The sequence below is a fragment of the Panthera uncia genome, chromosome A2 (genome assembly GCF_023721935.1).
Source record: "Panthera uncia isolate 11264 chromosome A2, Puncia_PCG_1.0, whole genome shotgun sequence".
In the NCBI taxonomy this organism is placed as follows: Eukaryota; Metazoa; Chordata; class Mammalia; order Carnivora; family Felidae; genus Panthera; species Panthera uncia.
Genome location: NC_064816.1, coordinates 129,611,655 through 129,683,743, shown reverse-complemented (window position 1 = coordinate 129,683,743; position 72,089 = coordinate 129,611,655). Strand labels below are relative to the sequence as shown.

The 72,089-nt window shown below is 39.8% G+C and overlaps 1 protein-coding gene across 2 annotated transcripts; it reads right to left on the bottom strand.

The window, feature by feature from the left end:
* Positions 1-25,676: 25,676 nt before the first annotated feature.
* CAV1 (caveolin 1) lies at positions 25,677-60,462 on the bottom strand. 2 transcript variants are annotated; one of them, XM_049642980.1, is made up of 3 exons: positions 60,363-60,462; positions 58,772-58,936; positions 25,677-27,898 (listed from the first exon to the last, which is right to left on the bottom strand). In XM_049642980.1, the coding sequence occupies exons 1-3, from the start codon at positions 60,390-60,392 to the stop codon at positions 27,557-27,559; spliced, it is 537 nt and encodes a 178-aa protein (XP_049498937.1). In that variant the 5' UTR covers positions 60,393-60,462; the 3' UTR covers positions 25,677-27,556. The 2 variants fall into 2 exon arrangements, with proteins under 2 accessions (XP_049498937.1, XP_049498938.1); XM_049642981.1 differs by lacking the exon at positions 60,363-60,462 and adding an exon at positions 59,652-59,889.
* Between the last annotated feature and the right edge of the window lie 11,627 nt (positions 60,463-72,089).

Here is a 72,089-nt window from a genome sequence, read left to right as displayed (position 1 = left end):
TCTCTTATGATTTTCTTAATAACATTTTCTTTTCTCTAGCTTACTTTATTATTACAATATAGTGTATAATTCATATACAAACTAGGTGTGAATTGACTGTTTATGACGTTTCTGGTCAACAGTAAGCTATTGATAGTTAAGTTTGGGGGAATTAGAATTTATGTGTGGATTCTCAACTGTGCAGGGGGTGGGTGCCCCTAGCTGCCCGCATTATGCATGGGTCAACTGTGATTCCTGTTATTGGCATCATAGAAGGCACTTTAATTTAACCCCTATTGCCAGATAAACAACTCCTCCAACAATAACAACAACAACAGCACACACGCACACACACACACATACATTACACGTATGTATTCCCACCCTCATACACATGTACAGTCACACACAGACACACATATTTCTTTTCAGATTTATAGTGATTGGGAGCAATTTATTATAGTGTTGTTTAAAGAACCTCTCTAACAAGGTACATATGTGTGGGAAGTGTGGACTAAAATTAGTAGAAAAATGACATGTGACTTATATAAAGTTTGCTTGTAATATCTATGATGAAATTTGTCTTCTTTACATCTAAGCTTTCCCTGGCCCACATTTTTACCTTATAATAAGCTTACCATCCAAAAAATCTTTGCACTTTCCATATGTATGTCAAATATTTGAAACTAGTTACTTTGTATGTTTTAAAATGCAAAACCCGCGTATTTTTTTGGCCATCCAATCAAAGGATAGGATAGCACTTATCTGTCCAAAGTAACAGGTCAAAGCTCAGCGAAGTATATTTTTTACAGTATTATACAAAAATAATTAATTTTTTCAATAATGACTACAAGGCACTACAAAACTCTGAACTGCTTTCTGAAATGAAGATTGAAGTTTATGAAAAAGTCAGCATTGTGAAGGTGATCTAGTTCAGTTCCTTAAAAATTGGTCTCCGTCTTTAATTGTACACACACTTGCAACGTATATTTTCAGAATGTGTGATTAGACAGAATGTCCTATTCTGCAGTCATTTTAGAACAAGGGACTTTCCACATATCTATGTTTACTCTACCACATGAAGCATAATGAGTTATCTCTGCTCTGTGACCATATCAAGGAACCACAATTTGAAAATCATTTTATTAGCATGAATGCAGTGATTCTGTGTTCACCAGAGTGGCAAGCAAACATTACAATGTCAGTAGAAATGAAAACTCCTTAATAATGAGTATTTCCACACAGAATATTGCTGTGACTGCATATTATACTTATTTATTCCATGCAGCCATCCAGATACTTACTTTGATTATAAAAATTAACATTTGGGGGCGCCTGGGTGGCGCAGTCGGTTGGGCGTCCGACTTCAGCCAGGTCACGATCTCGCACTCCGTGAGTTCGAGCCCCGCGTCAGGCTCTGGGCTGATGGCTCAGAGCCTGGAGCCTGTTTCCGATTCTGTGTCTCCCTCTCTCTCTGCCCCTCCCCCGTTCATGCTCTGTCTCTCTCTGTCCCAAAAATAAATAAATGTTGAAAAAAAAAAAAAATTAAAAAAAAAAAAAATTAACATTTGTAAGGGCACCTGGGTGGCTCAGTCAGTTGAGCATCTCACTCTTGATTTGCTCTCAGGTCATGATTTCATGGTTTATGGGTTTGAGGCCCACGTCAGGCTTTGTGCTGATAACATAGAGCCTGCTTGGGATTCTCTGTCTCCCTCTCTCTCTCTGACCCTCCCCTGCTCATTCTCTCTCTCTCTCTCTCTCTCTCTCAAAATAAGTAATCTTAAAAAAAAATAACATTTGTAATTTACTTTTTCCCTACAGATCCTGCTTCAGTTATTAAATGCACATGGTTCTAGAGAAGCTCAGCTAATTTTATACCATGAATGTCCAGTAGATGGCAGTGTATGCACTAGGATTCACAAAACATCTTTTAAACTCTAACAGCCGCTTTTTTTTAAATCTGCCTTTTTGAAGCTGAAGTTTCATACATGAGGTTGCAAGTCAATTTCAAGCTATTCATTTTTTAGCTTTAAAGGACTATAAACAAGCATATATCTTTTTTTATTTCATTTTGTTTGAAAAAGATTTTGGCACAATAGAACAAAAGAAATTATTCATTTATTAATATCTGCAAACACTGGAATAATAAATTCAATAAACAAATTTTCTGTAAGTTTTCTTAATTTTTAAGAGGAGCAGACTGGGGGATATGATTCTTGGCCAAGATGCTGCCCTATAAATGTGAATGGCAACATATCAGATAATGCCTTATTCTTCTACAAAGTTTCCTCTACGGAAAAACACAACTTATGGTAATCATAGAAATTTTTACTAATGTTTAATATTGCAAAGTGACTGTTGTACAGGCTGCCAATCTGATTTTTCAAAGGGAAAATTTTGGGGGGATAAAAAAGAGAGAAAATGATAATGGAACATTTCTCCCTATGAGACAGAAGTTTCCAAGGAGACCTTTGCCCTGGTGGTTGTTCTTATCTACCTCAAAAGACTTGGGCAGGATAAAGAATTTATCCCAGTCCACTTGAGAGCAGAGGGGAAGAATCATTGTTTCTAGGAGTCAGTGCATTCAGAGCAGTCATTGTGAGTTTGTCAGAAATAAGCAAGTGTGAGGCTGCTGAAGGTGGGAGGTGGCTGCTGCTGGTGGTGGTGAGGCTGTCCGGGTCAGAGGATGGTCAAGGAGAGACCTTTTTTGGTCAGAGGATCAGGAAGGTACCAGGTGAGGACACTGACTATTTGAAGCCAAGGGACATGTGGCCTAACATAGAAGAGTGTGTAGTAAAAAATCAGTTAAGGCAAGAGAAGATGAATGAAGTGTAAAGTCTTTACATATGCCATTTGCTTGATTCTGAAGGCTCTTCTACTTTTTACCAGGCCATCATCTTCTCAGTCTTCATCTCTTAGCCTCAGGTAAATATTTCTTCAGTAATTAAATGGCTAGATGATCACACACAGAAAATAAATATTCTAGGCCTAAGAGTTTGAAAATACAAAAGATACAGACAACAGCCACGGTAGTGGTAACGGGGTGAGCTCTTCTGTGGGAAAGGTAGCAAGCTCTCACCACCCTGAGAAAAGCCACAAAATCTCTGTGCCCACTGTAAGGAGGTCAGGACGATAGCTTAAAAAGAAGTCAAGACAATTCCACTTCTGAATGTTTATCCAGTAGAGTTAAAAGCAGATTTTGAAGAGATATTTATACACTCATGTTCACAGCAGCATTATTCACAATAGCGAAAATGTAGAAGTAAGCCAAATGCCCATTGATGCGTAAATGGATAAACAACATGTGCTATATACAAACAATAGACTATTATTCAGCCTTGAAAAGGAAGGAAATTCTGACACATGCTGCAACATGGATGAACCTTGAGGACATTATATAAGTGAAATAAGCCAGTCACAAAAAGACACTGTATTATTCCACTTATACGAGATATCTAGAGTAATCAGACTCATAGAAGCAGAAAGTAGAATGGTGGTTGCCAGGGGTGAGGGAAGGGGAAAAGAGTAGTTATTATTTGGTGGGTATATAGAGTTTCAGGTTTTTTTTAATGTATATAATTTATTGTCAAATTGGCTTACATACAACACCCAGTGCTCATCCCAACAAGTGCCCTCCTCAATGCCTATCAGCCAGTTTCCTTCTCCCCCATACCCCTACCTACCCTTAATTTGTTCTCTGTATTTAAGAGTCTCTTGTGGTTTGCCTCCCTCCCTCTCTGTTTGTATCTATTTTTTCCCCTTCCCTTCCCCCCTGGTTTTCTGTTCAGTTTCTCAAGATCCACATGTGAGTGAAAACATATCTGTCCTTCTAGAGTTTAGTTTTACAAGATCAAAACGTTCTGGAGATTGGTTGCACAACAATGTGAATATACTTTACTTAGCTGTACACTTAGAACTGGTGAAGAAGGTAAATTTTATATGATGTGTATTTTACCAGAATTAAAAATATGTTAAAAAGAAAAAAAAAAAAAAGAAGAGATCAAGCCTAGATGGTTTAGGGTAGGGTGCTTCAGCCAGCATCTACGTTCTTTCTTTTCCTTGGGCATGAAATCTCCACGTGTAGTGCAACCTTGTTTAAGTCTTAGGAATTTAAGCACTTTTAGCTCAACACTCATGGTACTTATGAGGTCTAGTTGGGCCTTGGCCTCATAGTATTGTTGCCTTTGTGCATTCCAGTTTTGTGAATGGGGTCCTTGCATCCCTGTACTGGCCTGATGATGTCACTAGGACTGGAGTCCTGTCTTGCTTTCTTATATAGTTCCTTCTCTTCTCAAACTTCGTCCTTGTTAGGAGTAGAGCCTAACCTTGAGACTCTGACTTCCTACTAATTGGCTTCCTTCAAGATGACTCCTGTCTGCATTGATTTCCTGGGTGACCAACCTGTCCCAAATTGCCCAGGACAGTCCTGGTTTTAGCACTGAAATTCCTGATCCTGGAAAACTCCTCTGTCCTGAGCAAACTAGAACAGTTAGCTACTCTGCTTGTAACTGCCCTCTGTCAATGTATTCTTCAGTGTTGGACCTCCAATGCCTGTCCAATGGCCCTTGGTGTTGGTACAGGTGAGCCTGGCCTAGGTGCCAACTACATAGCCTGGGGTTAGAGCCATATCTAAAACTATAGATGATGAGGAAAAACTAAATATTTGGAAGGCATTAAAGTTCAAAACTGGGGAGCCAAGAAGAGGAAACTTGGTACTAAGAGCTAAGGTTTCAGAGCTGTGCTGAGATTTTGACATGAATCAGCCCATTTAATCCTTATAACCTTATAAATCAGACACTCTGATTATTACCATTTTACAGATGAGAAAACTGAGACTTAGAATGGGTAGTTGGTTTTCCTGGACTTTGAACTCAGGCCATCAGATTTTAAACCAGTTGCCAGGGAGCTTCAAAACAGATGGATACCTGGCTTTACACCATTAAATTCTCATTTAAATTGGTTTGGGGTGTGGTCTCCACACTGGGATTTTAATAAACTCCCCAGGTGGCTTTAATGTGTGCACCCAGGGTTTAGAACCACTGCTGTAAAGTCCAGTTTTCTAATAACTACTCAATTCTACCTTTCATGAAGGTGGTCTCAGAAGATGGGCAAAGCTGGGGAAGCTGAACTGAGAGCTAAGATGGAGCAATGAGAAAGTTTCTCAGGTGGTTGCCATGGACATAGCCACATGCTGTTGCTTTCTTCTGTTGGCTCCTGTTGGTAGGTGAACCAGACAGGCTTACACATGTGTGGTCAAGACAAGTGTCACTGGCCTGTTTATTGCCTCTTGACATCTTCCCCTGATGCCATGCCCTGCTTGTACTCGAGGCTGAGTGTGCCCAGCTCTGGACATGCCCTTCACAATTGGGCTGGATCAAAATGAGGCCCTAGTCTCTTCTAAAATTTCTGTCTTATAAAACTTATCCTTGACTTAAAAAAAAAAAAAAAAAAAGACTCCTCATTTCTCATCCAAGTCCATGCTTTCTGCCCTATGAAAAGAGATAGAACCAGGATGTAGAATTTGAGATTTAACTTGGGATGGTAAGACTTTATGATTTCCTTGGGACAAATGTATTAATTATACATGCCTAAATGAGTTATTTATAAGGCTGAATATGATTATCAAGGAGGTAATTCCTTTTGTTATTTTTCTAGAGAACCTCAACAGATACTATGAGAGCAGGAGTGTTCACACTTTGGGTGGACATCCATTAATATTGGTGCTTGGGCAAGAACCAGTGGAGTCTGCCAGGCCTCTAGTTCCACAAACACCACTTACACAGCTCTGGGTGTGAGCACCTCCTAGAAATCAAATTTTGTATGGTGATCCCTGAACACTGTTAGTCTATACTCCAAAAACCAGGTCTTATAAAAGCCCAACCTCAGATAAGTTGGCTAAGAGTTTGATTCCTGGTGGATGCAGGAGTTTTCAGAAACTTCATTCTCCTGTCAGGTTCAGACCTAAGAAAATATATACTCATTTTCAATTTTTGCATAACTTTCTGTTTCCTATAAAGTTGGAGTTTGAGTTGATAATCCTGTGGTGCTGATAGAAATATAGGGATAAATTCACCCTCTTTTGCTTGGTCTTCCTTGGCCAGAAGAGGGTTTTTGAAACAGCCTGCTGGAGTGGGGGTGGAGGCACATCTCTGGCCATAGAACAGAGTGAAGCCCTGGGCAGTGTTTGAGTGCCTGGCCTCATTAACAGTGTGTCTGACCACTAAGTCAGGGATCAGCAAACTATGGCCACAGGACAAATTCAGGCCGGCTCCTATTTTGGTCTAATGAAATAAAGTTTTATTGGAACACAGTCAAATTATGAAATGACAAAGTTGACTAGTTGTGACAAAGACCATATGTCCTGCAAAGCTAAAAAATATTTACTATCTGGTCCAGAAAAATTTTGCAGTAAGTTATTCACAGATTTAAAGGAGGATTGATTGAAAATATTCAGTTTGTCTCTAACCTCTTTTAGGGGTCAAGACCAAACCAAAACAGGCCACTACTTGGCCTAAATATGGTACTTCTGCATTTGGAGTCAGCCCTGCAATGCTGGTCTATAGTCAGTGCTAACAGTTTTTCGTTTTGCAAACACTCATTATAAAAAGAGGCTAGTGTTTTTCTGAACTCATTGGAAATTATAAACTAGTATTTGGTGCAATTTGGATTTGTGCTCTAACCAAAAAAAAAAAAAAAAACTTTTTGGAGTCTGCTTGAAAAGTTTTCCAGGACCATCATTTTTTATTCAGCCTACAAGAATGCTCAACTGTTTCCTTTATTATTATTATTTTTTGGAACTCTCTTGTCCCCTTGGGTCTTATTGTTCTCATATTTTTTTAAACTCATGAGTCAGAACGTTGCTACAATGAGAAAAACGTTTGGTCTCACAGGCCTTTGCTAGCGTGAGAGATGGCGATGAGGTGCAAAGATGTCACTGAACGAACTAAATATAGGCTCGGCAAGGCCCAGCCGTTTCTTTGTAGACGAGGCCTGCTACATGTCATGTGCCTCCTCCCCCTTTCTTTGCCCTCTGCCTTTTGCACTGCTCTGAGGAATCTTTCTCCTCGGGGTAGGGCTGATGAAGTGTTCCTAAATTCCCTGAGGATACACGAAACTTCTTTTGGAGTTACATGAACTCTTTCCTGGAGGGAGCAAGCTGGTCATGGTGACAGGCACAGGGTCGGGAGCCTCAAGATCCCCTGTTAGACATGTTTTCTTCTCAGTTCTTAAACTAATTTGCTATGCATTCCAGTGCTTAGCTAAGTGTGGTTTTCAATTTGCTTCTTTGTACAAATGAATTGGACAGTGTAGTTTACAGATTAAACAATGGGAATGTGCATTTTTAATGACTTGAAAATAGTAATGGAATAGAATCATTTGGGAGAGGGAGTGAACAGTACTATATTTAAACCAAAAAGGAATTATCCAGCTGACTTTAAACTTCCTTACTTGTCTGAGACTGGCTGACTTAAATTACATTGGTCTATGTCACAAGGTAGGATCCTGATTTCATGACTCTTCTCATGATTGATTCTCCACATTCCTAAGCACAGAACCTAAACCCCATTCTGCAGGAGGAGAGTTACCCCAGAAGAGGGAGAACGTGAATCCTCACTTTGCCTCTGACTCACTGAATGACCATGGAAAATTCTGATTACAAAATATGGAAAAGCAGTTTTTCCCTTGAGAAAACATCTCCTTGACCACCCATCCACACATATTGTATGTCTAACACTGCCTCTTTGGGAAGTAAAGAAAGCCAAGACCTCCACAACTGTGAGGGAAAGGGGCGCCAGCTACAGACAGCTGGGGTAACCAGCTTGGCTATGGGCCAAGCCTTTGACATAGGTGTCTTCATTGGTTTAATATGAGTGCAACTTCTGTAACAGATAAACCCTGAAATCTCAGTAGTTCAGTTTGTACTCATGTAAGAACCCATTAGTGCTGGAGAGTAAGGTGGGGTGGAAGATGGCATTTTCCTCTACATAGTCTTTGGAGGACCTAAGAGAAGAGATGTTCTGCCATTTCAACACATGTTTTTCATAGATGCCTTCGATCTAGACATCCAGCCAACAGATGGAGGGACATGTGGGAGGGTTTTATGGCTCAGGCAGAGCACATAATTTCTGCCCCAAATCCAGTGCCAGATCTGAGTCACATGGCCATTCAAGAAGGGCTGGGAAATGTAGTTTAGCTGTATGCCCAGAAAAAAAGGTAAAAACAAGTTTTGTGCATAATTAACCAGTCTCAGTCATAGTGGCCAAAGTCTGTTTCCCAACATGGCTGGTATTGATGCCAGGAACTGGGTGGGTTTGAAGTCAGATAATAAGTTGTACCTGCTTCTAAGAGAGCCTGTTTAGTTTGAAGAGGCCAGTGGCAGAGACATGGAGAATTGGGTTTAGTCCCCTTGAGGGGAGAAGAGAAGGCTTGGAAGAACCAAGCAGGGTTGCAGAGTAGAATATCACAGCCAAGTGATCTGGGCCAAAACAGGCTTCAGTCCTGGGAGAAGTCAGAATTATCTCCAGGAAATCCAAGATGGAAACTTAGAGATAATTCCTTGGTTAATACAACAAAGTAGGAGAAGTTATAGTCTGAGCTCTGGGTGGGTGTTCAGGGTCTGAGACAAATCTATTGGACACGATATGGAAAGTCAAATTCCAGATCATACCACCTGATTGAGAAGGGTCTCTAGAACGCTGCCAGATTCAGTGAAATGGAACCATGGAAGTGAGTAGGGTAAAGGTCTGATGTTTCTTCAGCTGGTTGTGGTTGAGAAATACAGTTACATAAACCCTTTCTCTTTTTCCTTGGATCTAGTAGATGTTTTGGTTGAGTCTTCAAGGTCTATTTCGCTACAGCTTTAAATTCATTTTGGTTATTTCGTTCATTTTCCTGGCCAGACAATGGCCAGGTTTCTTGGCAAGGCCAAGAACCCCCTTGTGAATCTGCAGTTGTAAAATTGATGAGAAAGTATGGAATTAATATCCTTCAGTAGTGCCCTCTGGACTCACTCATACCTATGAGTAATACCTTTCTCAGGTGGAGCATTTCCCAGCACAGGATATGGAGATGCCTGGGATCTGTCCATTTCAGCTCAATGAATCCAAGTGGCCATGGAATTTTAGCAAATCGCCCTCCCACTCATGGTGCTGGGGGCCCAGAGAGAACTTTTACAACTAGGGAACCAGGCCTAGGGTGAAAGTGAAAGGGAAGGGCTGAGTCTGAGGACTGCAGTTGCCTACTACAAACCCTTCCGGTGGCTGGGGACACTGAGGCCAGAAGAGTGGGCTACTTCAGAAACCATGCAGGGGGGGCGCCTGGGTAGCTCAGTCGGTTGAGCGTCCGACTTCAGCTCAGGTCACGATCTCACGGTCCATGAGTTCGAGCCCTGCGTCAGGCTCTGGGCTGACAGCTCAGAGCCTGGAGCCTGCTTCCGATTCTGTGTCTCCCTCTCTCTCTGCCCCTCCCCCATTCATGCTCTGTCTCTCTCTGTCTCAAAAATAAATAAACATTAAAAAAAATTTTTTTTAAAAAGAAACCATGCAGGGGTTCATGCCCAGAATTTCAGACTGCATTCTCATTTTTGGTGGGACAGATTTGCAGCAGGCAAAGTTGGAGTATGTGCCTAATGGTTCAGAGCCAGGGAAACTGGCATAAGTGGCTTAAAATCTTCTAAAATTAGGGCTTTCCTCTGCAGGCTTTGTTCTCATCACAAAAGTGGTAGAAATTTTAGGATTACCATAAAGATTTTACTTAGCCTTTATTTGCTACCAACCATGAGAGCCAAAACAATACTTGACATAACTTATATTCTTTCCACCCTCAGTTACAACAGAGTGGTCTGCTCACTGTCCCCAGTTGAGTGTAGTAGACAAGGATGGAGAGGATCCCTTGGACCTTTCACTATCTGCATCTCAGGGTCCAAGTGCTTTTTTGGAAGGTAGAGCAGGGAAACTTCTTTGCCTTACTCTGCCCAGCAGCAGGGCAGGCTAGAAGTTCCGGGGAATTAACACTAGCACCTCTACCCTAAGCCGTGGCATCAGGCTGTAATCAACCTGGGAACTGGATATAAATGCCTTTTCTCTTCCCCCTAGCGCGGGATAATTCCAAGGCATGTGTTGTGCAGTGTTGATCCAAGTTTTCTGTACACACAAGCTAAGCATAGTAGCTGACTTTTATAGCTGTCTTTCCTTCCCTGTATCACTTTCCTAGCTTCCAGCTGATGTCTCCTGCTCTTTTCAAATAAATGGTTTGTATGTGAATCCTTGTCTCAGGGTCTGCTTTTAGGAAAATGCAAAGACTCTACTTTTCCAGAAAATAGCCTGGGCCTCATGCCGGGGTTATTCTGATACTTTCAAAATAATGTTTCCCCATGCAGATATTTTGGGATCATGATAGAGTTTACTCCCAGCCTCCTCCCTTAGCTAATCTTGATTGACACATGGTGATTCCCATTAGAATTTTCTTTTACTTTTTTGAGATCCGAAGAAAATTTATCTCCACATAAATTATGGTAGTGGCCTAAAACTTTTTGTGGTATTATCCTCAGTAAGAAATGGGCTCTGTATTGCAATTCACTACACACACACTCATAAAAGTGAAACAAGTCTCATTAAATTCATCCTATTACCTTTGCTGTGATCTACTTTAATATTTCTATCCTACCCTATCCTCACCTATCCCATCCCATCCCATCCTATTTTATTCTATTCTCATTAAAAAATGAAAGCTATTACCCACTAAATCAATTTTGCAATTCTATAATAGGTCAGCATTTACAGTTTGAGAAACATTAGTTGAAGGAGACATACTACTCAAAACAGAGACTGAGAAGATAGGATTCTTAAAGGAAGAAAAGTTCAAGAAGGGGATTTACACACTATTATTCATTGTCTCTCAAGATAGCTATGTAACCACCTTTGTTATAAGAACCCACAATTAATTAATATCCTCTGTTCCTAGAAGAAAGAAAAAATTAATAAATTTTAGGTACCAGGCTGTTTGGCACCAGGTGGAAATTTTTTTCAGATATCCTATCCCCAGTTCAGTGAAAAGATACACTGTGTTTCAAATGAGACAAATAGATACTTGGGAGGAAATATCTTTTGGACATTGGGAAGAAATTGGGAGGCTCCTGAAGGTTTGGAAACAACACTACTGGGTTTGCACTTATTTTTAAGAATGGCTCTAGTGTGTTGACTGGCTGGAAGAGCCAGCAGCAGGGCATGTACAAGCTGCATGCTCACAATGATCTCATATATTGTGGTTATCTCGGGCCAGCTCTGTGGGCTTACCAGAGGCTTATATTTATGGGGGTCCTAGAAGAAAGACAATGAAGGGAAACACTGAACTCCAATATTAAGCCCATGACTAGAAGAAGAAAGAGTTCAAACCTCTCAACGATTCAGGGGGAGAACTCTGAAGGGAAAACAATACTGTTATATTCTCTGTAAATTATAATTCTCTAGCACAAACAGAAGGATATGTGTGTATGTGGTGTGTGTGTGTGTGTGTGTGTGTGTGTGTGTGTGTGTATTTTACGTTAGCAGTGGATAGTTAATTTTCAAAATACTGGGCTAAGAAATTCACACTCTGTGAATATAAAGCTAGTACTTGAAAGAATATAACCAGCAATACAATTATAACTTTATCTCCAGTGAGTGCAAGAAAGTTTGCTAGTTAGCGCAAGGGGTGCTACAATAATTTTTCTTTAGTGAAGTGAGTGATGATCAAGTTATGTGGATTAGCTGGAAATATTGTACAGGCACCACCTACTGCCCTTGTATGAACCATAAGGAATAAGAGTCTAGAGAGAGCCCAGCTGTCTACCCCCTTCACAGTGGTTTTCTTGGACCCCCTAGCTCTCCAGGCTTTGCTTAACATCGAGGATCCAGTAGCCTGACTTCTGACTGCAAGTTCAGATGAATTCTTCACAAGAGCACTGATATATGCTTGAGTAACTCTTTTAGATCTGATGTTGCTTGGGAATTTGTTGTACTTATTGTCTCAGGTTATCTAGTTGTTTTGGGGCCTGCTTATAATAGATATTTGAACACATGGCTTATTTGGTTTGAAATATGCTTTCAATGAAAAATATCCCTCGGTAATGAGATTGTGGGGAAGAATAATTATAATTTTCATTCATTTATAGTTACTCGAAATGACTGATACCTGCCAGAATAATCTAAAACTCATGAGCAACCAAATTAGCTTAAGTCAGTTCCCTAGGTACACTCATTTGATTTAAGAAAATTGTTTCAGGGTTGGAGAAAAACACTGGTTTTTGAATACAGCCTAGTAAGTGTTAATTAGATTTGTCTTCAACTCAGTCCTCACAGTTATATGGAGATGGGGCTGTGACAAAGGATGAATCCAAAAGCCACCTCATTACGGCCCCTATAAAAAATGTGGACTGGAAGTCAGCCCTGCTTTCAGGCACAGCCATAAAGTGGGTAGCAGTATGATTTTTCTTCAAAACACAGGACGTGAGTAATATTACATTTGTTTCCTTTCTCTAAATAAATTTAATATGCTCCAATCTCCCCATTTAGCCTGACTGGTGGAAAGGCCAAGCTCTGTCATAATGGGGTGCTTCTTGGTAGCATGCAAATGCCCAAAGGATGTCTTGTATTTGGTCCCCAAAGATCACAGTTGTCAGTATTCAGAGAAATACTATTCCTGAAGGATGGGGACTCTCTTGGGGCACTGGGGTCATTGCCAAGTCTAGGCGACTAGCAGGGTCCAGCCTCCTTAGGAACCCTAGGTAGCCATTCCTAAGTATAATCAAAGTGGAAATTAAAGTGGAAGAAAGCGATTTTTGACTTTTTTTGGGGGGGGGGCAATGTCTTTACTTTGCAAGACAATGTATATTCAATTATTTGCTAATAACACAAGCATCATAGCTATAACAATCATTATTTAAAAGTATTATTTAATTCAAAATAAGTAACATATTTTAATAATATTCTGCATTTGTTTAGCATTATATATTTTCATGCGTGTGATCTCATTTGCTATTGACCACATCCCAGGAAGGAAACACAGCAGATAGGATTTCCCCATTTTGCAACTAAGAAAACTCAAGTGCTTTTCATGGTATTTGAGCTCCAAAGTCAATCAGCTGGCAGACAGGTAGATTGCTTTTCTACTTAAGCACTCTGTCCTAAGCTGTAAGACTAGAAGTAAAAATATGGTTTATAGATGACCTATTCATCACTCAGTAATAGTCCATTGTATGTATATGCCACATATTCTTTATCCATTCAGCTATAGATGGATACTTGGGTTGCTTCCATATTTTGGCTATTGTAAATAATGCTACAATAAATATAGAGGTGCGTATATCTTTTTGAATTAGTGTTTTCATATTCTTTGGGTAAATACCCAGTAGTGGAATTACTAGATCATATGATAATTGTATTTTTATTCTTTAAGGAACTTCCATACTGTTTCCCACAGTGGCTGAATCAACACAACAATGCACAAGAGTTCCTTTTTCTCTACATCCTTGCTAACACTTGTTGTTTCTTGTGTTTTTGATTTTAGCCATTCTGACAGCTATGAAGTGATATCTCAGTGTGGTTTTGATTTGCATTTTCCTGATGATGAACAATATTTAATGTCTCTTTATGTGTCTGTTGGCTATCTGCATGTCTTCTTTGGTGAAATGTCTCTTCAAGTCTTCTGCCCATTTTTTAATTGGGTTATTTGGTTTTTTGGTATTAACTTGTATAAGTTCTTTATATATTTTGGATATTAACCCTTTATTAGATATATCAGTTGCAAATATCTTTTCCCATTCAGTAGGCTGTCTTTTTGTTTTGTTGCTTCCTTTGCTGTTCAAAGGGGTTTTTAAATTTTTTATTTATTTATTTATTTATTTATTTATTTTAAACTTTATTTACTTTGAAAGAGAGAGAGAGCATGTGAGTATGTGTACACACACAAGAGTGTGGGAGGGGCAGAGAGAGAGGGAGAGAATACCAAGCAGGCTCCAAACTGTCAGAGTAGAGCCCAACGCAGGGTTTTAACCCACAAACCGTGAGATCATGACCTGAGCTGAAAACAAGAGTCAGACACTTAACTGACTGAGCCATCCAGGCACCCCCAAAAGCTTTTTATTTTGATGTAATCACAATAGTTTATTTTTACTTTTGCTTCCCTTGCCTCAGGAGACATATCTAGAAAAATGTTGCTATGGCCAATGTCAGAGAAATCAGAAATCACTGGCTGTGCTCTCTTTTAGGATTTTTATGATTTTAGTTTCACATTTAGGTCTTTAATCCATTTTGAGTTTATTTTTGTGTATGGTGTGAGAAAGTTGTCCAGCTTCATTCTTTTTTCATGTAGCTGTCCAGTTTTCTCAACATCATTTGCTGAAGAGACTGTCTTTTTCCCATTGTATAGTCTTGCCTCCTTTGTCAAAGATTAATGACTGTATAATTATGGGTTTATTTCTGTGCTCTCCATTCTGTTCTGTTGATCTATGTGTCTGTTTTTGTGCCCGTACCATACTGTTTTGATTTCCATAGCTTTGTAGTATATCTTGAAATCAGGGATTCTGGTACCTCCAGCTTTTTTATTCTTTTTTCAAGATTGATTTTGGATATTTGAGATCTTTTGTGGTTCCATACAGATTTTACAATTATTTGTTCTACATCTATGAAAAATGCTGTTCGTATTTTGATAGGGATTACATTAAATCTGCAGATTGCTTTGGGTAGTATGGGCAAATCAGCCACTTTGAAATACATCTTTTGAATTAGCTACAAAAAGCTTTCCTCATAATATCCAGCCAATGACTAAATTCTTTCTTCCTTTAGACCACATATTTAACCTTAACTGAGCCAAGAACATGGGTAGGTTTTGAATGCTCCCAGAATTGTGAAGATGAGAGCTTTTGGAGGGATGTAGGCTTATGAAGCTTTCATTAGGTATGTGCAGTCATTCATTCATTCATTCAAAACCATTTGAATAGCAGCTACTCTGTGCCAACCACCATCCTAGACTCCAGTGCTACTCTGTCCAATACAGTAGCCATGAACCAGTAGTGATTTCAATTGAAATTAAATACAATTAAATTTCTTTTATCCTAGTCACACTAGCCACATTTCAAAATAACCACATATGACTGACTGGTGTCTACTGTTGGACAATGTAAATACAGATTCCTAAAGAAATAAAGTTCCTTTAAGAGCTTTCCATTTATTATAATGGAAATTAGAGATTTTTCTATAATCACAGAAAGTTCTACTGAATAGCACTGCTCCATATTTACAAAGATGTAAAGGGATCAGACTTGGTCCCTCTATTTAAAGAACTTACAATTATTATAGAACTTGGGATATATCACAGTAAATTCTATAGCAAAATTATCAATTCAGTTTAGCAGATAAACTGTGTGGACAAAATGATGGCCAAAAATTGGTCTCTGCCCCACAGTATCTTACAGTTCAATGAAGATATGAATAAAAATACCTCAAGTCCTTGAGGACCAGAACAGCTCTCTCTGCCTGGGAAAGTTATGAGAGGAAAACACAATTACACCCATATCTTCTGTGTTCTCTATCCGTGTACATGAATAACACAGAAAATAATAACTGCCTTATATAATAAAGTTGTCATAATTTTGCATTAACAGTCTCAAAGCACTGAGCTCCCTTTGCTCTATTTTACAAATGAGCCTAGACCATAGGGTGGGAACCATGACAACTCCCAAATTTGCTCAGCAACATTATTCATAATGCAGGCCGTCAGACCTCCTGCAAATGACACTTCTCTTTGCCCTCTGCTGCTTAAAGCAGAGAGAGCCTTCTCTCTGCTTTCCCCAACACCATGGGTCAGGTGCAGTAGATATTTGTATTTAATAATAGTCTCACAGTTCTAAGTGGTCAGCAGTGATCTTTTATTGAAACTTCTGGCAGCAGCTGTTTTGTCTCTTTTCTCTTTATTATGTCTCATTTAAATTGCATAAATAATGAAATAGTTATGTCATTTACAGTAAGATAACTCCTCGTTTAATTTGTGGGCAGTGGCTGAATATTAACTGTATTTTCCAAGACTCGTATGAAAGAGGCATCTATTCGTTGGCTGAATTCTGGAGGGGATGAAGGGGAGTTCTTCACCACCATCTAGGACTGGCGCCAAGGATTTAACCCTCAGGTTCTTTTCTCACTGGCATTAATGTTACTTTATAGAGAGGAAGTTGCCCTGGAGTGAAAGCACATTGCTGTGAAGACAGAAGTCTATTTCAAACTAGTTTATTCCCTTACTTTAGTGGCCTTGGGTAGTTCTTTTTATCTGAGCCTGAGTTTCTGCCTCTACAATTGATACTGATACAACATTTGTTGCACTTGCTGTTTGTTTTGAAATCTTTGCAATCTTAGTTGCTAAAGAGAGAACTGGCAGCCTAAACTCTCAGAAAATCTGGATTTATTTCTTGCTCCACCAGTCGCTCATTAAGTGACCCTAGGTAAGTCATTTGTCTCTGGTGTTTTATTCTTTACATATGTAAAATGGGGTTATGAGTATAATTCTCTTCCTATTTAATGGGAATACAGGAGGACAGAGATGTCCAGAAGACTAAAGCTTTATGGAGATTTTGATTTTAATAGACATGTTTGCTAGTTTGCCTGTCACATTTGTCTTGCTAATTAGCTTCTCCTTCCTTCCACAACTTATTGAATGGGCAGCCTTTAAAACCAAGCTATGACTGACTGGACCAGATAAGACAATAAATGTAAGAGGAGCCAATACATAATCCAGTCTGAGCCAATCAGATGCCCCTCTTGAGTCGGTTAATGTAGAGACACAGAAATGGAAGTCAGACGATGATGGATCTTTGAAGTAAAAGGGCAGGTAGATTTGGGCATTTTGACTCAGTTCATATTGATGAGCACAGAAGAGATACGTTCAATGAAGATAGGCAAAAGAATGACTTGGTTGTGTTAAGAAAAGCACGCAAGTGACCCTCAGGCACTAGAAAGAATGAGATAGGGTGATGGAGTGAGGGGTTGTCTGAAACTTTCTAATTTCCATGAGGTCTGGCCCTGTTTTAGGCATTTTCACATTTTTCAGTCTAATGAGGTAGGAGGCAATATGGCTGCCAGCTTGACTAAGAGAGCTTACTCAGTTATATGACTTCTCCATGCTCATAGCTGGTTCTGAGATTGATTGAGGATTTGGTTACAGGTTTCTGCTTCTAAGTTCAAGGTTTTTTTTTTGTGTTACAGAATGGCTTATTATTTGCATTCATTATTGTTTAAGGTTTAAATAAGAGGATCTAAAGAAATTTTTCTAGTCCAATGTAGATACTGAAGACTGATATTTTATTTGTAAATTGCCTGGGCAATATTTGACATCATCCTGGATGATATGTGTCCTAATGCCAAAAACCTCACTGCTAAATTTATTTTCTCCTCAGGAATATAAATGACACAGCTACTTTTTTCCTACTCATCCCACTCAAATCATTACTCATTTCTATTAGAACCAGAGTGTGAGAGTTTGCAAGGCAATCATATATTTTAATTGGTATGTACTCATGGTTTTGATAGATACTTTCTGACTTTGGTCATCTCCTTGGTTTGAACCTGCATCTTCAAAAAATATTATAGAACATATTTAGTGATAATTACAAAAGCAAGTATAAACATTTAAGATCTAAGTTGGTATAAAATATGTATTATTTCATCAACAAATCAGTCAATGGTTTTCAAATTTTCTTGGTGATGCAACTCATTTAATCAAACAAAATATTATGCTGAAATGTAATATGAAAAGAAATTATAATGGAGCTTGGTCTGTCTTAAGGAAGTGGTGGATGTAATTCCTCTCATCTTTACCCCTAATCTCTGTCATCTTAGGGAACCTAGTCAACACTTCTAGATTCTATAGAGCACAGTTTTAAAAGCATCATTTTAAACCATGAAATTTATTATCAATAATTTTTATTCTACATAAAACTATTTTCTCAGCAGAAAAATGGCAAAGTATTAATTCCATCTTGGAGTTGCCTTCAATGATGCTTTTACTGAGCTTCCTTGACAAAGACCTTCACCCCACCCATCCTTGTCTTATCTTTCTATTCTGTGCTATACCAAATAGTTATTCTATAAATGCCTCTTAAAGGAACAAAGTGAACCATATGTAAACAGAACCTTGGGCTTCATGGCTTTTAACCATTTAGTGTTCTTTTTTTCTCCTTAATAACACATACTGCTATTGTAATACTGTCAAATGGTGGTCTGCTTTTGCAATGTCTCCCAAGAACAGAGTGAATTTCTCCATAAAGAAGAGCTTTGGAACTAATAGTCATGAGTGTTAAATTCACTGGGTAACCTTGAGTGAGTTATTTAACTCCTCTGAGCTTCTATATTCTGATCTCAAAGATAGAGCAATGGTATCCTCTTAACACATAATAATAGCACATAAGCCATATGGTTATTGTAGGACTACTAGTTGTGAAATGCGTAGCGCACTGCTTGGCATATGTTATGTATTCAATATACGGAAGTTATTTTATTTTGAGGGCAATATTAGAAACAATGAAGCAAATAAGAAAATCATTGTGAAAATGTAAAGTCAATGTCAAGCCAAATTACATCCATCAATGTGAACATTGTGCTATGCATTTCACATTGCTTACTTGTGTTGTGCAGTTGACAGAGCTTTCTGTTCAGAGTTGGAAGGTAACTAAATCTCACCTTTTCTAAGAGGTTATGCAATGTAATGAAGGATTTAAAAAATATCCTCTCAAAAAGGACTTTGACTAATGCCTGGGATAGTTATTATCTCATTAATAGTTGGCATAATATTAATAAAAATGAAGAAGAGTTGGTTTCACTCCAAAAAGGGTTTGCCCATTCATTGAGTGACTCAGGCTGGTGGCTCTTATCTTTTTTTTTTTTTTTTTTTGGCTTCCTTCTTCCTATTGCAAACACTCTATACTTTATGCTAGTTTGAGTATGTTTTTCAGTTGTTCACTTAAAGTACTAGGTTGATATACAGTAAATGATTCAACTTTCTATAGCATCAAATCCCTCATTCCACTTGATTTTATTTGTTTTCCCCATGTCTCACTCTTCCCACTCCTCTCTCATCACAATTAAAAAAAAATCCTTCCTTATAACTTTCTAGCTCTGTGGAATTTAATGTGACTCATCACATAGTGGAATTGATGAAGTCAACAGCTGCTGGAAAGTCATCTTTTTCCTTAGTAACTGTATCAACATGTGTTTGCTATTATTCAATTAAGAAAAATACGTGTATCAAATATCTATGAGTAGTTTTTGCTAAAATTTTCATTGGTGAAACTCATATCTTGACATATCAAAATATATAAACGGATACAGTAGAGAAAGTTTTGATGAGGGAACAAAATCATGGAAAAATAAAGTGGAAGAAGAGCAAATGGCCAGTATGTTGTTGGTAATGCTGTAATTTATATCAGAATGTGTTAGATAACTTTCTTCATGACACTATTTGTAGTAAAGCAGAAACTTGGTACCTCATGCTTTCATAGTCTTCAGGATGGTCTGACTATCCATCCGTCCTTTATGCATCTGACAAATATCAATTGGGGAATTTCAATTATGGTGAAATCTGTGCTTCATGGAGTTTACCTAAAGAGGATAAAAACTAAAAAATTGTGAACAGATAAATAAAATAATTACTCAATGTGATGTGTGCTTTGAGGGAAATAGGCAAGAGGTTAAGATAGAGATTAAGAAGGGAGAACTTGCTTCAGGTAGGAAAGACATGGAAGACTTCTTTCTTAAGGGCCATTAAGGCTGAGACCCAAAGGATAAGAAAGAGGCAGTAAAGTAGAGGAAGGTATGAGAGCATTTGGTCAGAGGGAACAGCTGTGCAAGGTTCTGTGAGCTGATAGGGCTTAACATGTTCTTGGAATTGAATGATCAGTGTGTCTGGAGCACAGATAGTGAAGAGGTGGTGGTATGAGGTAACGTGAGGGAAATAGGTAGGGGGTGGGTCATGTAAGACTTTGGTAAAGGCCTTGATAAAGGGATTAAATTTTATACTAAATGCAGTAAAATGTCACTGGAGGGCTTTAACCTGTGTATACATATGTATATATGTGTGTGACTGTGTTGCTGTATAACAAAATGGGCAAATGAGTTAGATTGGGAACAAGAGTGGAAACAGAAAGACTAGCTAAGGTAGGCCAGGATTTAAATGATGGTTGCTCACACTGAGGTAGTGACAGTGGAGATGAGGCAAGAGTTCCAAAGCAAGATACATAGTCAAGAAAGAACTGGCAAAATTCTACAACTCAATGATGTAAGTGAAACTATCCTAAGAAAAAATTGCTAAATGATGTGGGAGGTCATTTCACAGAAGTGGAAAGCCACATGACCAATAAACATATGAAGAGATGCTCAACTTCACTGGTTATCAGAGAGTTATAAATCAAGACTAAAATAAGATACTATTTTAGACCCATTTGATTAGCAAAATTTAAGAAGTGTCCCAGTTCCAAATGCTGGTTCACATGTGAATTGCTATCTAATAATAATGATTGAAAAGCCATTTGTAATTATCTAGAAAAATTGGGGATGTGTCATAGGTCAAGATCAAGCAGTTTAGTCTTAGTGATGATAACCCCTAGAGGAACTTATATCCATAAGCCCCCTCAGGGGAAATGTACAAGAATGTTTATAACAGCACCATTGGCATCCCAAGAGCCCATAAAAAGGCAACTGAAAAAATAGTGGAATGTTCACACACTGAACTAATACATAGCAGCGAAAATGAGTGAACTAGAATTATATTCAATAATATGGGTGATTCTTAAAATAAAGTTAAATGAAAAAAATTAAGTGTCAGAATATTCCATTCCACAATGATACTTTTAAAAAAAGAAAAAAAACAAAAATAGCTAAAACTAAGTAATTTCTGCTTGGGAGATTGTTTATATATAAAAGTTTTTTTTTAAGTCAAGGAAATGATAAATATAAAATTTAGGAGAATGATTACTTCATATGGGTGGAAGGGGTCAGGTGAATGAGCAAGAGAAGAATCAAATGAGTGGTTGTAAGTTTTTTTGGTTTTTGTTTGCTTTTTACTGTACTTGTCCTTTGATAAAGTGATGATTTCATGAGTACTAATTAATGATAACTAAATAACAAAATAAATAAAATAAAATAATGAGAGCCACATAAGACCAGTGATGATGCTGACCTGTGACTATGCCTATGCTTACATCTGAGCACCTGAAGTAAAAAATTATTGTAAAAACCTATTTGGCTCAAAAATACAGTTATAGCGAGGATAATTTCATAGTGTTTGCTATCTGTAGATAATTCTTTTGAGAAATTTGGCTGTAAAAGAAAGAGAAAATTGTTGATGATTGGAGGAGGATCTGATTTCAAGGGAGGGGGTTTAGTTTAGTTTAGTTTTGTTTTGTTTTGTTTTCATGAGAAAGATATACATGGTATTTGTAGGCTGATGCAAACAATCCAGAATACAGAGAGAGACTGATGGAAAAGACATGGAGCTGACAATCAAAGAGCAAAGGTCTTGGGAAAATAAGAAGGAATGAAACTCAGGACACATGTCAAGGAAATGGCTTTTTGTCAGAGCAGGGAATCTTCCTCCATTTTAGCAGAAGGAAATGGGAGAAGAAAATGGTAGCAAATATAAGTAGATTCATTGTTCCTTGTGGGAAGAGGAGAGAGTTTGCGTTGATGGCTTCAGTAAGTTGGGTGATGAATAATACCTAGAAAAACTCATTATTACTCAAGCAACTGGCAGATCTGAGAATGCATATGAAAGTCAAGTAAATGAAAGGATTCCTAGAAAAAAAATAGAAGTGTTTTAAATCTTAATGGTAAAATGGTTCTGTCAGTTATCTAAATCCAATTGGATCCTAATACGCTATTGAATTTTCTGAATAAATATAAATATTATGGTGCATTTCAAAAAGTTTATATGTTTCTTTCCATCTTTAACTTTCTGTCCTAGAATCTGTACATTAACTTGTCACTTAGTCATTTTATGGTCTTGAGAGTCACTAAACTATGATGTGATCAAATATACACTATTGCAAAACATTTTTATGTGGTAAAACTTATATTTAAATATTGTAATCAAAGATTTTGGTAAATCTGTGAGAGTAATTTTAATTTTATATTTTAGATGTAAAATGTTTTAGTTTACATTTTAAGTGCCATCCATACCGTTGACCATTACTTTCTAGGTAGAGGTACAATTTGCTTTTCTTGGTTTGACATTGTTGTTAATTCTGTAGTTTGGTGCCATGGTTCAGGTTCCAGACTCTGGAGTCAGACTCCATGTCACTTACTGGTATTTTTTGAACTTGGGCAAGTTACTTGTCTTCTGTGTGCTTAAATTTCCTATCTATAAAATTGAGATAATAATGATAGTATATACCACATAGGGTTATTGGGGGGATTAAGTGAACTATATATTTAAAGTAGAGCAATGTTTGGCATGCAGAAATTATTATAATGTTTAACTATTAATACTCAACTATTGCCAAAGTTTACTCCAACTCTGCTCACGTTACTTACTATGTATTTAAGAGTGCATGAAATGATTCTGCAAGCCAGTAGGAACAGAAAACTTCATGAAAAGGGGGAAAGGTTAGGGCTCAGAAACCATACAGTGCAGATAGAGGAACAGAAGGAGCAGGGCTTTGATTGTCAGATACACTTGGATTAAACAAGATTCTTATTAGTTATGTGAATGGGTGACTCACTAGGATGAAATCTTTTGCAAAATGAGGATTTTGTAAATGACATAATGCTTGTAAAACACTCAGAAATGATGTAGTATCTTGAATCCTCCTCTCCATTTTTTAAAGCAAAAAAAGAAGTAGCATATCTTACATACAATTTTTAACTTTACTTTTTAAATTAACATCATGAGCATATTTTCATGTCATTAAATTCTTGATTAAATAAGAATATTTAAAAGCTAATAGTAGCCTATTAAATGTATATACCATAATTCATTTAACCAGTTCCCTATTTCTGAATATTTATGTTGTTTCCAATATTCTCTACTACTGACAATAATATAATGAACATTTACGGTGATGAACCTTGGTATATCTGTTATTTTTATTAATAAGTGAAATTGTTGGATCAGTCATAAGTACATCTAATTGTCCTCCAAAAGGCTTGTACCAATTACATTCACAGAAGCAGTGGTTGAATGTGCTTGCCTCCCTCCATTCTCACCAACTTGAATATTATTTTTTATTTTTGATTACTGCAAACTCAGGCAAAAAGTATCTCATTGCTTTTTTATTACATCATTACTAATGAGTATAAATGTGTTTTCATGTGATTGTTGTGCACTTTTTTTTGTGAATTATCTTTTCATATCTTTGCCTATTTTTCTACTGCTGTACTCATCTTTTTCTTGATTTATGAGAGTTCTCTATATTTTAAGTGTACTATAATGCTTTGCAGTATATACATTTACGCACATATATATAGATACACAACACACATTTTTTAGCACTCTTTATCATTGTTTTATATGTGCTCGCTTCGGCAGCACATATACTATCATTATTTTATATTTGTTTCTACTGTTCTTAATATACAGAAGTTTAACATTTTTTAAGTTTGTTTTTTGAGAGAGACAGAGAGAGCACAAACGGGGGCGGGGCAGAGAGAGAGGGAGGAGAGAATCCCAAGCAGGCTCCGTGCTGCCATCCCAGAGTCTGATGTGGAGCTCAAACCCACGAAACCACAAGATCACGAACTGAACCAAACCAAGAGTCAGATGCTTAACTGACTGAGCCACCCAGGCGCCCCTAGAAATTTAACATTTTTATGTATCACAGTCATGATCTTTTCTTCTGTGATTTTACCCTTTGTGTTATGTTACAAATATCTTTCTCTACCTCTCCCCTTTCCTCCCAGTTTTATAAATATGAATTTTAATTTATAACTAGAACATTTAAATAGCAGTGCCTACATCAGAGAAGGTATGAGTCAGCTGTTCAGATAGACCTCTACTCCACTAGGTTGGTGTGGTTGATGTGTATTATTATTTAATTAACACTTACTGAGTGTGTGGAGCTGCTTATTCCCAATATGGAATACAAGTTGTCTGAAGCCATGTAGTTATTTATATGTCCAGAAATGGAACTGTTTCATGTGTGTGGCTGAACCAAAAAATACTTAAGTAAAGCCTTTATTTTGTTAATATGCATTCATTCAGAAACTCAAATAATAAAACCAAAAGAAGGATAATCATTCTTTAAAGTCACTTCATGAATTTTTCTTGAATTGGGTACATAACTTTGGCCAGGATTTCACATGCTGCAGTGGTTAAAGGCATGTTTCTACTTCATGTACTAGAAATGGATTTATTGAATAAATATAAATGCTAGATTGGGTTTTTAAATAAGTGGCCTCAGTGCCTGCTTGAGTGTCCAACAAAGAGAGAGACTCTATAAACTTCATGAAAGGAATTTCAGATTGAGAGAGATTAGAAGATCCCCTTTGCAAAAATTTTTTGGAAGCTGTGATAGTTAATTTTATGTGTCAGTTTGACTGGGCCACAAAGCACCCAGATATTTGGTCAAATGTTATTCTGGGTGTTTTTTGTGAGGGTGTTTTTGATGAATAGCACTTAAATTGGTAGAACCAAGTAAAACAGACTGCACTCCCCAAGTAGGTGGGCCTTATCCAGTCAGTTGAAGGGACTGAATAAAAGGCCGATGCTTCTCTGCATAAGAGAATTCCTCCTGTATGACTGCCTTCAAACTGACATTGGTTTTTTTACTGCCTTTGGACTTTAACTAAAATATAAGCTTTTCCTGGGTCTTGAACTTTCCAGCTTTCAGACGGAAATTATACCATTGGTTCTCTTAGGTCACCAGCTTGTTAACTCACCCTGCATTATATTGAGACTTTTTAGACTCCATAAATCATGTAAACCCATTCCTTAAAATAAATCTCTTTATTTGTCTATCTCTATGTCTTTATGTATCTATTTATATTATTCTGTATATATACCAATATATTTGTGAATATAAACAACCAATGTATTTCTTATTGGTTCTGCTTCTCTGGAGAACCCTAATACAGCAGCTCTGAATGTAAACTTAACCAAGGCCAAAAACAAACTGTGACTGAAATAGCCCTTTTAACAAAATCCCAGTTAAGACACAGCAAATTTCAAAGCATTAGCCCCTGGATGTGTCATTTACCAAATGAGAATATTAATATTCATCACAAAGTTGTTGGGGTCTCAAATTAATTGACATATAAGGTGGGTGGGGAGATGGGTTAAACAGATGATGGAGATCAAGGAGTGTACTTGTTGAGATGAGCACTGGGTATTATGTGAAAATGTTGAATCACTGTATCATACACCTGAAACTAATATTACATTGAGTATTAACTAACTGGAATTTAAATAAAAACTTTAAAAAAATAAAGCATTGGGTAAACTGCTAAGTAAATAATTCTTATTAATTATAACTTTTATCTGAAGTAACTCATGCATGGTGATGGCCTTAGAACAAATATTCCACCTAAATTACTTTGCAGTAATTGATAAGCAGAAGCCCATTACCTCCCACAAACATACTATAAATATATACACACACTATGTACATGATCACCACACACAGACACAGACATAGACACTGACACATACATGCCTGTTTTGGGGAAAAATAATAATGCTGACTGTTCAACTGTTAAACATTTTTATTGTGGAGGCTTGTAACCTTTATAGGACATGCAAGATAAAAAAGTGTAAAATATATCAGTAAGCATATAAAATTTCAGCAATCTTTTGGACCAGCAATTGATTTGCAAAAGGGACTAGAACAGACATGTCTTGGGATACACAGTTTACAGATTGAATCACAAAGCAATTCCCCAAGTGATTTTCCTCATATAAAGATAAAAATATCTTTACACTTAAAAAGTATGTAGTATACTACATTTTCAGTTATGTACACAGTTTAAAAGTAAAACTATGTCCATGCCAGTGTCTGTTTTAAATGCAAAACTTAAACATAGGTAACAGGTTGATAATTAAAGTGTCAGGAAAACAGAAAAGATGAAAAGTAAAATCAAGCAGAGTTCCAATGGGTGCATGAGAATAAAAATATAAGCATATAACTGAAGGTTGAAAATAATGTCCCCAAGAACAGAATCTTAATATGAGCAGGAGGAATAAAAAGCTTTTAGATGTACCAGGAAGCTTTCTTTATGACTCAGGTTTACAGGTGAAATTCCTCAGTTTGAGTTCAGAAGAATTTGAATTTATTCCAGCAAAATTACTTCAATCGTTTATTACTGCCTCCTCCCCATCTTCTTTCTGAGCAAAGTGATGCTTGGATTAGGTCCAAAGCTCCTGGCAGGGGGAGGGGCTGTGTGTCACAGCATAACAGACGGTTACAAGTGCTTTACTTTGAAGGGGTCACATTTGCAACAAGTCTGACAGTCTCACACAATGGCCTCCATTTTATGAGCCCTTCCCTGGAGGCCTGCTGATCAGCTGAAAAGGGAACACAATGTTCAGCCACTAAACCACCCCAGTGATGGATTAGTTTGGAGTCAGGAAAGCGTGATTATTCTTGAAAATAAACGAAGCTGAATAGACATGCTGACCTCATTCAGCTGATGAGAGGCAGGGAAAGTTGGCTTCCACTCCTGCCAGCCCAGAGAGGGCTCAGTCCCACTTGTCCACCTTAATTCGTTTCATGGGGTTGATATAGACCATACTCAATATGGATAAAGATGCTGCGTAATCAGATGCAGACATGAACTTCATCCAACTCTGTTTCTGAAAGTCAGAAACAAGCATGGAGAACTAGGCAATGGATTTTCTAATTTTTGGTCTTCAGGGAGACTGCTGACCTAATGAAAGTTGATTAGTTGGACCCTATTTGAAAAGGAAAATGTGAAGAACAGGAAGGCACTTAGGTCTCATTATCTATATGACAAATATTCAGGCACAGAAAGTATCACAGGTTAAAATTTCAAGAAGTGTAAGGCATTAGTCGCAACATGTGAATGTAGATTATGTTTTCTAACTTGATAAAGATCACTTGATCCGATTGGATCCTTAAAGTGAATGGCAGCAATCTACTAACACTTCAGATTGTGGGGGAAGAGTTTGCTTAAAACCTGCCCACATACCTATACACTCAATGGCTATAGCCTGTAATTCTTCCCTTACCATAAAATGATCAACATTTTAGAATAGGCACTTGAGGTTGTTCTTTTTTTTTTCTCCTCAGTTCTTCATATTTCTCTCAAATTACCTTTCAACAATAGGTCCATGTCTCAGCCAATAAAACAATGATCCACATGCAAATAAGAATGTAAGGCAAAAACTTTAAATGGGTTTAAAAAATTGAGACCACCAAAAAAAATAGATGAAATAGCTCAGAAGAGACAAATAATAGTTACAAAAACTGAGTGATTTCTTTGTTCTGAACCGAGAAAACTCATTCATATACTGTTGCTATACTAGCAACTTGAAACTTGAAATTGGCACCAAGAAAATTAAAAGGAAAAAAAAAGAATCAGGTATACTTTTATCCCTAAAATGTCATTTATATTTCTTTCTGCATATTGATGCGAATATTGCTGAATATTTTGCCAACAGCCTCAAAGAACGGGTCACAGAAGGTGTGGACGTAGATGGAATAGACACGGCTGATGCACTGAATCTCAATCAGGAAACTCTTAATGCACGGTACAACTGCCCAGATGTGCAGGAAAGAAAGAATGGCAAAGTAAATGCCCCAGATAAGCGCCATTGGGATGCCAAAGAGGGCAGACAGCAAGCGGTAAAACCAGTATTTTGTCACAGTGAAGGTGGTGAAGCTGGCCTTCCAGATGCCATCAAAACTGTGTGTTCCTTCTGGTTCTGCAATCACGTCTTCAAAATCAATCTAAAAGGAAGAAGTGACAGAATGTGAGCTATAATAGAGGAAAAGAAAAGCAACCACTATTGAGTATCCATAAATAGATATTAGTTTTTATTAACAGGTTCTGTATGAGATTCTCAAAGGCACCCAGAAGCATTAGCATCACTTGGAACCTGTTGGAGAAAACACAGATATTTGGTCCCCACCTAGACCTTATTGCATCGCTGGGGGTGGAATCCAGGAGAACTTTTAACATGTTCTGTAGATATTTCTTTAAAATTCCTGCCTTCGGGGCGCCTGGGTGGCTCAGTCGGTTAAGCGGCCGACTTCGGCTCAGGTCATGATCTCGCGGTCCGTGAGTTCAAGCCCCGCGTCGGGCTCTGTGCTGACAGCTCAGAGCCTGGAGCCTGTTTCAGATTCTGTGTCTCCCTCTCTCTGACCCTCCCCCGTTCATGCTCTGTCTCTCTCTGTCTCAAAAATAAATAAACGTTAAAAAAAAATTAAAAAATAAAATAAAATAAAATTCTTGCCTTCAAGTAAAACCTGGCAACATGGATAAGTATACAAGGTACACAGTAAACTATAAATGACATGACCAACACAACTACACACACAGTGTTAAGGAGCTATTGTATAGTCAAATACTGGCTCTTTGAAAACTCAGTTGATAGAATTTCTTCAAATTAGTTCACTATGAGCTATGAGTACTCAAGGGATGGTGGGGCTTGGGCAGGGCTTGGAAAATAGGGGTATGATTTGGAGAGGAAGAAGGGACCTTGGAAATGGTGTGAGCAAGACCCCAGGAATAAGGAAGGGTGATACAGTGAGTATATAGGCAGACAGACCTGTACACACAGCTAGAAAGACAGGTCGAGGCCAATCTTGATTTTATTTTACCTATAGTGGAGGGTCCATTGAAGATATTGGAGCAGGAAAAGCAGCCATTTATCAAGATGAATTTAACAGCAGTGTGCAGGCTGGAGAAAAGGGACTCAAGGCAGAGAGACTGCTATATCCCAAGTTTGAGATGGGAGGGCCCAAAATGAATAGCCAGGAAAAAGAAGAAAGAAAAGAATGAATTTCAAGGATGTTAAAGGAAGACCCCACAAGATTTGGTTACTTCAAGGTTAGGGAGAGAGAAAAGCCTAAAATGAGCCCTGAGCTTTGAGATTCTGATTTGCCTGCTAGGGGAAACCAACGTGACATTAACAGCAAGAAGAAAGTTAGAAAGGAAGACAGTTAAAAACATGGTAAGGGAAATACATATTTATTCAAAAATATGTAAAGTTTTGAGTAAAGACAGATGCAAATATCAGTGGTCCACAGCAGTGAATGCTGTGGTAGTCCCTGTTGGTGGCCACTAGGAAGTAATCAAATGAGTTTGCAGTCATATAGCACTTAATAGTAACCAAGTGCTTCTACATGCGTCTCCATATGACCTGGGGTTTCAAACCAATCTGAGAAGGTAGGTTGGTATCGCTTTACAAAAGAAGATCCGGAAGTTCAGAGGGGCGCCTGGGTGGCTCAGTTGGTTAAGCATCTGACTTCGGCTCAGGTCATGATCTCACGGCTCCTGAGTTTGAGCCCCACGTTGGTCTCTGTGCTGACAGCTCAGAGCCTGGAGCCTGCATCAGATTCTGTCTCTGCCTCTCTCTGCCTCTCCCCTGCTTGTGCTCTCTCTCTCTCTTTCTCTCTCACTCTTTCTCAAATATAAATAAACATAAAAAAGAAAAAAAAAAGAAGTTCAGAGACACGGAGGGGGACTTGCTAATGTGATGCACACAGCAATGGTGGGACCAGAATGCAAACTCAACACCTTTCCTAACAGCATTCTCTCCTACAGTACATGTTACCAATGAATTCCCAGGAGCTTTTCTCTTTCTGCAAGGATTTATATAAACTTAACTGAAGTATAGGATTAAAAAAAATTAACAATGGAACAGTAGGACAGAGCCAACTAAATTGCTTGGCAAAGGCAGGTATATGAAGGGATCTAATGTAGTTTGAAATCCAGACAAGTTGATCATTGCCAGCAACAACCCAGGCAAGCTCAGGATTAGGGAATGAGGACTTGGTGACTCTCTGGAGCTTCTCAGTGCCAAGAAGCCACAATTGATTCAACACAATAAAACTTCTTTTGGAAAAAGTACATGATGCTTACCAATAAAGTTTATTTTCTAGAACATTCTGTTTCTTGATCTATTGTCCAATGTCCTAATAATGTAATATGTAAAAATGGTATGTCTGCAATTATGTAAATGAAGTTAAACAGATTTATTGTTCTAATTTTTCTTTGATTTAGATCTAGACTCAGTAGTAAACATTTAGTTGTGTTAAAATTTTAAAAGGTCGTATGAAATAGGTAGCAAGTCAGATCAATCTGTGCAATTTACTTAATTGTCTACTGTCAAGTTTTGTTTTGATACTGTATTTTCCTAAAGCTGTTAAGAATAAAAGCCTGTGGGGGCTCCTGGGTGGCTCAATTGGTTAAGCGTCTGACTTCGGCTCAGGTCATGATCTCATGATCTCATGGTTCATGGGTTCAAGCCCTGCGTCGGGCTTTGTATTGACAGCTCAGAGCCTGGAGCCTGCTTTGGAATCTGTATCTTCCTCTCTCTCTGCCCCTCCCTCACTCGCACTCTGTCTCTCTCTCAAAAATAAATAAACATTAAAAAATTAAAAAGAAATAAAAGTCTGTGGTTTTTCTTCATCTAACTGCAAGATACCCAATAGTTTTGTTTTTAAAAGGTGACCTTCTTTTGTAAAAGGATTTTGTGAAGTCAAAATTAATACACAAGAGCAGACATTCTTAATATGGGGTTAAAAGATGGGCAGTGGTGGTCCATGAGTGCCCAGAAATGGGAACATACATTTTGAGTGTACAACGGGAGAGGGTACCTCACTTTTATTAAAAAATAAAAACAGTTTACTATCAAAGGAGGGCAGGAAGCACTTTACTAGAGTAGGGTATTCCTACCTCTTTACAGAGCAGACTTGAAGCATGGCTGCCTTGAGATTCTTTTCCTAGGGAAGGGAGAGTTACTAACATTTGTTGACTGGCTATTATGTCAGACACTGTTCTCAGTTTAACTCACATCAACTCCTAATGTATTATTCCCATTTTACAGGAAAAATGCAAGCTTCAGAAATGTTAATAATTTGTCCATATAGATAAGAGGTAAATTTGAGGTTTGAATCTGGTCTGAAAGATACACCTTCTTCAACATATCACTTTAGAAAAAATATTTTTTGAATCTTCTCCAAGGCAATTATAGTATTTCATAATTAAAAGGCACATTAACAAAAAATATAAAATTGCTGAATTTTACAGTTCTGGTAACTGTAAGAATTCCCACAGTATGGTCTCTGAGGATGATATTAACAATGATGTTATAGGGGTGCCTGGGTGGCTCAGTCGGTTAAGCGTCCGACTTCGGCTCAGGTCATGATCTCACGGTCTGTGAGTTCGAGCCCCGCGTCGGGCTCTGTGCTGACAGCTCAGAGCCTGGAGCCTGTTTCAGATTCTGTGTCTCCCTCTCTCTCTGCCTCTCCCCTGTTCACGCTCTGTCTTTCTCTGTCTCAAAAATAAATAAACGTTAAAAAAAAATTAAAAAAAAAAACAACAATGATGTTATATACATCATATATACAGTTGGTCCTTAGTGAAGATGTATGGACATATGAATGTGGATAAGATTTCTTGATAATAAATTTATTTTCTAAACCTAACTATAAATTCATTTTTTTCAACAAACATATTGAAAATTCTTAACTGCCAGTGAGCATGATTTATCTGCATGTAAATTTAGAGCTGGTCTCCAGGGGTAGAGAGCAACATGACAAAAATAACATGTTATATAAGTATATTCAATTAGTTGCTGCTTTAGTCCTGAAATTTTTAAATGGCTAAAGATTACTAAAAGTATAGCCATTTAGATTCAGCTGAGAAAAAGAAAGCAAGGCAGGTAAAGGAAACACACTGGAACCAGAAATAAAGCTTAGTTTCTCTCTACTTCCATGTCTACAACAGTAATAATAATAGGTTTTTGTGAGGAGTACATGAGATAATGTACGTAAAGTCTTAGTACAGGGATAGAGCATTATAATATAGCAAATGCCCAATAAATAGTAGCATTAAAAAAATTCCTTGCTGTGGTTGGCTAAGCTTTTTAATTGACAGTTATTATTATTATTGAAGCTATCAACCACAAAGCACAAGTGATTCAAAAGAAGTAATTTCCATTTATAATGATCTTCACCACAACCCTCTGAGATGCATGCCATTTTTCACATTTTACAGATGAGGGTAGTGTGGGAGGTTAAGAAATTACTCAAGGTCACACAAATGTTAAGTGGCAAAGCTGGAACTTGTTCAACTTCCAGGGTAAGCTCTTTCTGCTTATGTGTACCTGGGATTACAAGTCCCTATACTAGTCTTATTTGCTTAATTTTGACCCAGATAGATATGCTTCTCAAAATATTCACATTTTGATTATTAAAGGAATCATTGTTGATAGTGTTTCCATTTTAAGTTAGGACATCTAGTAACTAGGATGTTTTGCATTTTGGGTACTGATTGCATTTTCTTGGCCTTGCACAGTATGTTCTCACAATCCTGGGCACCCAGCCAAGAACTCTCACTCTAATTGGCAGATAAGGAAACTGAGGCACAGAATTATTAAAATGGGCCAGACATTCTTAAAGTCCCAAGTGAATTAGTGGAAAAGCTGCAATTAGAAGTTTAACTTCCCGATTCCCAGGCCTGCGTCTAGTCCTGTGCTCCACACTATATCCCTAGGAATTACATCTGTCTCACCATATCCCTTCTCCATCTACCCCGTCCGTATCTCTAGGTCTCCTGTAAGTCTCTCATTACATTCCAAGGCATTGACTTGAAAGCTATCTCCATGTAAGGTTACGAGAAATGTCCTTTAGCAACGTGAAGATGAATGCTTTTGTACATTTATCTAGGGTGACATAAGCAGGAGGGAGTATTTTTTAAAATATCTTCATTTTGACATGCATTCACAATGCATTGAGCCCCAATAAAGTTCTGCTAGATAATCAGTAATTCCATATAAAGTCGGTTCACAATCCCCATCACTCAAAGCATAATTGCTTCAGCATTTTCATAGATGTTGAGAGCTGAAGGAATCCTAAAAGAAATGGAGTCCCATTTGAGAAATTGACAGCCAAAACTGTCAGATGACTGGATCAAGGATACCTTCCCACTTAATGGCAGACACAGGATTAGAATTCAGGCTTAGGAATTCTCCAGGCTCCTCTGCTACTGCTATCACTACACATCACTAGTCAATCTAGCTGCTACATTCTGTAGCCAGCAAGACAGCAAGACAGCTAGACTTGCATCTAAACTTGAACATCATCTTGCTTTCAATAGGTCCTGCAGATCTATTGTTGAATGAATGATAGCACCTCTCTCTGACAATCTCCAATATGTTCACTGTTTACATCCATCATTGGTTAATTTATCCCTCATATCACTCTGAAGTCTCATTTCCTCAGGGACTTACTCCTCTTACATGAGAGTAGGGCTTGCCTAGAGTGGGGCTTTATCTGCTCACTTAGGTTTGGAGCAGAAGAGGAATTAGAGATTTGCTTTAAAACAAAAACCAAGAGGTGCAGGTGCCATTTATTTTCTTAAAATGAGATGCCTCAGATGAGCTTGACCTGCACCTCCAAGAACTGATTTTCTGTTATATAATCTATGGAACAAGTTGTCCTTCTGGAAAGAATCATTATGCAGACTTCAGGATCAAAGGCATAAATGTGTTTCAGTGATATTTCTGTGTCTTAATAGATGTTTTGTAAGGAATCAACAGTTTATACTACTAGATTTTTATAAATGACATTAAATTCCTTTGTGCAACATTGACTTATGATGCTATAATTTCAGAAACGTAAGTCAACAAAAATCTAGCAGCAGGTGTTAAGGAAAACAATCTGTCTTGTGTTTTGATCATACTTGACTAATATAATAAATCTAAAAAGATTTCATCTTGTTAAAAGTATGTCATGGCAATATTTTTTTTTTAATTTATATGTACACAGTATTAATAAAATACAGAGTCATTTTTTGTCTCAAAAATCTGACATTTTATTTCTGAATAAGGATTTTTTTAAGAAAGAAACTTTAAGTACATTTAGGATTTCATAAGCAATGAAGCTTACATATTGTTTCTATGGGAAAATATCTTTTTAGACTATTAGTGGAAATTGTGATTATAAAGAACACATAAATAACAATATACAAGATGTTTACGAAAGACTTGTGTGTTGTCTGCCCAACATCCACAGAATCCTGATTTATTCAGGTACTAGCAATAATTCTTTGATCTCAGAGATAAGACATGGTTGGTTTAGACTTGCCATGGTAGTGTTAGTCTCCGTACTGAGAGATTGGTTTAAGGAAAACATGTGGCCCAGTTCTGGATAAGTGGAAGTCTGCTGTGTGGGACTTCCAGGAAAGCTTTATCTTCCTTTTGAAAAGAGACAGAGGTGCATGATGTGGCCCTTTCCCCTTTTATCCTGCTTAGAATATGATGTGTTGCCTTAATGTAGGGAAGGCATCTTGTGGTGAAGTGACGTGTATATTTTAAAGGCCAAGAGTATAGAAGATGTTGCTTTTGTCATTATCAGCCTATAAAAACAATGCCAATAGCTGTCCGTCTCTAGACTTCTTATGTAACACATATATACACTCATTTTAAGCCACAGCTATTCAGGTTTCCAGTTTTCTATAGCAGAAAACACCCCTAAGTGATACAGTAACTAATAGTCTCTTCTGCTGGTTAACATAGTAGTTGTATATCTCCACATTTAGAGACCTGAGTTCAATTTCTAACCTCAATGTATCTTTCTAACACTACTAGACTACTCCCAGAATATGTTACTAACCTATATCAGAAAATACTGGCTTTACATTAACATTTAGTTTCAGTAAAGCACAAATAGGATGATAAATTATGAAAGAGACAAATGAACATATTGTGTGATAAATAGCATCTAAGATGGATCCCAATGATTTCTCCTCCCCTACTTCCTGTGTTCATGCCTCATATAACACCCTCCACTTGAGTATGGGCTGGAATTAGTGATTTCGTTCTAAATAATAAAAACATGGCAAGAGTAATGGGGTGCACTTCCAAGATTAGGTTAAAAAAGAGTGTGGCATCTGTCTTGCTTCCTTTCTTACTCTCTTGCTTGCCTACTCTGCTAGAAGCCAGATGCCAGGTGTGAGCTGCCCTATGTAGAGGCCTATGTGGAAGGAAATGAAGGAGGATGATACCCAACAATCATTGAGCGACTGAGGCCTGTAGTCCAACAGCCTGGGAGAAATTGAATCCTGCTATCAGCCATGTGAGTGAGCTTGGAAGTGGGTCCTCTCCCAGCTGAACCTTGAGGTAACTTCAGCTCTGATAACCTGGATTGCAGCTTGTTAGAGACCCTGAGCCAGAACCACTAAACTAAGTCACACTTGGGACTCCTGATGCACTGCAAGATAATAAATGTTTGTTGTTTTAGGCTACTGAATTTTGGGGTAATGTTATGCCACCCTGGATAACTAAAACAATTCCAAAACAAACCACCTTTATTTTGATTATCATTTCTTATTTTATATTTTATTTTTCTTTTCTATTAATTCAATTCTCCATACTTACAGAAAATTACAGGGGTGCCTGAGTGGTTCAGTTAGTTAAGTGTACAACTTTGGCTCAGGTCATAATCTTGCAGTTTGTGGGTTTGAGCCCCACGTCGGAGTCTGTGCTGACAACACAGAGCCTGGACCCTGCTTCAGATTGTGTCTCCTTTTCTCTGCCCCTCCCCCATTCATGCTCTGTCCCTCTCTCTCTCTCAAAAATAAATAAGCATTAAAAAAATAAAATTACATACAACGTATGTATATAAACATACTAGAATTCAGTCTTGGGGAAAAATTCAGGAATATATGAAAAGGAAAGAGCATTTTCAACTTTCTTCAGTGTATGTCAAACAGCATGTTAGAAAAGTTTTAGGCTATTTATGGTTCCATCATTCATTTACCTAAAGTGGGTTGGATTTATAACCAGATAGGCACCAAAGACTAAGAGCCAGCTTCATCTACTCCATCCAGAAAGTCCATCACCAAATCCGGAGATATCTCTATATCTATCTATCTATCTATCTATCTATCATCTATCTATCTATATTTTAAGTAGGCTTCATGCCCTGTATGGAGCCCAACATTGAGATTGAACTGACAACCATGAGATAAAGACCTGAGCTGAGATCAAGAGTCAGATGCTTAACTGACTCAGTCACCTAGGTGCCCATGGACTCTTATATTTAATACTTGTGAGTGAACTACTCAGGGATCCCCAATTCCAAGGAGTTCTTAGCAGGGGCCATATAGCAAAGGAATCAATCAACTGGAGGAGAGTGCTTCTTTAAAAGGCGCTCAGGTCCCATTTCATTCTCAAATCAGATTCTCTGCTGTGGGGCCTGCGGAGTCTGATTTTTAACAAGCTTTCTCTTCTTTTCTCATGCAAAAGACTAAACCAGAGTTATGCCCTGCCCCTTTGGATTTAGTGATAGCTCCTTTTTGTTCATGCTACTCTTTCCCCTCCATGCCGTGAAGTCCTAGTTTGCTTTCTGCTTCTCTTTGGGAGCTCCTGCTGGATGGCACATGGAAGTCAGTGGATAATGAATGGAAATGCTCTTTGAAAGCTTTTCCTAATTTAATCCTATAAATATGTATTATTGGACAAGGATGAATGACTTATTTATTATGAAAAACACTCTAACTGGCAATAGAAATCCTGATTTATTTTCATGATGCTAAACCCAGTATAAACAAAAGTACATTTAAAAAATCAAATACGTACTTCTAAAATCTGAACGTATGTACCAAACCCAGTCACACAGAAAGTAGGTTTAGACTGATTGCAAGCTCACTTCACTGTTCTCATGTATATTTCCAACATGTTGAGCAGCCTTTGAAGTTGATGGAATACATGTGCATGAATGTGTGGGTGTAGAGAGGGTTGAGGACTAGCACAATTAAATGTTACCAGAATGTAGGAACTTTGCCCTAATGCCCATGTATTTTCTCAGCGGCAAGGGCAAATACCCATGTGTTCACTGGGCCAAACTGGCACCACTGAGGGAAAAGGCTACAGTGTTCTTGCAGCCTCAACTGAAAATAGGCAGCCTGGGTTCTGTTAATGCCTGCGATTACTTGGATTCCCAGAGAGTCCACACACAGCCCTAAGAAAAATGTAAATCTGGGGTGGAACACTGATGTATTTTGAGCTGCCTTGGGGTGGTAGGTACTAGGCAACTTGACCTTACAGAAAACAGAGGATTGCCTCCTGGAGAGGGAAAGAGAGGGTTGCATTATTAATCACGGTTTCAAGCTGGAAGATGGTAAGGGGGGTATTTACCTACTTCTGTGAACAAGAGGAGATGGTGTGGGTGCAGGGGGAGGAATTTGGAGGAGATCTGCAGTCCCTGACCTGGGCCTCCAGTTGGGACCTTTGGGTCTCTCCCTTTGGACTGACCTCCCCCTTGTTGCTTTCCAGACACAGCAGAGGCCTCAGAATAATGACATTTCACATGAGTACCCTATTTCACTCATCTGCTTCCATTCAAAAAGTTGTGAAATTCTAGGTTATCTTTATAATAAGAATGGCAAAAAAATCTTTTATATTCCCACTAAGAAGAGGTCATTTAACTAATAAGTGACTGGACCAAACCAGGACTTAAGGGAGGTCTGTGTCTGTTGCATTCAGCTTGATATCTTCCATGATACCTAGTAGTACTATGCACCCACAATTATCAAATAAACATTTCTTCAGTAAGTATACTATTTTAAAGGAGTTATAAATGTCCATCGAAAGGATGTAGGCATATATAACGTTTCACTAACCATCATATTATCTCCTATGAATTCTTTACCTGATATCACAAGTGCGCTTTTATTTATCTATTGTTTTGGTGTCTCATTTTGTTCAAAATGATGTTCTTATTTACCACAACCCTATATTGCCATGACCATTTTGATCAAAATGAAGTGGTTATCATTTAGGTGACTTGGGCACCATGGAAAGGGGCAATCCAAGCTCTGAAGTCTTCATCTTTAAGGAAAAATGATTTAGAAAAAATGATTTAGAAAGCATATTTTTGCTTGGTTGGGTTTTGTCCCAGTGATCTGAATAACTACAATTATGTGAACATGGCCCAAACGCAGGGGGTGTGCACTGAAGTACAGTGAGGAGGCGTCACCAAGAGAAAGTGAAGGTGGAAACAGGAATAGCAGCTAGGCCCAGCCCTGCAGGGGACCAGCAGAGCACCCCAGTGGGGAATGGATAGTGAGGGAGTGAATTTGTTCTTTTCCCAATGAATTCCTGTTGCATATATGTGTGTTTGTGTGTCCCCAGTTCAGGAAAGGAGGCCTACAACTAATTTGTACTTCAGAAAGCATTTAAGGGACTCTGTTTACTTTCTTAGCAGGAATGGAGGAAAATGTACAGAGAAAGGCAGAGTATTAGGGTGGCAGAATCAGTTGACCCTTGAATAACCTAGGTTTGAACTATTGGGTCCACTTACACACAGATTTTTTTTGGTAAACACAGTACCACACTATAAATGTGTTTTCTGTATGATTTTCTTGATAACATTTTCTATTTCTCTAGCTTACTTTATTTTAAGAATATGGTACATAATACATATTACAATCAACATATGTGTTAATTATTCCTGTTATCAGTAAAGCTTCCGGTCAACAGTAGGCTATTAGTAGTTAAGTTCTGGGGGAGTCAAAAGTTATATATGGATTTTCAGGGGCACCTGGGTGGCTCAGTCAGTTAAGCATCTGACTCTTGGTTTTGACTCAGGTCACGATCTCAATGCCTGTGTCAAGCTCTGCATTGACAGCATGGTGCCTGCTTGGGATTCTTTCTCCCTCACTCTCTGCTCCTTACCTGCTCTAGCACATGCTCTCTCTCTCTCTCTCTCTCTCTCTGTCTCTCAAAATAAGTAAACTTTAAAAAAAGTTATATATGGATTTTTGACTGCACAGGGTGTGGGCACTGTTAGCCCCCATGTTGTTCAAGGGTCAACTGTATATTCTGAGGCAGCAGACTTTTACAGAGGCCTTGGAATAGCAATAACTTACATTATATAGCACTATATGCCTCTGGGTTCATATCACATCCTGTATGTGAGGAGCTAGCTGCAAGGCAGGAGTTATTTTCCCTATTTTACAGACTATGAGACTGAGCCTCAAGGAGGTTGTAATCATTGACTGGATCAAATACAAGACTTGTCTCTCAGGATCCTCATTCAATTCATCATACCATTCTCCTCAGCCCCACATCAAAATTCTCATTTTGTTTATGCAATACTGCTCATTCAAGTGGAGTCACATAGGAATTTCTGAGTCCACATGTCTGGTTGCTCTCCCTTGCCTATACCCATGCTTCCCATCCAAACTGATACAGAATGCTTCTCAGACTCAGCAAATCACCATTGTCACCAGGACAGGGCATCTGATCCAAGCCAGAGGATGTGGGTGTCCTCCTGCTGTCAAACCTCCATGCTAAATGAGGTTACCCTCACTCCCCAGCAACCAAGCTCCTTTATACCCAGGACCCTTGGGTCATTTGACTAACCACTGGTCACCAGGGTCCCCATTGTCTTGTCATCTCTCTCTGGCTTTTCCATGTTTACCATAAGATGGTATCTTATTCTATTCCTGTAAGGCCAGTTGTCCAACATTAGTACACTCAAGAAGTTTCTGGGTGATGTTTGTTAAAATGCAGATGCCTGGGCCCTGAGATCCTAGATTGGTGGGTTTGAGGGTAGGGTCCAGGTATCTGTACTCCCTCCCCTATTTTAATGCAAAGGGTCTGGGGAAGATACTTTGAGAAACAAAAGCTGCCTTAGGCTTCATTCCCTACTTCATTCCCTACCTGAGTGTCTGAGAAATCTGACAGTTCTGAGTGGGCATGATAATAGATTAGTTACTGTGTTGCTCCCTACTTTTGAGAGGCAATATTGTCCCCTCCCCTGGTTCATAGCATGAAAGCTAGGTTTGAATCTCAACTCTGCTATGTTACCTTACATAAGCTCTAAGCCTCTCTCTCTTAGTTTCTCATCTGTAAATTGGAGGTCAAATAGTACTTACTTCATAGGATTGTTCTGTGTACTAAATGACTTAACTTATGAAAAATGTTTGGGACAGTGCCTGGGGGCAATGGTCAGTGCTACATCAGGAGCTTCTGGTCCAAGAATTCCAGCCAGGAGAAGTGGGGAAATGTCAGGGATTTCAGTAACAGTGTTGGGAGAATGGAGGAGATATTTTGGAAAAGGAGAACTCTTGGCATTCCTGAAATCGTTTCAGGCAGGTGAGTGCTTATTTTGCATCCTGCCATTATGCAAACAAGAAGGATTAAGTCATCTCTATCAAAGTGCATCACTCATCTCTATCAAGTGCATTAGCCTTCTGGAGTTTATTATAAACATGAGGCACACAGCAACCAAATATATCCTGGGGAAGATGATGCCCCAGCTGACTGAGCTCCTGGATTTGTCAGAAGGTGGCACCAACACCAAGTAATGGGACTCTCTTTGCTTTGGATTAATTCCTTTTTGCCTTCTTCTTTTTCAATCATTTGAAGGTAACCAACAGGTTTCTCCATCTTTTGCTCTTCTTAGGAGGAAGTAAGAATTACCCTAGGGTTTGTATTACACTTTAAAATTTTAAGTTAAATTTCTCTGTTCTGATAACAAAAATATACATTCCTAGTTTGCATCTTGTTATGCATTGAATTGTGTCCTCCTCAAAAAGACATGTTGAAATCCTAATCCTTAGTACCTCAGAATGTGACCATATTTGGAGACAAGGTCTTGCAGATGTAATTAGGATGAGGTCATACTGGAGTAGGGTGGGCCCTTCATCCAATATGGCTGGCATCCTTATAAGAAGATGGTAATGAGAAGACAAACAGGGAGAAGGCCATGTGATTGGAGTTATGCAGCTGCAAGCCAAGGAATGCCAAACATTGCCAGCAAATCACCAGAAACTAGGAAGAGACAAAGGACTCCCATACAGGTTTCAGGAGGAACATGGCCCTGGTGACATCTTGATTTTGGACATCTAGCATCCAGAACCATGAGACTATAAACTTCTATTGCTTTAAGCCACCCTGTGTGGGATTATTGTTAAGATAACCCTAAGAAATGAATATACATTCCTTTCAAATTCCTGAAAACTATCCTCCATGATGATTTCCAGGTTCCAAAGCATTTTCATGCTTCCTGGAGTAGGTTGCCCACCCTCTTTTTCTGGGGATCCCAGATAGAAATGTAAAACTATATTTAGTGTACCTGTGACGAGCTGGCTCTGAACCTTCTTTAGGAACCTGAACCATCTCTTCTGCCAACATGGCCTCACATATTTATGATCACAAAAAGTGCTTAGTTGCAGATGGTTCAGTACAAAGCAGACTGCATATCTTTTGATTCCTTATTTAAATCTTCAGTCTTCTGATATCGATTTGGTGGCACTTGCTGATGTTGAGTGTCACCAAACAAGTGATATGGAACAAGTGAACAGAGTAAAAATAGGCCATGTAAGGGCTAGTGATAGGAGAATTGACTGAAGCAGTGAACTTGAACAGGAAGGAATGGTGCCTTTGGGGATTCTTGTTTGCCATCCTTGAGGAGAAATAACTTCAGCCCTTGGAAGTATTGGAAGTTCTCTTAATAGAAAAGTCCTGCATTGCTTAATGCATGGAAATCTTATTCTACCTCCAAACAGCATTTATAAGGATTCATCTAGAGGCCTCACCTGCTCACGAAATTCTATGTTTACAGTTGGGAGTTTGTTATTCTTTAAACTTCTGGGTGTGTCATGGGACAAATATGAATGATTACCACACTAAAGAAAATAAAAGCTCTTTCCATTCTAACAAAGACACAAGAAACGGAAATGTCTTCACCATTTTCAAACTACCGATTGGTCTGCATAGACATTTGTTTGAACCAGAGCATTTCCAACCCTCTTAACTTCTTTTCAGTTTCTACAATTCACTTCCTGATGGTGGGAGTTATTTCCTACCATTCAGTTAAGTCAACTAGGGTTACTAATAGCATTCATCTTACCTCACTGCTGGAATATTTTCCCCTCCAGTGCTTAGAGTCTGTTTATTAAACAAATAGAAAATTAATGAAATAAATCTACTTGCCTACATTGCTAGGCAAGTAAGGAAAAGGATCTAAACTAGAGTTCTTGTCAGGTCTAAGCAAGGATAATCACAGCCATTATGTGGTTCTCAAGACACAGACCCTAACTTCTACCACAAGGTTTCTCCATCTGAGCACTGTTGGCATTTTGGGCCGGATAATTCTTTGTTGTGGGGTGAAAGTAGGGGTACTGTCCTGTGCACTGTAGAATGATTATCAGTATCCCTATCCTCCACCCAATAGATGCAGTAGTACCCCCTAAACTGTGACAATTGAAAATAACTCCAGACACTGCCAAATATCCCTTAGGAGGGAGAGCAAAATTATCCCTGGTTAAAAACTACTGCTCTAGAAAATCATAATTTGATGCGATGAGCTAGGACCTGAACTTTAGAAATATTTATAGCCTAGAATGCTTGTATATTTATTGCAGGCACTTTTGGTTTATAGTACTATGGCTTTGTGAGTTGATTGATAGATTGATTCATTCATTCATTCATTTGTTCAGTATTTATGAAACACCTACTTTTGAGGATGGAATAAGTGAAACAAGGAAACATAGCTGGTTATGAGTCATTGAAAAGGGGGCAGTGCAAATAAAATTGAGATGACCTCTGGCTGCTCAAGCTTATTCAGGAATCATTACCAGGGAGGGGTGATGTCCTTCTGTGGTGCACCACCTTATTATTAAGGTAACAGAGGAATTTTCTTTCTTGCTACTCCCCAAATCAGTAATAATTTGAATTTAGACTAGAATTTTGAGTAATTTCTTTCAGGACAATGACCCGAGTCCTTCCCTGTTTTAGGGCCTTCCTACCTCCTGTTAGTTTTGCTTGGAACACTCCTTCCATCACTCTTCACCTGGCTATCTTGGAGTTGTCATGTATTAATCTAAATGTTCTTTCTTCAAAGACTTCTTTCTGGTCCCCACCCCTTTTCTCACCTGGATGTTTTATAATCCAGCCTTTCTGACACTTATTTAATGGTTTGATTGAGTGAGTGTGTGTTTGAGAAAGAGAGAGAGAGAGAGGGTAAGAGCTAGAGAGAGATTATTTCTGCTACTAGACTATAACCTCCCTGAAATATAGTTTGGTGTGTGTGGTGTGTGTGTGTGTGTGTGTGTGTGTGTGTGCACAAGCATGCACGCGCGTGTGTGGGAGGAAAGGAGAGAGAGAGAGAGAGCACAAGCAGGGCAGAGGGAGAGGGAGAGGGAGAGAGAGAATCTTAGGCAGATTTCATGCCCAGAGTAGAGCCTGACTCAGGGCTCTGTCTCAGGACTGTGAGATCATGACCTGAGCTGAAATCAAGAGTCAGACACTTGACTAAGCCACTCAGGCTCTCACCTCCCTGGAATATATTAGGTACTAAATTAATATTTGCTGAATAAATGAATGAATTAGTTAATGCTGGCTGCCATTTGCTTAGCTATATTTCTCTCTCTTCTATTTACAAGAGCACCAACCTGATAAAATGTCCTTTAGGAAAGAAGTTCTGAATATGTTATTATCCCATCCAAGGGTTAGTAATTGCATTTATTGATCGCATTAAGTTATTCTAACACAGTTTTAGTAATTTTGGTGAAAGAGTGATCAAAGGTGATTAATAACAGTAAACTCAGATTAATTCAATTTTTGCTTCTCATGAAATTTGGGTTCAAACCTATGGATTTAGACATAGCTTTGCTTAGGGAGTTGATTAGTTCCTGAAGAATGTTCAGGTGGTCTGAAATCATGTTTAGCTTTGGCATCGTACAGGTTGGGCGCTAAGTGATAGGATTAAAATCATACAGGGCCCTAAATTTGAAACTTTGTATGGATCAGAGAGAAATAAATTATAGCTGGCTAATGGGAAAATCTGACTCAAAGTAATAGTGCTTCTGCTCCATAGCTCTTAGTCATCTGATTCTATTGCTTGCAGATGGGCTGTTAAAAGAACTTCAGAAATGTGGCCACATGGGCTAGGTGAATTTGACAACTGTCAGCACTCAGAAAGTCTGAGCATTTTTTATTTAGTCAGACTTTTTTAAGACCATTGCCCTAAAGTTATAAGTAAGGGTGTAATCTGTTAAGTGAATGAAGAGGAATAAACTGGTTACAAAAAAGATTACTGAAAGTTTGTAATCTACTTTGGAACTAATTTTCTGGTCTATCTTGGGACACAAGCAGAGTTTTGAGGCAAGGACAATAAAAGGGAAGACCACAGTTCTGAGCACAGATGAGAAGGGAAAATGAACTCCAGCTCCTCATCTCTTTAGTACCAAATATTTATTGGTAGTATATTCAGCATGTCATCTGTCGTTAGCTCAGTACTTCAAAGATGATTTAACTGAATCCCACAGCCTGAATATTAAGAATGAGAATGACAATTGGTAAAATCTAGGAAGAAAGTAAAAGTAGTATTGATGAGGAGTCTTCCACCATTCTCTCTGAATGGACTTCATATACCTTTACAGGCTTCCACTCTTATGAATACTGGTCAACCGGATCATAGAATTTTAGAAGTGAAAGCAACTTAGGGACCATCTAGTCTCTTATTGATTGCTATAGGTGAAGAAACTGCTGTCCAGAGGGTCCAAGTGACTTTTCTAAGGCTCAAGGCAACACTGGAGGTCAGTGTCCAAGAAAGGGTAGAATTCAGACTTTTTCTGAGGCTCAGTTTCCCCATCTGCTCTGAGGAGTAATTGGCATCAGTAAAGCACTTCTCTCTTCTCTGTGCCAGGCACTAGAGAAACGACAGAGACCTGCCTGTCGCTAGGCCCAGTGAAGCTTCCTGTGGCCTCTGTACCAGTAGAAGAAAAACCAGTGCATGTTGTTAGCTCCATTCTTAGTATGCCTGAGCCGTGAACCATGTAGAAAAAGGGGAATGGGGATGACACTCTAACCAGATGATATTCCTCTTGGGGAGAATAGAAAGAATGAGCAAAAGAAAAGGGAAACAACAGGACTGGATTACATGAGTGACACGAGATTTATCCCACATACAAAGTCTGTCTTATACAGTTGCTATACTAGAGTTCCAGAAAGTATTTTTTGTAATAGGAATTTGAGAGACAATATCATACTCCAATGCTAAGGATTGGAGTGCTAAGGATTCCCCAAAATGAAGACGCTGAGAAGGAATAATTTCCCCATGGTGGCCCTTATGGTCCTGAAAGTTTTATGATGGCACATAATTTTATTATTAAGAAATTCGGAGTCTAAACCAGACTCAAATCTGGCTGTACATTAGCCTAACCTGGAAAGCTTTCAGAAAAACAAAAAACAAAAAACAAAAAACAACAAGAAAAAAAAACAAATAACAACAATACATAGGCCTGGACCCCATCATAAATTAGTTCAGTTAGAATTTCTGGGGATGGGATACAACAGTATTTTGAGATGTTCCCCCGATGATTTATGCCTAAATCATGTGGTCTAAAGTCACAAAACAGCCACCCCTTTGCAGAAGCCATACTGTCTAGTGAGTTTAAATCACAATAGAGGTTTATACAAACTGTGAAATTGTTTGAATATGCAATGTGTAGGTGGGAGTGGATGGGCAGGCTTGCCATAGAGATAATATTTCATACTGACCTTTTGGTACATACAATGCATGCATTTTTCAGTGTTCTACTTTCAGATGTTTACCACATGCATTCCCAACCACTGTTTAAAACAATGCCGTACCAACTACTCTTTGCCCTCAAACAAACCAGGTATCCTGCTGGAATAGAGGAAAAGTGCTCATATGTATGCCAGTGCTTAATTATGAGACTGTGTGTCAATGCTGTTATACATCTATTTGTAATTGCAGAGGTAGAGGAATTTGAGCAGTTACATAGACAAGTAAGGAATTTAACACACAACTATTATAAAACAACCTCTGTGACACATTCCTGGGATTAACCCCTCTAATTACTTGAAATTTCTTCTCCCAGGAAACCTAACACTTTTTTTTTTAAGTGTACATCCCTTCCTCCCTTTTCCTTGTCCTGAATGGTGATTGTGTCTGAGCAGTATTTTTCTTGTAAGTCTCATAATAACCTGGCAATACCTAAAGGCAGCTGTCATTCCATGTTCCCTTCCAACTCTTCTAAAAAATTGTCGACAAAGCAGTCCCTTCTCAGCCATACCTGGAGGTTTCTCTTCATCCCTTATCTCCTTCCTTTTGCTCTTCTGTGGGATCTTTCTAGCATCTCTACCTCCCTCATAAGATCAAAACAGAACGCATTTTTAATAAGTCTAACAAATAGGAAATGAAGTAGAGAATCTTGTAGGTGACATTTCTTCTGATTGCATTGTCCATTTGATTCCATCTATTATACTTCCTTTAAAGTATCATTATATTACTGAGATGTTTAGTGTTTATGAAAAACTGGTAGACTAGCTTGCATCCCCTATTGCCCAAGGGGAATGGAGCATTGTGGATTCATTTAAGGGCACATTCACAATAATGATTATCACCCTGGAGATCTTGGTCCCTTATATAGACTGTGGAATTATAACAAGGGGTTTCCATATCCATTATGCTCACCAAGCATCTTGGTTTTCCACATCAAATTTCCACAGAAATGACAACCTTTTCCTGGTATTTTCTTATTTTTTATAAATTTACCTTATTTTTTATAAATTTTTATAAAATTTTTATAAATTGTTTCCTACTTAATATCTATACGTTCTATTTCTAGTCATTTATCATTATCTCACTTTGTATAGCCCTTTATCTTAATAGGGCCATAAATATAGGCCCTATATTTATGGGCTACTTACAATTTGTCACAACCACTTTGATGTTATTTTTATCACAGATATTAACAAGGTCATTGTAATTGGTGTCATTTGTAAGTTGTGAGTCCTCTTGTATTCCAGTCATTGATAAAATATTAAATGTGCTAGGTAGGGCTGTGGTCTTGGCTGTATGTTAGATACCAGTCACACCTAAAATTCTCATTACACATCATCACCCTTTTTTTGATGGCTACTTCCTAGTCCTATCTATTCTTAACTAAATGAGATCCTGATCTCCTATACTTAGCTTGTTGATAGGGAAACTGGAGTCAAACCAAAAAGTCTTACTTTTATACATATTGCAGTAAATCCACTTCCTCTCACAGGAGATGAGAGAAAGGATGGAAAAGGAGCTAACTTCTTTTCACTTGGGACAGACATCAACAATGAAATGAATGATGTCTGATCCTTTCTAGAGACATCTATATGTATTGGTCCATTTTTCTTCTCCTCCTTCTCCTTCTTCTCTTTCTCCTCCTTCTCCTTCTTAAACCTGAGACCTATGAGAGAGGACCTCTGAGGTACAAAGAAACTTCTATGCTGTTGGAATAGTGGATTAATGGTTACCACCTACCAGTTAGTAAAATCTCAGAGCTCTATGTACTTAAGATCTAGAAGTAATAAAGCCAAAGAGAAGGAAAAAGAAGCTTGGGTTTCTCAAAGCTTTTGGCTCCTTCAGGTGTGGAAGGTTTGAATTTTTCTTCAGAGCTGTCTCCTGACTTAGTCATTCCTCTGATGTTTGCCATTGTCCAGAGGCATATGGATGGTATGACAGGGAATTCTTACCCCCTTCTTTGTAAGGGATTTCTCATGTGTCCCAATATCCAACTGTCAGTGTTCTGGCCCCAGTGGGCAACATCAAACATCAATAATGGCATCTCTTGGCATTCTGGGAATTTGCCTGCCCTACGTGCCAGAAACTTAGGAGATTATCCTTATCCCCCAGGCCCTGGGAGACCATCCAGGTGCCATAGCCTGCTCACTGAAGGCTCAGGAGAGATGCATTTGTGTCCTCCTCAAACTGGAGACAAAAATAAAATTTTTAATAATAAACATATACACAGAACATGTTTTCTCTTTACTTTAGTAAATAGAATTGATATGTTTGGATTTCTTTATTATCTGGATATGTTTTTTTTTTAGAAGGTTTAAAATGTGGCTGCCATAGAGAAAGGGGCAAAGGAAGACACTCAATAATGTAATCCTGTTGTCCTTTCACTTGCAGGAGACATTCGGTTACTTAAAGAAGAATTTCAGCAGACTCAACTTGACATCCATTTTCTGATGGCAGACTCAGTGTGGGGCCCTGGGGTGGGTACTGGGCAGCCACAGTTCTGGGGCCACCAGGGGGTCACTGTCCAGCTCTGAAGGACTCAGGCATGCAGTGGAAAGGGAAGGTGGGGAGGACATGGGGATAGAGAAGCAGAATACTTAGAAGGCTTTGATGTATGCCAAAATAGAGATAAAAACAAAATGTGGTGGAAGCGAAGAAAAGAGATAACCAATTCCTATGAGATTGGTCAGCAAAAGCTAACAGAGGCGCCCATGTCTCAGATGAGCCCTGGCAGAAGGCTGTGGTTCTGTCAGGAAGACTCTGGTGTGGAAGGACTCAGGACATCCTTTGTGCCTGGTTTAGAGTGCATGCTTCTTTCTTAAATATTTGTTAAATGGCCTTTCTAAGGGAGTGCATTATCTGAGAATGACTCTCATTCTCACCTCTATAACTACAGTAATGGAGGTGTTTACTTACAATAGTTTGGTGAAATGGTGATTATTAACTATTTTGGGCAATTTCTCTCCCTATTAAAAAGCATGGTGCTCAGGATCAAGTAAGGAAGAGATCTGTTCACCTAACCAAAATAATTGGTTATCTACAATGAATGCAATTCCATTTCCTTGACATATTTTGGTATACCCATTTCCAGCTATATTTTATTACTGCTAATCATATAGAAAAGGCCAACAGTGAGCCATGATTGATAAAACACTCCCATTGTTCTTCTGAGAGATTAATGGTGCCTTGTAAAATGCCTTATTAAGTCTGTTCCTTACTTCTGGCATTTGTTTTTGAGAACAAATACATAATTACTAGGGAGGAAGTCTCAGAGAAACTACTTTCAGGATTAAAGAGGCATTTCTCCTACTAGCATAAAACTAAGGTTTTTCTCAACTGTTTTCTGTTTTCACAACGTGTTACTGTAACAGCACAAATGTCTAGAAATCGAATAGGCAAATTGAGAACCTTAAATAAAGCTGTTAAATTGAAAGTGCCTGTCAGGACGTGCCTCATTCTCTCACATCTGCTCCTCCTCCCTACACATCCAGGTAGGACCAGCCACACCCCAGGCACTTTGGCCAACCTGGGCAATCAGGATGCTTTAAAGACCCAGGTGATTGAGCACAAGCCAGCACTGCATCTTGTCTGGTTCTGGGCATGTATTACACTTTAGTCACTGAGACCACATCCCCACTTTGTACCCCAATTCTGGTCTTTGGGACTTGACCCTCCCTGTCTTATTGGGAACTCACCCAGCATCTAGATTTCTTGAGGTCTGGGGTCTTACATTAGTCTTCACATTGGTCCTTTTCCCTCCTTCCCCAACCCACCTGCCAGCATCTAGAGTCTGACCTTAGGACTACAGGCCTGTCACTCCCAACTCAGAGGACTTCTGGAATCCCCCTTGCCAAATGCTGTCCACCTACTCTGAGAACACAGTCATCTCTTTCTGCACTGTGGTGACATGACTGTCTGCTTGGACTATGATCTATTGCTGGAGAGAGAGAGAGAGGCACTGGATGGAGTACAATGGTTAAGAACCTGAGCTCTAGAATCTCACTGTCTAGGTTCAAACTCTGACTCAACCACTTCTTACCTATGTAATTCTGAGTAAATGAATAAGCCTGAGCTTCCTTATCTGCAAAGGGAATATAATGGTGATAATAATAATAGTCCCTACCTCAAAGGGTCATTGGAGGAGTAAGTAATCTGTACCACTGAGCTAGTGTGTAGGAATGTTGGCAGAAGCATCCCATCTCCTGTTTGACTCTTGCCTGCACATCTGGCACCCTTTGGATGGCCCCACTGCTTGAATTTAGCCCTTTTTATTAGTAAAGGCCTTATCTCATCAGTTCGCTTCCTGGCCTAATGATGCCTTGGTGGATTGCTGTGGCTTATAAAGGGACAAATGCCTTGGCTAGGCACAGAAGACCCTGCTGATCTGGGTATTGGTTGTGTCCCTTGCTTTCTCCCCACTGACCGTGCCATCAGACATGGCAGCATTGTGCAAAGAAAGAAATGGACGTTGGGATACTGGAGTTGGCATGTGCAAAGCTCATTCTAGCACAGAGTGGATGGCAAGATGGGGAGAAGGGGCCTTCTTTTTTTCTCTATCGTTGCTTCTTTTTTTCCCAGTCTTACACTTTCTCAACTACTTGGGTCCCTATATCAGCATCTTTTCCAGTTACTCATTGTAAGTGAGAAGATGTAATTGTGTTTGATACCTGCAACAAATAGGAGATGATCCAATGCAAGCTCTAGACACAATTTATCTTTTTACATAGACTCTATCAATGTCCATTTTTACTGTAATGTCCTTGCTGGGCTCAGGAAAGGTTTATATATTGAATACAGCTTTAAAAATTTTACTTTTAAATTGCTGTAAGATAGAATATTAAGCACATATACACAACATCAAATTTATTTAAGCCTCCTCCAAATTAAAAATGCCTGGCTCTTAATTACCTAAACAGCTGACAGTAGCTGAAGAGGAAGCTTGGTTGTGCCTTTAGGAATATGTATTTCCCCTGCCATGAAATAATGACCAACAAGAAGACATCTTTTCAAGGTTCAATAAAAGAAAACAAGATGTATTTTATATCTGAAACATCAACATAGTTCCCATGAGAGGCAGGAAATATGTATTCTGTGCAGGTGTAAATCCGTTCTATCAAAGAATTCCCCTGATAGTTGCACCGTACATGGATCATGCAGATTTCCTTTAAGACAAAATTAAAAACACTTCCCCCAACCCTAAACAATGGTTCATGTGAAAAGCATGCCATTTTATGTTTCCTGGACTAACTGAAAAATAGTTAAAACTATTTTAAACATTTTAATCCTTGACGGAGGAATTGACAAAATATGTGATGGAAGGATGTCAGTTTCATTAACCCTGTGTTGCAGGGAGAGAAACTAAAGGCTGACAGAAGAGTAGATTGGCACTTAAGAGCTCCTCCTTCAAGTTACAGTGCAGCTTGATGGTTGCGATGAAGGGCAGGAAGGGGTCAGCTGGAAAGAAAGGCATGTCATGCCTGGCGTGTGGAAATTTTGCCCATTCTGCTAAAAATTAGTGTGTGTAGGGATTTCCAGTGTAATCCAAGTTATAGGAATCAGCTATAGGCCATTGCCAATCCATCTATGACCATATAGTTTATCTCTTAAGCTATGACACTTCTGAATGCGGAAGGGGCACTATTAAGAGGCCATATCTATTAAGGCCTATTATGGCACTATTAAGGGCCATATTAAGAGGCCAATAGTTACTTGGGGCTGATCACTACCAACTGGTCTGAATGGGACAAACTAGAGCCTGTGGCTACCCACTCCTAGGTCACCCTGCAGTGCTAAGTTTATGGTTGGCTATAAACCCAAGTGGCCTCAAGGGATGGAGAATCATTGAGCAAAGTGGATTTGGGAGCCTTTCATGGTGTTTCAAAACTCTCTGGTAGGTTTAAGCTAGCCTAATCCTCAAATATTCTTCTGGAAGGGAGAATATCTAGAATTATACAGTGTTAGTATATAGTCCTCTATTTTCTTAGGATAGAGCCATCCATGGTGTATGTCTTTAAGTCAAACTTTCTAAACCTATACAAAATGTAATTACATTGTGAAAATCATATAGGGAATTTTGAAAAATATAGATCCTTAGGCTCCAACTCTAGATATTCTAACTTAATCGATCTATAGTAAGCTCAGACACCTGTATTTTTTTAAAAATTTTTAAATATTTATTTTTTGAGAGAGAGAGAGAGAGAGAGACAGAGAGCGCGAGCACAAGTGGGGGAGGGGCAGAGAGAAAGGGAAACACAGAATCCGAAACAGGCTCCAGGCTCTGAGCTGTCAGCACAGAGCCCCATGCAGGGTTCAAACTCACAAACCATGAGATCATGACCTGAGCTGAAGTCGGATGCTCAGCCGACAGCCACCCAGCCTTCCCGGGCACCTGTATTTTAAAAAAATTCCTTTGGTGATTCTGATGCCTAGCCACATTTTTATAACCCTCTTGGGTTTGTAAAGAGGCTATAAGGTTCTTAAAGAGCTGCAAATTTTAAGGATTCAATAGGAATATTAGAAGTTGAGAGCCAATGCTGGAAGAGAGAATATGAAAGGACAGAAATATTTTCCATAATTTAATTACATTTTAAATAGGACAGGAACAGAGGCAAATTGTTTAAAAATATATATGTTCCTTATTTTGCCCATGCCTTGTTTACTGGCTCAGGAACAATTTGAGGCATTATAAATGAGTCATTTTTTGAACTAAGCCCTGAAGGTTATAAAGTTTTAACAGACAGTAGAATTTGTTAAAGAAATTCCAGCAAAAGTTTGCAAAGTAAACTATATAGAGGCAAGGAAATAGCTTTATACTCTGTGAGTAGTGCTCCTATCTATCTTGCTCCATATGGTAGCCACTGACATAGTACGTAATAATTATTTACTTAAAGGTAGATGACTTTTTGAGGGAATGCTATTATATGAGAATGATTCTCATTCTTTTCTTTATAGTTAGAGAAATTGAAGCATAGAAACAAAATAGCTTGCCCAAAATATTTTTAGGGCTGGTGTTTATTAGCTTTTAGTAGCCAAACAAGTTTGATTCCTATTTATAAGCTCAATTCTCGGGGACTACTGTTGGCCCAACCATTCTTTACTTCTTCCTTGGTGTCCAGTCTTCCACTAATGGGACTAGATACTTTCTAACTGAAAGAGATCATGAAAGTTTTAGGCCATTATGGTGAAACCAAAACTGATCTGATTACTATGTGTATGCTTTCCCTTGACTGTTAAAGGAAAAGAATTTTGTGTCTGTGCATATTTAAGAATGATTACATTCAAGTTTTAGAGAAGAAAGTTACAAAAGTTGCAAAAATATTTTTTCTTATCTTGGCACAATACTCTTTCCACTCTATCAAGGTGCCTCTGAGTACCTATACACCAGGCATTTATCTTGGGGCTGGGGGCTTCTTTTTTTAAGAAACTTCTTTTAAAAGAAGTATAGTAAGCAAATCTCTTTCTCTATGGCTTTAGGGTACTGTAAAGCAGATAATATATATAAGATCCAGAGTGTGGAAGAAAAAAGAGTGTTTCTTGGCATAAATCACCTTTGTATGAAAACAGCACCCTTGCCCTTTCCTCACACAAACCAAGCCAGGAGTATCATGAAAGGGTCCAGAACCCCACAGATCAGTGCGCGCAGCCCTGTTCTTGCAGGGGCCAATTCTCTGTGCATGTTTCATCATAGAGAACTTATGTTGAAAAGTAGGGCAAATTAAAGCAGTTTCATTCAGAATATGAAAATGTCTGTTATTTTATGGACTTGAGTGGGCAGGATGCATAAGCAGGTGGTTTTTCAAATTACTGGACTTTCCAGATGCTGTTTACTATTGCAGCTGTTCTTACTTTAAGCTCTTTTAAAATGTAGCCAATGCTGTTGTGAATTGGAAGAATAAGCCACACCATGAACTTTTTCATAATTCAAAGACATTTGGTGTATCTTGTCTAAATTTTAATAAGTTTTATGAAATTTCATAACCAAACCAAATTTGAGTTAATCTTTCAGTGTCTTTTGATGACAGGAGATGGAGAAGAAAAAGAGACTTTCTTTTAATAAACATTTAAAACGTATATCATTGTTGGCTAAACTTGTGTTTTCAGATGCTTATGAATGAGTAATAACCCCCAACTTAGTATCATTCTTTATTCAGTGATGTGAGAATAATTTCCCACCAAAAATGACCATAATGCTCCTTTACAAGCTGGAGATTCTGAATTCCATGCATGATCTCGTCCTATGTGGCAGCATGTCTATCACCATCTTGTGAAGCTATCTCCTACACAAATAAACCAACAAAACCAACTCCAACAGAAGAAAATATTAAGAGGGTACTGAGTGCTTTGAGACCATCTGATCTTTTAAGTTTTATGCTTTGATTATATGTATATCAAATAAACAGAGAATTAAAAATGACCTTTATATTGAGATTAATTGTCAATGGCTCTAGATTGCTTTCTAGCTGAAAGGGATCAGGGATGCATTAGGACGTCATTTTGAAATCAAAACCGGTCTGATTACCATGTGTATGACTTTTTTTTTGACTTCCAAAGAAAATTTTGTGTCTGAAAATATTTAAGAATTATTACATTCAAGTTTTAGGATAGAAAGTTACAAATGCATATTTTTATTTTCCAACCAAGTTCTTCTCTCATATGTTCTGATTTTTCTCAGGACTAATCTCAGAATCATCTCAATTCATTCCTTCCCTCAAAGCAATAGTCTATAAGAATCACATAATCTTGTCTATCCTTCCTTATATTTCAAAATTTCTGTTTTGGACAGTAATCATTTGAAAACATGGATAAAATTTTAAACTTCCTTATTTAAATTTCCCTTAAATAATTGGAAGTTAGGCTGGTAACCATTATGTTCTCTTCCAATTCTAAAATTCTGTCATTTTGTGCTTTTTATCCCCAGTGCCACTGCATACCGTCTTTCTCATTTCATGTCTAGACCATAATACAATTACCTCGTAACAGTTCTCTGCTCATCCAGACTGTCTACCTTTCCTTACATAGTATAGTTTAACTAGTCATCTTCCAGAAAGCCCACCCTCACCATGTCATACTCAAACTTGAAGTCTTCTTGCCTTCTCACTGCTGAGATGATAAAGTCCAAAGTTATCATGAGTGCTGAATAAAGGACTCTGCCGTCTGGCCATGATCATCTGGCTCATCTTTATGATGTACCGTTCTGCCACATGAACTCTCTAATTCCGATCAAAACGGGCTACTAAACCTTCCATCATGCCCTGTATGAGACATTCCCATCTCTGCCTGGTTTATTTAGAACGTCCTCCTGTGCTTTTCTCAACTATTTGCATTCTATTTGTCCTTTGTGATCCAACTCAGATTGCACTCTTTTGTGCTCTTCTCTATTAAACTATAATTCGTCTCCCTTCCCTCACCCTGTTGTGCTATCCACAGGAAGGTCTCCCTAACACTTAACATCAATATCGTTCACTTTTTTTAAAACTTTATTGAAGAATAATTGACAAGTATAATTGAATGTATTCAAAGTGTACAATGTGATAATCCGATATACATCTACATTGTTTGATTAGCAAGATCAAGATAATACCATTCACTTTTTAAAAACCTTTTTATTATTCAATATTCAATAATACTTACTTTTGACTTATTACATTATATATTTGATCTATTTCCAAAATGATGATGAGAAGTTTTATAGTAGACACCACATAAAATATCCTGTCTTAAAAAAGAAAGTGAATATACAAAACCATACGTGGGAAAGAGTAAGTAACATGGGTTAATGAAACTTAAAATCTAGCTATATGTTTCCTGGCAGTCAAAGCAAAAAGGACCCATTAGTTACCATTTGGCAGTGATTTACTCTTGTGATATGGTGTGTGTGTGTATTTTTTTAAACTTTTTATCTATTTACATCTTGTCTCACTAACTGTAATCCTTGTGATTGTTAGGACTTATTTTGGGAATTATCCTTTGTAGTATGTAACACAGTGTGTAGTCTAGCATATGATGAATTTAACAAAGGAATTGATTGATGGCTAATATGATATCTGAACCCATTTTATTTATATAGAAGTTACAAATAAGTGCATAGTAAACATACAAATGAAAATGTGAACATAAAAAGAAGACAGAAATCTCAGAGAGAGAATGAGGGTCTGAAGTTGTGATCACTTTAATCAGAAGAAATTTTAAAAAGCATTCATAGCCTACTATTTTTGGACAAATGTCTATATAGATATCTCATAGTATAGCAAACCTTTAGTGAGATAAACTAATTTTATTGGAATGAATTGTATAGACCAATTTATGTCATTATCACTAGTGGAATAGGTGATAATACTCTACCCTCTTAAAATATAAATTCATGGCATACCCAGCTTCTGAGTTTTCTTTTCCTCCCTAAGTAGCTGTTTTATGAGACTGAAAGGACACTGTGCAGATGAACCATGCTGTTCCTCACACTGTACATCAGTGTTTCATTTCTTCTCCTTCTAGAGTTATTTTTTTAAACTTGGTATAAGAGACTTTTAAAAGTGCAGGGAACTAGTCTGGCGCTGTCCAAAAGCAATTTCCATGATGATGGAAATGTTCTGTACCTGTGCTAATACAGGAGCCAGTAACCTCATATACTGAGAACTCAGATTGTGGCTAGTGTGACTGAGGAACTGAATTTTAAATTTTATTTAATGTTAATTATTTGAAATTGAAATTGAAAGAGCCACAAGAGGCCAGAGATGACAGACTCAGCAGAGGCAGCTTTTATGGAACTGCTTGGCTTTCAAACAGGCCTTTCCTTACCTGATTTGGTATCCTGACCACTGCTTCTTCTATTATCACATGAAGTTTTAAGCTACTGTGCATTCACAGAACTTGGGATGATTTTGTTATTTTAAGAAGTCTGTGTCATCAAAAGGAAAATTTAGGGAAATTTATTATTTACTGCCATGTACATTGGAGAGAATCATCCCTCTTTCTGTCATTATGTCTGTGCTTGGACTCAAAGAAAAACACTTATAAAATAGGAGTCTCCATAGAATATAGGCCACCCTTCCTGGCTCTACTGGCAGACAGCACTCTTTGGGCAAAATTTGTACTTGTAGCTTGGGTCTGTCTTTGTAGAGCATTCTCTGAAGTCCTCTCTTGACCAAGCAGCTGGTCTCCAAAATCTTCCCAAGGTGGATTTTTCTGTCTAACTGTCTTGTTTTGCTCATAGGAGCAAATGGGAGGGGTTTGCTTTCTCTAGGCCAGCAGGAGCTTGCTGTAACTCTTCCTTTTAATTTTTTTTTTTTTTTAATATGAGGATCCCCACACTTGCTCTTTGAAATGCTATTCTGTAAACTGCTATTTCCTCTAAGCCTGTTATGCCTTTTTTCCATCTGTGTTGAAGTCTCTTTTCCCAGTGGGGCCTTTCTTTCTCAGCTTAGTCATGCTATGTGTAGAGACCCACATCCACACTGCTGGCTTCTCTGACTCATCCTGGGAGGCTTGCTTGCTCCAGGAACCCCACTCACACTATGGTGGAACAACAGGGAGGCTCCAATGAAGCTGGCCCTTTCTGAAATCTGCCTCTTTTCCTGGCATCTCTTCTCATCCAAAGCTACATGAGACTGGCAAAAAATAAAAATGCCCTGCCCCGCCCCCCTTGCCCCTTTGAAGTAATGCTTCTAGTAAATCGTTTTTATCAACTTTAATTTCCAGTTTATAAACTACTCTTGTTATTGCTGCGGCTTTTAAATATTCCATAATCTGGCTAGTAGAAAAACCCGCTAATGCTCCAGTTTTCCTTTTTCCTCCATCAGCAAGCCAAGAGAGTCAGTTCTGACAGTTACATTTTCCTTCCAGTTACAGGTTAAATTGTTTCCCTTTTTGAAATATATTATTCATAAATGTGAACAGTTTCTGAGCTCTAGCTCCTCCCATCCACAGATAGAAGGCTGGGTACGTGGAAATCACTCATCTGCCCCATTGGCTGTTCTGGGTTATGCAGAATTGGGTCTTCACACTGTAATCTTTCAGGCCAGGATTTTCCTTGGCCTTCCCCACCCCTCAAAGAAAACTCTCTGCCAAGAATGGCTTAGGCCCATGATTTCCCAATCCAGATGGGTTCAGACAATAAATTTCTCTGACTTGATTTGCTAAAAGGGTCGAAGTTGAATAATATAATGATAATCAAAAACTGACCACTGATTGAAATCTAAATTTGGCCAATAACTCCTTCAATTAACTTTTTTTTTAATCACTAAAAACATTCTGAAAGTATAAAAAGGAACTCCAACCTGAGTGTCCCATTAGCTGGGGGAAGGCTGACTCAGGTAGTCACTGAAGAAACAATTTTATATACCTAACTAGAGGTGTCTATGGGAGAAATCAAGAAGTACACATTATTTTTGGTTGTGTAAATTAGCTTGATTGTGCATGAGTACAATACCTTTCCAGTTAAAATACCTTTCATATGTATAATATTATATCCTATTATATATAATATGTACTATATGTATTACTTGTACTTAGTCTGAAGCATTTTTACCCACTGTATTATTTTCAAGAAAATATCTTGATTGGAGCTACGATAATCTGCCCACTCTGCATTCCGGTTCTCATCTTGGCACAAGACCTTATGCAATGACCTTACTGCTTTAATTCTATGTGCAATAGGGCACCACCCTTCACTAGACATTAAGCCTGGGAATAGACAGAGGGTGACCTGCAGGGCAACTGTCCCACCCTCCCGAGGAGTGTGGGTCAATCTGTTGCAGAGATCCAGAGGTTCATTTGCCAGGAGAAAAGTGCAGTTGTAGGAAAAGTGCAGTTATATGAAACTCCATTAGCTACATTCCGGCTGAACTAGCCAGCAGGAGGGGGGAGGGGATATGTGACATTTCTGAAAACTGCTGGAGCTCCCACACATCAAGCCCAGAAAACGATATGTGTGGCAAAGGTACAGAAGGATGCACAGCCTGCTTGCCAGAAGAGAGCTGTCCCAACCCTGACAGCGTCTCAGGGGCGGGGGTGGGGTGGGGGGGCGTCCTTTATAAGCTGGCCGCCTCACCTTACCTTGACAACGTCGTCATTGAGATGCTTGGGATCGCGGTTGACCAAGTCGATCTCCTTCGTGTGCGCGTCGTACACTTGCTTCTCGTTAATCTCTTCTGCCATGGCCTTGTTGTTGGGCTTGTAGATATTGCCCTGTTCCCGGATGGGAACAGTGTAGAGATGTCCCTGCGGAGGGCAGACGGCCAGGAGGGGGAGGGTGGTCCGGGCAATGGGAAGAAAATTTCAAAAAGGAAAACAAGTGATCAGAAGTCAGGCTGGCGGCGGAGCAAACCTCGAGGCTCAAAATCGAACTAACCGCTTCGGCAGCGGTGGCTCAGCGCACAGTAAACTCCTTGGCGCCGCTAGCTTTTTAAGAGGATCGAGCAGAGGACACCACACCCCTCCGTACCAGGCAGGGAGCTCCTGTCTCCCCCGCCCGCCGCCAGGGGTCAGGGCAAACCCCGCGGCGCAGTCAGCCCAGGCCCCCGCCCAGCGCGCGCCCTGCCGGAGGTACCCCGCGGTACCCCGCGGAGACCCCAGCAGGCGAGGGGATCCGATCTCTGACGTCTGTCCAGCCACTCTTTCCGCCACTCCACGCTCGCCCCGAGTGCTTCACCTGCTCCATTTTCCCGTCCCCCATTCCTCCTCTCAGTAAGCTCTTCCAGTTTATCTTTCAGATCCAGGTTGAACACCCCCGACCCAAAAATGGGCTGTCCCCATTTTTGTTGCTTCCAGGTCGCATATCCCTCGCACCTGTTCGCGCCCCACCCCCCAATCTCCCTCTGCGCTCTTTGTCCCTACGCTCTCCCCGCGCTCGTAGTGGTCACAGCCCGAAAGCCCCCATCTCTGGGCCAAGCCATGTGTCAACCCCCCTAAACTCCCTAGAACAATGGTATCTCACCTGCACTGCGCCCTCGACCCACCCTCAGGTCACTCCTAGGCTGCCGGCCGGTGGCTGAGCGGCGGCCCTGTTTGGGAAAACGAGGTCTCCACACTCGGGCGGAGCCCGAGCGCAGGAGGGTAGTTGGACCTGGTGGTGGTAGTTGGGGAGAGTAGAGCTCCATCCTTCTCCAAACACCCCCTCCAGGCGCCAAGATGCAGGAAGAGTTCTTGAGGTGGCCCAAGAGCTTTGGAAAGTGCAAACATGACTCTGCCGTTCCGGCCAACCGGTCCAGGTGCCTGGCGGGGAGTCGCGGGGACCGTCCCCAGGATTGCGGGTGAATGACTTCCCACCCTGCGTTCCAGCTCGCCGCCTCCCAGCAGTCAGGGATTGGACGGTGGGAGTCCCGAAATAAAGCAGCACCCCGGACCCACCTAGAAATACGTCCTCGGTCCGGCAAGCAGACCTAATTTCAGGACCCCCGTCCTCTTTTCCTCCTCTCTCTAGTTTGGGGGGCCCAGGGCCCCTTTCTCATAGGAAAATCTAAAACATTCCTGCCTTCTCTTCAGCTCCCCGCCCAGGCCCATTCCTCAGAGGTGCCAGCGCGAGAGGAGTGTTCTAAAGTCAAGAGAGGGCTGGGGCAAGGAAAGCAGTCGGAATATTTGGAGTGGGAGATAGCAGGAGACACTTCTTGTGCTCTCCAGGGCCCGGCGCGCACCCACCCAAGCCTACCTCGGAGTCTACGTATTTGCCCCCAGACATGCTGGCCCGTGGCTGGACGAAGGCTCTGAGATTTCCCTGGGCTGTTATTTAAGGGAACTGAGGAAGGAAGATCTTGTATTGTATGGGGGAAAAAAAGGCGCTGGCGGGGGGCGGTGGCTGGGAGGGAGCCTCCTGGCCGCCGGCCAAGGGTTTGTTCTGCTCGCGGTTGGCCGGGACTTGCGCTGCGCCGGGTCTAGGCACATCCCCAAGGTTCTGGCAGCGGAGGGTGGGGAGCGCCCGCAGGGAGGAAAGAGCAATGAAAAAGCGTTTCACCCGCTCTGAGTTGCTTGGGCAGATATTTTAAACCTGGGGCAAGATTTTCCCAGTTATGAACCACTGAGAGGCGTCCTGCGGAGAGCGAATGTTTTTGCAGTGCATCATCCCTGAAGGGGTGGGGAGTGCAGGGACACGGCGCACAAGCAGAGATGCCCAGTATGGGCACCAGAGCTTCAGAAAGAATTCTGCTCTGTTCTGAGCCGTTTCTTCCCATCGCCCACGTTCCATCTCTGATCAAGACACAGCTATCTCCCTGTTGCACAGAGGAAGGGATGAAAAATGGCCCGGGACCTTTAGGTGCATTTCGTCTAAACACAAGGAAGGAATTTGTGTGGGCGCGCGTGTGTGGTGTGCTTTTGGTGACAATCCTTTACATCTAGTCGGTGTGGATGGGAAACTTGGAGAAGCAGGCATGTAGAATTTAATATTTCCCAAACCACTTCTGAAATTCTCCCAAATGCTTTGAAATAAATGAAAATGTTAAAGTTTACTGTTCTTTTTGGAACAAAGGAAATTTATGCCAACACGTTATGCCGTATTTACAAAACAACATAAAATATTTACAATTGTAGAAATATTTAACTGGGGCTGCAAGTTTATCATAGAGGAGTTTTTTTCTAATGTACTTGGCTGTGAGTTACAGGAGACTTGGTTTTTCTACTGTTTGATTAGAAGTTTAAAAAATTGTCAGCATTTAAAATGCTCTATCTCTTCCTGAATCTGGGGCTGCTTTCTTTATTATAAAGCAACATAAGAATTAAACAATAAGCAGTCATTTTACATTTGAGCTATCATGAGTCAAGATATTCGCTATTCAGAAAGGACATTTTAACTAAGGTTCCATATACAATCAAAAGTAAAATTATGGCTTGAAATAAAAAAGCTGAGAATAACCTGAAGGGGCACAGGTTACATTAAAAATAAAGGCAGTCTGTACATACAGGTGGGGGCACAAAAGGAGGGGGGGGGAAGAGGAATAGAAGATGGAACACTTAGAATTAATTATCTAGATGCAGAGAAGATACGAAAATATAAAAGAAAGTATAAAGGACAGGCTATTGTTGATAGCAAAAAAACAATATAACTTAAAAAAAATTTTAATTACATGTCAGGACAAATATCACAAATGTTGGCATGCATGACTTTGATTTTGCTGGCTAGTCATTATTAGAATACTGATGATCTCCTAAAATATTGGGATTTTAAATGTTTATTTCTGCCAAATTCCATTTCTAAATTCTTTGAACAAATTGTGTGTTAACAAACATGATATGCTAGGAAAGAGTGGTGTCAGCGTCAGTGTGTTGTGTTGTGCCCAGTCTACCTCTAATGATTGCTGAAAAACTGCTGTTCATCTAACTCTTCCTTCATAAGTGTTGGTTGCAAAGCAGTTGTGGTTATGTTCTATGGAAAAATGTGGAAACCCTTTCCCATCTATTGTTATTCAGTCCTCAGCTGTGATGAGTAATCTTGACTGTGAAAAAAAGCCAACAGGAACTGGGAGAGAGTGTGTCCTGCATTCCAGCAAGGAATGGACTTTCCGGGGAGGCCTGTGAGTGAATGCTTAACTAGCACTCACCGGAGGGAAATCCAAGGCGAAGTCAAATCAACAGCAGCACACGGAATCATAATGATCACTGAAGCGTTGTCAATGCCAGAATGAATTCCTAATGAGAGGAAAAACCACAAACTCTTCATTAACCTGCCTCAACAAGAAGCTAGAACCAAAAAGAAACAGATTATATGGTTTGTAATAGCTAAATTGGGGAACTGGCTCCAACTTCATGAGAAATAAAGATAGGAGAACATTGTTAGCATAGGTATAATATTTGAAATGAATAGATGATACAGAAAACAAAATATTTTTTTTGATACCCTTGCAGATAACTTTAGGTTTGAAGGTAAGTCAGTAACTTTCACCAAATCATTTACTAAAAAATGAGTGTGTGGCAACTCATTTGGCCTATATATATTTTTTTATTTAAAATTTTTTTTCACGTTTATTTACTTTTGAGACAGAGAGAGAGACAGAGCATGAACGGGGGAGGGTCAGAGAGAGAGAGGGAGACACAGAATCTGAAACAGGCTCCAGGCTCTGAGCTGTCAGCACAGAGCCCGACGCAGGGCTCCAACTCACCGACCGTGAGATCATGACCTGAGCTGAAGTCGGCTGCTTAACCCACTGAGCCACCCAGGCGCCCCAAAAGAAACAGCCTTAAGGTCAGCTTATGCATTATATGTTACTGAAAATATAGAGCTAAAAGGGACACCATTCATCCAAATCCATCTGTTTTAGAGATGAGGAAATTCAAGTCTAAATACATGAAAATGATTTGTTCTTAAGGAGTTTTGTGGGGTAATGAAACATTTTAAAGTTGATAAATAACGAGAGCACCTGTTAACTGATGGGGTTTTGTGATGGGGGTTTGATGCTGATGGCCTAGAGAGAATTCTTGAAGATGTCTTTGGTGCAAAAAGGTGATTTTTATTAAAGCACGGGGACAGGACCCATGGGCAGAAAGAGCTGCACTGGGGTTGTGAAGAGTGATCCATATATACTGTGGATTTGGGGGAGAAAAAGTCAAGGGGAGGTTTCTTAAAGGGATTTCCATATGCTAAAGAAGACTCATAGATAACTGGAGGCCTAGCTATTGTCAAGCTAAGGTTGTTTTCCCTTCTAGCAAAGCATTAACACTAAGACAGTAGGGCATTCCTGGACTTTAGGTTATTAAAAAGATTGCCTTTTTTTTTTTTTTTTTTTTTTTTGTAATTGTACTAGGTTATTTGTAAACCGATGAAGACTCTTATCAGTTTAACCAATTGTTTTTTGTCCTTTCCTTTGTTCCTGGACAACCAGGAGTGCCTGAGGAATATCACATGTATCCCACCTTGGGGTGGGTGGGGGGTGGTGGTGTGCTAGCTTGTGCTTGGCTCTCAGCTTGCCTTATGGTCCCTTATCATTAACAGTTTCTGGGACATAGGATTTTTAAGCAGCCTGGTGAGGACCTACTCATGGTAAAACTGTGAAGTTAATTGGGGCACCTGGGTGGCTCAGTCAGTTAAGCGTCGGACTCTTGGTTTTGGTTCAGGTCAGGATCTCAAGGTCCCTGAAATCCAGCTCCACATTGGGCTCTGTGCTTCCAGCTGACAGCATGGAGCCTGCTTGGGATTCTTTCTCTCCTCTCTCTGTACCCCCCATTCCTGAGTGCAGGCACACAGAGAAACACGTGCTCTCTCTCTCTCTCTCTCTCTCTCTCTCAAAAATAAATACACATTAAAAAATAATTGTGAAGTTAATTGCCCTTTGTGTTCTCTTATCTTCTCTAGCCTCCTCCTCCTACCACCTTCCTGCCCACCCCCCCCCACCTCTCCAGCTTTCCTTTCCAGTCACCATGAGGTCCTGTTATGCTAAACTGGCTTCATCAATTTCCACTCTAGGATTAGGAGTCTAAGGTTTGACTACTTACAATGGTTTTAAGAAGAAGCATCTTTCCAACATTTATCAACACTCAGAAGCCCAAGACTGCCCAAATATGACTTTGTCAGTGAGTTCAGAAAAGGGATTACTGTTTGCATCATAACAGTGGTTATCATGTAGCAGTGACTCACACACAGCCAGGACACCGAGGCTTTTCTTTCTAGGAGGCAGCTTTTTTCGTACCATCATGGGCTCAGTGGGCTAAGACCCAAAAGGCTGAGCCCTGAGCACAGCTAGGGGCTGCCTTTTGTACAATTTTTGCTCCTTTGTCTCCCATATATGGTAACATACAGTCTGAATGGTTGGTCTATGTTAGAGTTGTGATGTTGCGCGCACACACACATAGCCAGGCTGCCTTCCCTTGTCTTAAGGTATTCACCACATTCCTTAGGGAGGGGCTCTGCCACATTCCCCTCTTCGATGCTTGGACCCCCTATTTTGGGTCAAAGAGCATTATCTTGGTTTAGAGGTTTATATTTCCATAACATCATCACATGCATGGCAGTTTTCCTTTCAACCATTACCTCAGTGAGGCTGGAGACAGACCGTATAACCAGGGGAACTAGGCACGGTAGGATTAAGTAAGCTCCCAAAATCAAGAGGATAATACCTTTGAGGGTTTTGAATCCCCTGAGAGTTGAAAACCGTCCTCCAGATAACTCCCTGGGGTCCCAAACTTTCCAGCTCTGGACTGGGACATGAGCAACATTTCTCATTCTATCTGTAATCTCCTCTATGACTTTTCCTTGGCCTGAGAAGTGGGTATGGTATAGTGACTCCCTGGCCTGATCTGGTTATGCGAATGCATGGGTCACAGGATGAGGAATCTAGGTCTACAGAAGGGATCCAGATTAGAAGAAACCAATACCAATGAAGTATCCTATCCACAAAGGGAAGGTAAATGCTAACAGAAACCTGTCGCCACACTTCCAGCCAGTCAGGGCAGCCTCTGCCAATCCTGTGGTGAAAAGTAGAGCAAGAATTACAATAACAGTGAGAAACAAGGGGCAACAGTCATCACAGTAAGGAAACAGATATAGAAAATAAGGACAGTTTATTTGTTCCACTGGGCCATCGATTCCTCAAGCTTCTGTGTAGATTAGTCAGCTTCCGGAGTGACGAAAGCAGGGCTGCAGTCTCCCAGAGCCTCTGGAGTTGCGAATTGCTTCTTCCATATGGTCACCTTACAACGCGTTATTGGATCAGGAACGCACTCCCAGTTTCGAGATGCCGGCTTCACTCTGTTGTGGTGAATTCAGGGACCCACCTCGGCTACCTTTACTGCACTAGGGGTGGACAAAATGACAGTGAACGGGCCCCTCCAGAAGAGTTTTAGGGGCTGGACATTCTACTCCTTCAACCATACAGCATCTCCTGGTTTAAAGGGGTGAGCGTTTGTGGTCAGACTCAAAGGTAACCACTCCCTAATCCAGTGATGTAAGGTGGTTAGGGTAGAGCCAAGAGCCAGCATCTGTTGCCTTAGGGGTAGATTGCCTATCTCATTTAGATCCCCGCTTATGCCCTTGATAATGGGGGCAGGGTGCCCATAAAGGATGTTATAAGGGGAGAACCCCATCTGCTTCATGGGGCTATGCCTGATCCTTAACAAGGTGATTGGCAACACATTGTTGCCAACCAGCAGTGTAGGTGGGTTTCCTGACAGTTTGCTTAATTGCTGCTTCAGGGTTCGGTTCATTCATTCCACCTTCCAGGAACTCTGGGGTCCCTATGCCGTGTGTAACTTCCACGTGATCTTTAACCCCTTTGCCACCAGCCGCACCACCTCAGCTACAAATTCTGGCCCATTATCTGATCCCATAGTGATAGGGATCCCAAATTGAGGAATGATTTCTTTTAGAAGAAGTCAGGCCACTTCACATGCCTTCTCTGTGTGAGTAGGGAAGGCTTCCACCCAGCCTGAGAAAGAGAACACAAGACCAACAGATATTTATAATCTTGGACCCAGGGAACCTCAGTGAAGTCCACCATCATATTTTCAAATGGGGCTCCCCCAACACTCTGCACCCCTGGGGCAGCCTTGGGTCCCTGATGTGGGTTATTCCAGGCACAGGTTTCACATCACTGACATATTTCTTGGGCTATGCTGGAGAGTCGAGGGATGTAGAAATATTGGTTCAACATAGTCTTGAGAGCTGTCTGGCCAATATGGGTTTGATCGAACTTCTTGACAAAAGCTGGAGCTAGAGCCTCAAGAATTGCTACTCGGCTGTCTTCAAATTTCTACCATCCACCTGGGAGGTAGCTTCCATTTTCAGTCTTAAACCAGGTACTCTCATGTGAGTAATTAGGGTCCCATTCTGCCCAATGGGACAGTGCGGTGTTTAAAGCCACTGATTTGTTGTTCCTTTGGAGGCCACAGCTTTACCTCTTGTTCTGCCTTATGGTTTCCCCATTCAGCCGTGGAGACCCCTTTGATGTCCCTGGAAATGCATGACTGCCACTCTTTTAGGGGCTCACACAATGTCTAAGAGTTCAAGGAATTCCTTACCATACTTTTATGTCTTTTCCTCCTGAGTTTATTAGAACCTTCTCTTTATATAAAGCCCCATGTACGTGGAGGGTGATGAAGGCATACTTAGAGTCTGTGTATATGTTAATATGTATCCCTGACACCAGTTGGAAGGCTTGGGTTAGAGCAATCAGCTCTGCCTTCTGTGCCAAAGTCCCATTTGGCAGGGGTTTGACCTCAATGATAGAATTCAGGGTCACCATGAAGTACCCTGCAAGGCTTGCTCCCTCTTTCACAAAACTACCATCAGTGAAATACTCAGTATCGGGCTTCTTGAGGAGCTGGTCCCTCAATTCTGGTCGGTTGGAGAACACCTCATCCATGACTTCAATGCAGTCATGATCTGGTTGACCTGGCCCAACAGGCAGTAGAGTTGCAGGATTTAGAGTCCACACTATGGGTTCTCACATAGCATTCCCTGATATCTCACCATCCTGGTGTTGGTTAGCCAGTATTGTCCCTTGTGTTCCATTAATGTCAATACTGAATGTGGCACTCAGACAATTAATTCTTGTCCTATAGTTAACTTGTCATTCTCAGACACTAAGAGGGCCATGGCTGCAAGTGCCCATAGGTAGGGTGACCAGCCTTGGGCAACAGAGTCAAGCTGCTTGGAGAGATATGCCACCGGGTGATGCCATGACCCCAACATCTGGGTTAGGACTCCCACGGCAATTCCAATACATTCATGAATGCACAAGAAGAAGGGCTTGGACATGTCTGGGAGTCCCAGACCAGGAGTGTTGGCAAGGGCCCATCTGATCTCTTCAAAGGCCCTTTACTGTACTTGCTCCCATAACAGAGGTTCCCACTCTCCCCCTTTTGTGGCCTCATAAAGGGGTTTTGCCAAGAATGGGAAGTTAGGTATCCAAATTCTACAGAAACCTGTGGACCCGAGAAATGTCCAAACCTGACAAGTCAACGGGATGGGGATGGAACAAACAGCTTGTTTTCTCTCCGGGTGGGCTGAGTTGGCACTGCCCTGGGAGAGGTAAAAGCCAAAGTACTTGATTTTCTTTTGACAGATTTGGGCCTTTTTCCTTGAGACCTTATAGCCAGTTTCCCATAGGAGAGTAAGGAGTTCCTTCCATGCAACCCTCCGAGCCCTTCCAGCCAGCAGTAAGTCATCTACGTATTGAAGCAAGACACAGCCATATTGATCTGCTGGGAAGGCTCTTAGGTCTGAGGCTAATGCAGTGCCAAAAATAGTTGGGGAATTTTTGAACCCCTGAGGCAGTCTTGTCCAAATCAACTGGCCCTTGTCTTTGGGTGTTCTTCCCTCCGCGCCCCCTGGTCACGGTTGACAAACACTTTAGTTGCTACTTCCAGCAACTGAACAGCATTCATGCTGGCGAAACCTTCTAGCTTTTGCAGCTTGTACCAGATGTCCCTTGGGGCTGACCTATGAAAGCCACATTGACCATCAGCTGCTTAATGGTGCCTCTGGATCAAAAGGGGTGTAGAGATGAAATGCCTCACATAGTCTCTCAGAACTGACTCTGGCTCTCCTTGGGTCCCTGGAGCACTTCTGATGTTTTACTCATATTTATGGCCTTTTCCCCACTTCCTTCATGCCATTTAGAAGGGTTCCTTGATACCATTCAGCCTTTGCAAGCTCTCCATCTACACTTGAGTCATTTGGGTCCCACTTGGGGTCCTCCCCGGGGAAGTGAGCCCTAGCATAAGCCTGGGTGTCTAGCATACCAGCCAGGGCACTCTCCTCTAACCATTTTAGGGCCACTTGGGTAATTCAGCAATGCTCCTCCATGTCAAAGGGGGTCAGGAAGAGTTGGTGGCAGTCCCTCCAGGTACGTTTATGGGTTTGAAATATGGACTGCATTGGTTCAATCATGGCCTGCAGCTTCTCCATATAGGAGGGAGTATGGCGCTTCTAATTTAGGAGGTCCAAAGTAGTAAAGTGGTAAAGGTCCGTAAAGGTAAAGGGCAAAGTGGTAAAGGGTCCACAAAAACACTCTGGCCTCCTCGGATATGGCCTTCCTAATCATAATAGATGGGTCCCCTAGTTTCCCTCAGTGGCATCTGTAGGGCTCCCTGGTGTTGCTGCAAGGAGGGACTGTCTCCATTGGACTGATCTTCTAATTGCCTTCTGGGAGTGGTATATGAGGTTAGGACTGGTGGTCCGGGAGAGCCAGTCACATCGGGAGAGGCCAGTGGTGCTAGAGGTGGCAAGACCTTCGGACTAGGGGCAGGCTCTGGTGGGTTTTCAGCAGCTGAGGTGGCTGGAGGCGCAGGTGGCAGTGAGGGGTACAATGGGGCATATGGCAGTGAGGTTTCCGCAGGCTCTCCCAATGGTATGGGTTTTTCAGTTTTGGGCTAGCATTTGGAAGAAGCCATGACACGAGCCATCATAACTTTACAGTTCTCTTCAAAACAGACTTTCAGCCAAGGCAGCCTGGATAGGACCAGGTTTTGCCAACAGTCAATGTAAGGAAATTGGTTGGGGTGGCCTGGACCCCCCACAATGACCCTGAACACTAGGGCCAACTAGTGTTGGCCCTTATCAAGTGAATCTTTGGAGGGCCAGCCCACCCTGAATGATGGCCAATCAATTTCACAAAATGTCTGGAGCTTTTCAGGAGTTAATTTCATACCACAACCACCTGAATATCCCTTTTGAAATTCCTCAACATACACTCCAGGGGAATCAGTTTACTCTGCTTTCTACCCATTTCCTCCCACTAAGGGACAGCTTTCATGCACAAGAGAGGAAAAAGGGGGAAGGGAAGGACTAATTTGGAGAAGACACACACTCACTTTGTCTGTTTCTTGCCTATCTTCTCTCAGAGATATTTCGGGCACCTCTTGACATTGGCGGGTTGTCTTGGGCCTTTCCATTTTGAGTATTTTAAATGATTTTTTAAAATTTATTTTCTTAAAAAATAAACAACTATTTTTACATTTAAAGACCTTTCTGATCACGATGGATGAGAAAATATTCTTTTCATACTATTTCTTTAAATTAACTTCATTCTGCTTATTTGTAAAATGGAAAACATATTGATATCTACCCAATAGCAGTGCTATGAACATTTAATGAGGTAGATGCATTTAAAGTGCTGAGGATAATGCCTAAATCATTCCAGATTCTAGGGTTAAGGACACATATCAGCCTACAGATTCAGAATTAAAATAAATGTATTTTACTTTAAAGTATTTTTATTGTAAAATAGTTTATCCACCCAAGATACAGCAAATAGTGTAATGAACACCCACTATCAAGTTTGATCAAATAACATCATTTTGCTTTATTTGCTTCAGATTGTTTTAAAATGGAAAATATAGATACTACTGAATTCCTTTGTGGGATGTAACTTTCTCTGTTTTTTGTAACTATGATAGTAAAAAAAATAGGATAAAATAGGCAGAGAGGGAAAGGATTAGGACCTGAGGTCCCTGGGTGGAGAAAGACCTATTTTGGAACAATGCTGGGAGTGTCTGCCCACAGCAAAACCCTTCAGGTGACTCCCCCTCAGGTTTCCTTCAGGAATTTGACAAAAGACCTGACTAAAAGTAAGTAAAACCTATGACCCACAAAGAACTGGTATGGCCATAGACCCCTCATACAATGGAAATGAGCCAATCAGGAATGGACAACCCAGCACCTAGAGTTATGCAGCCAATAAGGATAAAACCTGAGAAGAAACAAAGGGGAAGGACAGGGGAGGGGCGACCAGAACTTTATAAAACAAGGACCCTTGCCTATTGTCGGGAGGCTTTCACTTTCGAAGGTAAAGAGAGCTTTCCTACTATTCTTCCTTTCTAATCTTATACTCTAATAAACTTTTGCCTACTGCTCATTTTGTGTCCACCTCTCATTCTTCGAAGTAGTGAGATAACGAATCATGGGTATTGTGGTAAAAAAAAAAACAAAAAAAAAACCTACAACATAACTGAATTTAATTTCTTTCACAAACCCCCATTCCTTCAGATGGCAGAAACTTCAGCTCAGTCCATTTCTGGTTTTTGTCATTTTGTTAGGATTGCGCCTAAATTCCAGGGGTATATGAATTGCCAACGCATCTCAGGGTGAATCTATGGAGGAGTCTCTTCCTTAGCTGTGCATCTTAGATCTGCTGATAGGTACATCATCCTATCTGTCCTCAATCATTGGTCCACTCAGGGCACTGCTACCCTGTCCTTCATGGTCATTCAATACACCTGTTAGGACTAAAGACACTTTTTGCTACTTTTGTTTTTTTCTTAGGCTCTATTTACATCTAATGAATTTGGGTGGGCAGGCTGATGTAGCAGCATGGAGCCTCCCTTGGTGAGTGTGGTGTAGAGAAGAAATGCCCTTCCTTGGTGCAGAGAAACTCTAGTGGGTTGCTGTCTCACAGGCTCTGAGCACAAATAACTCAGCTATTAGATCCTCTTCATTTATCTGGGCCTGGGCTAAAGACACACATGTGTCAAAAATCATTTTGCTTTTTTTTCCTCTCCCTTGCACAGGAAGGCATACTCACATATCACCTGATGGGATTTTGGAGTGATGGGTTCAGAGCTGATGGCCAAGAAAGAATTCTTGAGATGTCTTTGATGCAAAAAAGGTGATTTTATTAAAGGAAAGGGACAGGACCCAGGGGCAGGAAGACCTGCTCTGGGACCTTGAGGAGAGACTGGTTATATACTTGGGAGTTGGGGGGAGGTAAAGTCAAGAGGAAGTTTCCAAAGGGATTTTCATATGCTAAAGAAGACTCACAGGATCCTGGAGGCCTACCTATTGTCAAGCAAAGGTTGTTTCACCCTCTAGCAAAGCATTCACATTAAGACGGTAGGGAGTTCCTGGAGAAATATTATACTCCACCTGCCCCAAGTATTTGTCAGTAGGCTGCAGGTTATAAGGAAATTTAATTTTATCTGCCATTTCCTTCTGTCTTTGTTTCTTACATCAACACCCAACTTTTTTTTTTTTTTTTTTTTTAACATGCCCTGAATTCCCCCAGGGCATTCACCAAGGCTTTTGGAATCATGAAAAGCTTTATCTCTGCTTTTCTGCTGTAAGATCCTTCCCTAGGCATGGGGTGGGTGGGGACAGGGGAGGGCTCCAGGGGCATCCAGAAAAGAACCTAAGTTAAAATCTCATAAGTGTCATCATTCAGTTTTCTTTTTTCCCTTCAACCAAATCCTGCCAAGATTTTGCCAGTAACATTACTCTTAAGTTCTATCTGGTATTTCTGAATTATAACAAAGCCTAAAACTCAAAATTTAAATATAGTAGAACTTCTGCCAATATTTATATTTTATTGATAGCCTTGCATTAAGGCTTTTATCCTTCTAATTAACTAAAAATATTGATGGTGGAATTATATATCTGGCCTTTAGCTATCATGTCTGTTTACTTTATAATTTTTGTATCAAATATTTTGTTATTCAAGACCAAATCAATCTGGCT

Excerpts from the sequence above, each read along its gene's own strand:
- CAV1 (XM_049642980.1), bottom strand. The coding sequence starts at position 60,392 with ATGTCTGGGGGCAAATACGTAGACTCCGAG. Across the intron at positions 58,937-60,362 it reads GCAAATACGTAGACTCCGAG|GGACATCTCTACACTGTTCC; the intron begins GTAGGCTTGGGT and ends TGCCCTCCGCAG. Across the intron at positions 27,899-58,771 it reads TCAATGACGACGTTGTCAAG|ATTGATTTTGAAGACGTGAT; the intron begins GTAAGGTGAGGC and ends TCTTCCTTTTAG.